At 40.6% G+C, this 71,239-nt stretch overlaps 5 protein-coding genes across 5 annotated transcripts; 2 read left to right on the top strand and 3 right to left on the bottom strand.

Annotated features, from left to right (window-relative positions):
* Positions 1–3,486: 3,486 nt before the first annotated feature.
* Positions 3,487–13,295, bottom strand: LOC146618135 (uncharacterized). The gene is made up of 5 exons (XM_085373128.1): positions 13,192–13,295; positions 12,241–12,365; positions 11,999–12,060; positions 4,078–4,416; positions 3,487–3,980 (listed from the first exon to the last, which is right to left on the bottom strand). Exons 2-5 carry the CDS (start codon positions 12,297–12,299, stop codon positions 3,784–3,786), a joined length of 657 nt encoding a protein of 218 aa, XP_085229254.1. The 5' UTR covers positions 12,300–12,365; positions 13,192–13,295; the 3' UTR covers positions 3,487–3,783.
* Positions 13,296–24,851: 11,556 nt separating this feature from the next.
* On the top strand, positions 24,852–27,233 carry LOC146618134 (uncharacterized). The gene has a single exon (XM_085373562.1). It carries the CDS (start codon positions 24,852–24,854, stop codon positions 27,231–27,233), a length of 2,382 nt encoding a protein of 793 aa, XP_085229688.1.
* A 957-nt stretch (positions 27,234–28,190) lies between these two features.
* Positions 28,191–45,911, bottom strand: LOC146618132 (uncharacterized). The gene is made up of 7 exons (XM_085373561.1): positions 45,879–45,911; positions 34,372–35,908; positions 33,394–33,448; positions 31,078–31,187; positions 29,132–29,355; positions 28,359–28,503; positions 28,191–28,225 (listed from the first exon to the last, which is right to left on the bottom strand). The coding sequence occupies exons 1-7, from the start codon at positions 45,909–45,911 to the stop codon at positions 28,191–28,193; spliced, it is 2,139 nt and encodes a 712-aa protein (XP_085229687.1).
* Positions 37,439–42,415, top strand: LOC146618133 (multifunctional protein CAD-like). The gene is made up of 4 exons (XM_085373340.1): positions 37,439–37,868; positions 37,960–38,181; positions 41,541–41,729; positions 42,260–42,415. Exons 1-4 carry the CDS (start codon positions 37,779–37,781, stop codon positions 42,413–42,415), a joined length of 657 nt encoding a protein of 218 aa, XP_085229466.1. The 5' UTR covers positions 37,439–37,778.
* An 18,614-nt stretch (positions 45,912–64,525) lies between the features above and the next one.
* Positions 64,526–66,111, bottom strand: LOC146618131 (uncharacterized). The gene is made up of 2 exons (XM_085371965.1): positions 66,069–66,111; positions 64,526–65,301 (listed from the first exon to the last, which is right to left on the bottom strand). The coding sequence occupies exons 1-2, from the start codon at positions 66,109–66,111 to the stop codon at positions 64,526–64,528; spliced, it is 819 nt and encodes a 272-aa protein (XP_085228091.1).
* Between the last annotated feature and the right edge of the window lie 5,128 nt (positions 66,112–71,239).

The following is a 71,239-nucleotide window of genomic DNA, read 5'->3' as shown; positions in this document are numbered from 1 at the left end:
AACCAACCGTGTCTTCTAAGCCTACATTTTATTTCTTTTTAGTTTGATGACAAAAAGTAGCCCCTCACTCAGCCGTACATCTCTGGGCTCAACTCTAAAGTCCAACCTCCTCCTTAGGTTTGTCCTTAAGGCTAAACGTCCAAATTCTTGAGACGTAACAAAATTCAGTTAAAATGAAGTCTTTATTTTAAATTAATCTTACAAACCAATACCAACTAAAAATTGGCAACTAATATTACCAAAGTCACTTTGACTATTCTCATAAACTGATCGGACTGCATTCATTTTATATATAAAGCTCCAGTCACCTCAAAGTGTTACTGGGCACTGCGCTGGTATGGAATGAGTGATAAACATCTGTACAGGTGTTTTTGAAGTAATAATCATCATAATCTCAAACTTCCAGGAGTAAACTCCACTGACACCAAGTCCACCTGTTTGTCCACATTCTTTTAAAGATTTCAAAGTGAAACTTTTTGCACGGATACTGTGGAATTTTCTCTTCTTCCTGTTAAACCAGTCCTCTCCCACTCAATCTTACTTGTCCTTTTAAACTTGTAATTGTTTCTACATACTGATTTCACCTATGTTCTCTATTTCCTTCGTGTACATTAGAGACAGTATCTTACTTTGTGTCGGTCACAGACAGACGGCTGGATCCTGGAGACTCCAGATCACTCATCTTCAGTCAGTCTGAGAGAGAAACCAGCAGTACTGACTGTGAAAGGAGAACCAGAATCATGGTGAATCTCTTTTCAGGAGTCACATCCAAGACTGACAGAACAAAAAATGAAACACACTCATGGTCTCGTAAAAAGTGACTGTGAGGAGAAGGAGGCAGGCCTTCATCAACACAAATCAAACAATTATTAATTAATTCGATTTTTGATGGAAACAAGCAAAATACGCACTTACTTTGACAGTTAATGATAATTATACTACTGTTTAACACCGCGTGTTTCCGTTTGAGTTAATCTAATTATGGTTCTGTGAAATAACACTCAGTGATTTTCAGAGTTCAGTCAGACTGATCTCAGAGTTATGTCCGTGATCACCACTGTATGAAAGCTTTAGTCACATTTAAGGGCAATATCACCAAAATACAGTAAAAGATCTCCTCCTTGAATGTTTCAGATAAAATGGAAAACAGACTCATGCAGTAAATATTCTTTTATTGGAGAGAAAACTGTGCAGTATAATTTACTCGAGATGTTGAAGATATGAGAGCATTAAACAGGCTGATGTTTGGAAGAGGCTCTGACAGGAGAGAGATGATACAGAAACATGGCATCCTTATAAAATACTGACACACTTTATGAACGGACAACTTTTCACAGCTCTTTGAACATTTAAATGAGCTGCATACTTTTACAGCGCCCGGTTACATTTTAGACAGCAAGGAGCAGAAGCAGTTTCACTCCACCGAGGGAGCTCGTGACGTACTACGCGGCTTTCTTTAGACCGCGAAGGCGGGTCCTCAGGTGGAAGCAGCCTCTGAATTTGGACACCCCCGCTGTTTCCGGCCAGCCAATAATAACGGTGACATTTAACGTATTTTGTCGAATAAATAAACACTGTAAAATATATTTGCCAAACTGATCCATTTTATCATTAGGCTAGTATATATGTGTATCGTCACACCTATCTTCCATTTGACAGTCCTCATATTCTCAATTAAAAACTAAAACAGACATTGAAAATAACAAAAGCTAAACATTTAAAGAGGAAACAAAAATGTAAACTAATAAAAAAAAATAAAACGCAAATTCTGCTCTACATTATCTTTATGTGAACCATAAAGACTCAACAAGAGCAGCACACTCAAGTAAAAGAATAAATAGATCTTTATTGGTCTCAGGGTCATGATTGTACAGAGCATGTGCAGAACATACAAAAGAAACGATGGCACTTGGAATGTTCCATTGTAAAAATGTTTTTAAAAAAAGCACAGTTCATAGCAATATACAGACTCACAAAGTAAGAACAAATATTCAAAGTTTGTTTCAAGGCTTTAGTGTCATCATGTCATCATCACAGTAAAAAGTATGGATGCTTTGCCCTTTGTAAAATACTAAACCCAAACTTTTTTGGACCAAGGAAATAAAAACAAACACAATGTTAAATAGTGTAACATAGGAAAGCACATTGAAAGACATGAAACTGTCGCTATAAATATAATGATAGGGCCACTTATCATTACCCTTTTGTTAGAGATACCAAGGAAATTTCATTAACCAGGTAAAAATGTGATCATGTACCTGAAAACATCCATTTCAACAGTTAAAGAGCAGTTATTATTGCTACAAAAATGTATACTCTGTATGTGCCTAATGCATTTCTTGGGGAGTCAAAAAACATACAGTATGGTCCCACAAATTCACTGTAATCAGGCCATGAAGCAGAAAACGACAGAAGATAAAAACGTAAGGCATGAATCACCTTTCTTTCCTTTAGTGATAAGCAGCTGGTAGCCAATGTCCCACAGCCCTCTGACTATGATCCTTCACATTCAACTTTCAACATTTGATAAAGTATCTAATAAAGTGCCCTAATGCTTAATGGGCACATTGTCTACCATACAGTATCACATAATACATAACCACATCTGGAATGCTACTCAAAGTTAAAGACTTCTATTATTCAGTATAATGCAGTGCTTTAGTGAAAATACAATAATGCTTAAATACTTGAACAGCTTGGGGTCGACTGGCGATTTACTTTGTGAACTCTGTAAACATCTCCCAGATGAGTTCATGCTGTCAGCCACCTTTTTCTAGTCTTATGAGATAAACATGATGCTCACTTTCTAAACCATGATCCCCATGAGAGTCATAAGGGAGATGAAGCAGGGTAATACCTTAAGCGTGTGGGTACCCTGTAAGTAAACTCAGTTTTTCAGAGAGATCCATCCCTCATTGTCATGTCCAGTTCGAAAACATCAAGACGGTGTCAGTAAAAATCCCTCATAATTTAAATCTTACTAAACAATTTACGGGACTTTTCCCTCTTAGCACCACAACACTGTTGTTTTTGGCAGCTAGAACAACCTAAAGACAAAACGGATCTGCAAACATGAAAACATTTTACTGGCAGAAAGTAACTTCAATAAAAACATGTTTCTCTTTTCAGGAAATTTGTGCTTGGATGTAAAACACACAAAATTCTGTCGGGAAAACGTAGGACCTTTTTTCATTTAGGAGTTTTAAAAGCACCTTTATACTAAAAACCAAATAAATAAATAAGAAAAAGTTTCAGTGCATTATAATAAATACTTTTGCATAAGGTTTACACATTTAGTGTATGACTTGTTAAGGTTCATGTTGTGAAGTAAAGCTTTGAAAGAAACTTAATTTGGACTCGTTCCAAATTTGGTGCATGAACTTGTTGTGCGCCATAATGTTTGCTCTGTTGACTTCGTTATGAAATATAAATTCTTTCGGTAATTTTTTTTTAACCAAAGTTAAAATTTCATTCTCAATGGGCTCCAGAGCGCTCTTAGTGGTAAACAGTGCAAAGAAATCTCTAAAAAATCCCAGCCAATCTATCACGTGACATATATACGGCCAGCATTAGAAAACATATGACAAAGGCACAAATCAAAGTGGTTCCGAGCCGAACCACAATCTGAATTTGCTTAATGTAGGTTAAACGATAAATGGATCCGAGCTTCTATTATTCTACTCTAATTAACTTCTCTGTGCTTTTCACTACAAGCCACACCTCAGCTTTTAACTGTCATTTTAAGTTTTAGATGTTTGGAATAAATTTGAGGGTCTTTCTAATTTAGACATGCTGAGATGTTGATGTCATTTCATAGTGGGGGGAAGCTGAGGATCCAATGTTAGTTTGGCACCTAATATAGATTAAGAGAATACCAGCCACCAGAATGATCCCTGCAATAACTGACAGTGACACAATGAGACCAAGATGGTTTCTTCCTGTAGCTGCGCCACTGCTGACTCCATTCCTGCTTCCTTCATCTGTCGAGAAAAAAAAATGCATTGGTGTGAATTGTCAGGAGTCAGGGAGGTGAAAACTCTTTTAAAGTGTCATCATTTGACATGAGCACAAACTCACCTGACTGACTGACATTCAGGTTTACGATGCTGAGGATTTCAGAGTCCATCCCTGGTCTTCTCTGGAAGGCTATACACTCGTATGTTCCAATGTCAGCAGTCGTCATGTTCATCAGTATCATTGAGAAATCCCCATTCTGCATGTGGGTATTGGTCAGGTTTACCCGGCCCGTATAAGACGGATCCTGGTCGTCTGGATCAAGTTGGTCATCACGATAGTGCAGCACGTATTCTGTCAGGTCACGTCTGGACCACTGCATGGCGAGGACTACCATATTTCCAGGAGCATTACATGGCAGAATGACCTGCTGGCCAAGTGAACATATGATGTTTTTGCAGTCTGAAGGACAAAAGAAACAAGACAGAGGTTTAAGAATAAAAATATACATCAGAAATGCATGTACTAAACAAGAAGCACTCCAAGAGCGCAAACCTCCACCAAGGGAGCTCACTGTCTAGCCAGTATTTACTTTTAAGGGTGTTGGGGGAAAACTCTGTAAAAGACCCAGGAGAAATAAAGACACAATGAGACAAGATCACTTTTTATGCTTTAACGTGCACACGGGTAAGCTGTTCAGAACAACTCACACCGTGTACAGAGGCTGGGCACTTTTATAGGAAAGACAGTGAGAACAGGATAAGAAAATACAAAACAGATAAAATAAACAACTCCATATGTGGCGCTAGTCTCGTCAGCAGAGAGCTGGGAGAAAGCTGTGAGAGATAAAACAATCTAAAACAATATGTCCCAGAAACAAGATGTGTTTGCTGGGAAAGTCTAAAAAGATAATTCTAAACTAATCTAACCATAGGCAGAGGGCAGACAAAAGGCATCTTTGTACATTTAAAAGAAGGTAAAGAAACATAGAATCATTTTTCCTGTAACATTCCCTCCTGTTTTAACTTATTTTAAATGTATACAACAATTGTCTATGAAGGTTATTTATTAAGTATCTTAGGCAATTTTTTAATTTTCAAAATGTCAGCATAGCAGAAATGGAAATCATTTGGTTTAAAGAATAAAACAAAATAAAATAATAAAAAGAAAAACATAGTAAATGAAAATCATAGTAAATGAAATAACAAGTGGAATAAACAAGAAAAAATAATAAAACTAAAACTACAAAAAATAAAGGATAAAACCTTATATTTTAAAATGAAAACTACAAAAAATAAAAGGATGAAAACTAAAATGAAAACTTTGTATTTAAAAATGATGAAAACCTAATATGTAAAATGAAAACTTCAAAAAATACAAGGATGAAAACCTTATATTTAAAATGATGCAAACCTTAAATTGAAAACTTTATATGTAAAATGATGAAAACTTCATATTTAAAATGAAAAACTTTATGTTTAAAACTGAAAACTTCAAAAAATAAAAGGATGAAAACCTGCATAACCTACTAATGTTTTAATCAGTGCATGATCACTTGAAAAAGGCAGAAGTCATTTTTAATCACCACGTCATTCATTAGCAGTTATTACAAGTTCTCCTCTAACAGAATTGCAACGGGATGCTGTTCTTCTTGAGGCACGGCAACATAAGCAGTCATTGTAGTTGTTATCATCTTTGAAATCATTACTCTTAGGCATGGCAACACACACAACACTAATATGAGCAGTGCTATCATGATGAGACCTAGAAGGAAAAATGACTTTGCTACAGCAGCCAGCCATGAACCGCTGAACAGCCAGTCCAGCCAGCCTTGTGCTGTAGCTGCTCCAGGTGTGTGGTCAGTGACATATTTTTGCAGAGCGGTCAAATTCTGCAAAGCTTCATAAATGTCTCCTCCAGCTTTGTATCCATCAGGGATAAAAGTGCAACATGTTTCCCCGATCAGCTTGCAAACTCCTCCTTGTGATGCTGTTAGCAGGTCTAGTGTCAGTGTGTTCTTCAACACCATCGTTCTGATGGCCTTCTGTTCTCCTGCTAAGGCCGTTCCCAGGGCCTTAGTTAAGTTGATGTGTCGTAGCAGAGCATATCGGTTGATTTCCACGTGATCCCGCACCTCGGCAACTCCAATGCCGGGGATCAAGCTCTGTAAGAATTTCACTCCTCCTCAGATGCGAAACTCTGGTTCCTTTACTGCTTGGTGCCGTCCGTGCACATCCTGTCTGGTAATGAGTCTTTGTTTGTAGTATCATCCGGTAGCTGTAGTTGGAGCGACAGTTGAGGCTCATCAGTGTCGCGTTACTGGCACAGGTTTCGTTGAGTGAACAGTCCATACACTTCCTCTCGTTCCTCGGTGGGCAGAAAGTGTATATGTATTTGCATAGCAGTCAGTTTTATTATTCAAGTGAGCTGTAGTGTTCATAAACTGCCACCAGAAATTAGTGGCATAGCCATGGGGAAACTTGGTGTACTTTCCTTTGTCATACAGTGTCTGCCTTTTCTTCATATAGCGTGACTTATTGTCCCTCACGGAAGCAAAGATGAGGAGCCCGGCCATGGTCAGGGCCGCTGCAGTTGTTAAGAGCCACCACCTCATGACGACGGGACACACCCTCCTGTCGCGAGTAGACCCCCCGGCCAGGAAAGCTGACCCCTCCACCGGGCGAGATCACAACAAGTGGGCAAGCCTGCCGTCAGCTGTGTTTAGATGGCTTCACTTACTGGCTCTGATGGATGCAAGATGGTCGTTCCGCTATTTTGCAAGCTCCAGTTTTTCCTTTGGAGCACTTTGATCAGAACCCAGTCACCGGGCTGTGATCTGCAAGACACTTGATAGACATCATTACATTCTTCGTCATTTACAATCATCTCTTTATTTTCCTACAACTTAGACATACATTTTGCTACTGAAATTGTATCTGCCTTTTTCACTGGGTAGATTTCTGGCCACTTTGAGAATACATCTATAACCACTGGGGTGTATTTTTACCCTTGGCATTCATTTAGCTCAATAAAGTCCATATGGATTGTGTGGTCTCAGGTTTCCCTGAGCATTACATTTTTGACACGTCATGCACGTTCTGACAAATTGTTTTGCTGAGGTTTCAAAATTTACAGTGTAGAAATGAGGGTTGACAATACTGGTCAGTCCCCCCGTTGACAAATGCGTACAGCCATGAGTCACTAATGCCGCCATTTTGTGGAGGAATTTTTTGGCAACACTAGCTTGCCATAACACATCATTAAGTCGTCTGTCAGAACTGCACCGTGTTTTAACCATTTTGCCTGCTCTGCTGTGCTTGCTGCTTTTGTTCATTTTTCAACACATCCAGTGGAATCTGATGTGTGTTTACTGCCATCAATGTGATGTTTGTCTTTTGTGCCGCCTATTTTGCTGCTCTGTCAGCAAAATTGTTGCCTGTAGTAATGAAAGAGTCAGTAGGCGTTGTAAGAGGTTGGCATGGTGAACCGGTTTTCCAGTTGGTGTAATCATTCCTCTGTTATGCCAAATTTTTTGCAAAATGATGCACAGCAGAGAAAACATACTGGCTGTCTGTATGTATATTTATTAGTTTGTCTTTGTGTATTTAGCTTTCGCGTATCACAGCTATCAGCTCAGCGCTCTGTGCAGGACATGAAGAAGAAAGTGGTTTTGCTTCTATTATTTTACTATCTGTGGTTACTGCGTAACCTACACAATTTCGGCCTGTGCTGTAAGGTCAAATGCTGTTCTCCTAGCTTCCACACTTGCTGATCATAAGGTGGATCTGGGCCTGGAGTTTGTTTAAATCTCAGAATGTTGTGATACTCGGTCGGTTTCTGGCACTCAGGTGTAATACCAGAAAAGAATGGCATGACTGCTATCTTAAGTTTTGTCAGAGCGTCTCTACCTAGCAAATTTACTGGACACGACGGGTCATATATGCATTTAATAAAGCACCTGCGGCCACTTGCTGTGTGTACTAGTTCTAAAAGGGAAGTTAATTGTTGTACAGTTGTGTGGCCTGAAGCTGACTTTACAACTAATTTGTCCTCTACTCCTACAATCTCGTGTGAAGTGACCTTCCTCTCCACGGTTCTAGCAGGCGTTGTCTCTATGTTATCTGCTGTTTCTGCGTGGCTGTCTGCAGCCTTGGTGTTTGTGACTTTGCTCGCCTCTCTGTTCCTGATAGCCACCTGTGGATTAGTGTTTTAGTCTATTGTCAACAGTCAGCCTTATTTTGAAGTTACAGAAAGCTTCTCCTTTTTTTTTTTTTTTTTGTATGGGAGAATAGATGCAACTCTACATTTTCACTTAAGGCAGTTTTAGATAATTTCTAGTTCTTCAAACAATGCATGGATCTCACACATTTCAAACTTTCAAGTTACGGTTGTTTCCCATTTATACAAATATATATATATTTAACTTTGCATTGCTCACAGCTCATAGCTCACAGCTCTAAACCTAGGCATTTTTCAATCATATGCCTAATCACTATGTGTCATTGTGACTCTCAAGTATTGTCACAAGTTCGTTTAAAATCGTTTCCAAAACCAACAAAATAATCAAACAAAAACAAAAAACATAAACGTGTCAGGACACAAAAGAAAAAGAAAAATGCTGCCACCCGAACAAGGCAGAAGTCTGCATATGTTGGCTTTTAATAGCATGCAGCTTGTAACATGGTAGACTAATGTGCCTGTGTTAATTCAGCTCCATATTATTGTGTGAAGTTGCACTGGGTTGGGAGTGGTTTTGTGGTTGTCACATTTTTGGTGAGCCAATGGCTGGAATGGGGTTGGACTAATTAGAGGCAGGTGTACTTGATTGCACTGATACACTGGTCTACATATAGCCCACACTACAAACACTGCTGTGTTGTTTTGTCTCTCTGTGCAGTCCAGGGCCTATTATATGCCACAGCCTAAAGGCAGCAGAGTTCCAGAGGCTTGAGTGACCACTGACTATATGCTTGCAGGGTGGTGGGTCTCCAAGGACAACTTCTAACCCTGTTAAAGGCAACATGTGGAGTGCAACTTGGCTGTGTGGCATAGCTGGCTCTGGCCTTGGGACTGTGTGTTTTTATACAATTCATAAGTGGGACACTGGACTGTTTTATCTTTTATCTCTTGATATATTTTTTGTCAATAAATTATCTTTTAGAATTTTATTGACTGACATCTTTTTGCCCACGACTGAAACGGTTGGTCAGACCTAGAGTCTTTCTTTGGGTGTGTTACAGCAGCTTCTGCTCTAAAAGAAACAAATAAATAAAAAGAAAAAGAACATGTGGAACATGCTCATCAGCTTAGCAGTGTCTACATATTTAATTCAGCTTCTCAATCCTGTAGTTTTAGCTGTTGTCTACAGGGTTTTGCTTATTGGTTGTTATTATAGGTGTGCTCTATATCTCAGCAATGTGTCATTCTAGGATGATAGGTTTCAAGCTGGTCAAGTGCCTCTATGCACTTCATTAGTTTAGTTATTCTCTGTATTGTCTTCATCTCACATGTCATTACACTGAGTTTCAGCAAACCTTAAGCTTGATGCAGACTACTGCTTAACAATTATCCACCTTACATCATAACCGATTAAGGTGCCTCTTCATATTAATATTATGTCATTGTTAATATTATACCCTTTGTCTTATATAACAGCAATAGCATATTATAATATTTTATCAGTGTGTACCACTATACTACTCCTGAGCCAATTTGTTAGTTAGGATCATCTTATTCAGCAAACAGATAATTTTGAATTCATCCAATCTGCGGTCACATTTGTTCTCTCTGTTGCATGGCGGACCAGGCAGTTCTATTATAATATATTATTTATATTTTATTTTGTATCCATCAAGGGCTTCAGATGACCTGCAGAATCATCCTTTTCCCAGGGTGGAGACAATTACCTTTTCACACACTGTCCTTGGCTGAACAATGACACAGTCTTAATATACTTTATTTATGTTATTAAAATATTTTCGTGTGAATTATTTGCTTTATATTCATTTTATACATTGTGGGCATGGTCATCATGCCAACTGTGTTTCATTGTTAATATCACTTTACAGGTTGTTATCCTTGCTATTATTAATTTCAAATACTCTAAAGATAATTTCTACTGTAACTTTCCCTTTGTTCATCTTTATTTCGTACTTTTTATATTTATATCTACTCAGTGGGGTCTGTTTTCAACCCTTTTAAACTACTACAAAACTACTGTGATCTCTAGTTTTCACTTAATAAGGGATTATTATGTTCTTCCTGATATGGGTGGTGCTGCAGATGCGGCTGCAGGAGTGAGTGATGGTTTACTAAAAGGATTGTGGGAACTGCACAGTGTCTCGTCTTCTGGTTTTACTAAACTGGCAGTTGGATTCTGTTCTTCTGACTGTTTATATTTTGTTTTCTTAAATCTCTCAGTTTACATACACTGTTTTTGTCCGGCGTCTGGACTTTTCTTTTCTCACCACTGCTCGTCAGCAGGAGTGAGTTTTAATTTCACTTGCTTGATTACCCATCTTATGTATTTACTTATTTTTGTTTAAGTAATATATACACGATACAGCTGCTATCACCTTCGCTGGTATTAGAGACGAGAGTGGTTGCTCACACGCCCTTCTACTTTCGGACTATTTCCAAAAGCGGTGTGAACTTTACGAGACGGAACTCGACCGTTCTCTCAACTCACCAGCACGTCAGTGAATAGCAGTAAAAGAAAAACACAGTAGGAGCAGCTCAGTCTCTTATTGGACCGTGAAAATTCAGCTTGCTCCGTTAATTAAAACAATACACACACACACATTCACATTCACACCTATTCGCGCGATCGGAACCCTTATCATAAGGGGAGCTGCCAGTCTTTCTGTAGACGAGCTACTTATTCCCTAGACCCTGTCTAGACCCAGCTGGGGGAGCTACCCAGAGCTCCAAACCTAACCCACAGAAGTGGGGAGCTTCCAGTCGACGAGCTCCAAGCTACCAGCCGACGAGCTACTTTAAACCCACAGAGGTGGGGAGCTTCCAGTCGCGACGAGCTACTTTCGCTATTTTAAATTCCCTGAATTCAAAACTCCCTGAATTTAAAATTTCCTGAATTTAAAATACGCTTTTACGCAAAATTGTGTCAGTGTGTCTGTATCTACCTGGTCAGTGTCGCCGGGTCTGGTCCACCTCGATCGGGCCCCACCACCGTGGGTCGCTTTCTAGAACGTTGGCCAAGACTCGAATTTAACGCCCTTGGTCTTTGACCACACACCTAGTGTGTGGGCTGTCGACAGACGAACAACGTGGACTGGTCACGGAGATGGGACACGATGGAGGCGCTCCGGCTCCGAAGGACCAAGAAATGTTGGGGGAAAACTCTGTAAAAGACCCAGGAGAAATAAAGACACAATGAGACAAGATCACTTTTTATGCTTTAACGTGCACACGGGTAAGCTGTTCAGAACAACTCACACCGTGTACAGAGGCTGGGCACTTTTATAGGAAAGACAGTGAGAACAGGATAAGAAAATACAAAACAGATAAAATAAACAACTCCATATGTGGCGCTAGTCTCGTCAGCAGAGAGCTGGGAGAAAGCTGTGAGAGATAAAACAATCTAAAACAATATGTCCCAGAAACAAGATGTGTTTGCTGGGAAAGTCTAAAAAGATAATTCTAAACTAATCTAACCATAGGCAGAGGGCAGACAAAAGGCATCTTTGTACATTTAAAAGAAGGTAAAGAAACATAGAATCATTTTTCCTGTAACAAAGGGAATACTATCATATTTCTTTCATATATTTAAGTTGTTTTCTGAGTGCAGTTGTTTGCAGTGCAGTAAAAGTTGATTTTCTAAATCGATACATATAATATCCCACAGCCATAGCAGGGAATGAGCAAGAGAAGAAGAGAGGTGTGAGGAATACGAGGGTGAAGGAAGAAATGACTTTATAACCTATTAATACAGTCAGTTATAACTAGTCTTGTTCTCAGTTATAGCAATCTAATGTAACCGAGGATTTAACAGTAGTTTACAAACTTTTTAGCAAAACCTACTTACCCACAGCGTCAACTATTGAAGTAAGCGCCAAAGAAAGCCATATGCAGATTTGAAGACACATCCTGAAGAAACAATAAAGACAGAGGGATACATCCTTTAAATCACAAAGTGTTTCCTGGGTAAAGTTATTTGCTAGAAAAGCTGGTTTATTCTGCCTCAAAAGAACTTTCAAACTAACAGTTTTGAAAACTTTCAGACATATGACAACTCTAATACTAAGTCTATCACAATAAATAACTTACTTCGAGAGGTTTTTGCACGATCTTTGTGGTGACAGGATTGAACGGGCTGTGAAAATCATCTTCTTCCTCTTGAGTGGTTATTGGCAGCTGAGGTGTGGAAATGGAGCATGGGCACAAGTGTCAGACTGCAGGAAATAAGAGAAAAAACGGTTTCATGTAAAATAATACAAATATCTGCGGTTTTCAGGAGACAAAACAATGAAAAATCAGAGTGTCTTCCAAATGACTAAAACAGCTGATTTGTCCGTTTCCTATTTTTTTTTTTGGCAGTAGTACAATGTTAAACTCTTTCTTCTTGGCTACCTGCCTGGTTTTTAATTTGAGACTCAGATGTTATATCCGTTAACACTATAGGGAGGGAAGCAGGAAGTTTAAATGATGGACCTTACATTACTCTGTGCTTTATGCCAGCTCATCCCAAACTCATTAAATTTGATAGATCTGGCAAGTACAGTCTGCTGTGATGCCGAGTGAATATCCATAATGCCAAAATCAGCGAGCAACACATCACAAAAGGACCATCAAGAAAACGCTCAGCATCTGTGCAACAGTTCCTAATATAATGACACCGATGAGTCACATCAAGTGATTTAGCAGTGATTACTCCCAGTACAGTCTTGTATACGATACGAGCTCTGTGCAGCAAACTCTCCGGTGCTCTTCAACACAAACACTGCGTCACACAGCGAGCCACCACTGCCACCACAGATATGCGGCGTGTACTTAGCATTTACACAGCACATAATGAGCGCACGTTTTCTTTGTACAATTACGGAAATCGACACCGTTGAATATAAGTTGGCATCTTGGCTGGCTTCAGACGGTCAGGTCAGACGAGCTAACGTGTCACTGTACTACTGTACGGTCATTTGCTGTTACCGGTTACACAAATACTACCCAAATGTAGGAAGCTAAAGCTAGCAGACTCAGCAACTGGTTCATAGAACTTACTCAGAAGTGCATATCCGAGAAGAAAGTCCTTCAATAAATACAGGAAGAAACCCGCCACACAGACCACTTCCAATCCGAATGATGACACCCTGGACTCAGGTTGCTTCACCCCCTTCGGACAGAAAACCATAGGGGCGTGCTGATTGGTCGGTTGAGTACGAGCCCTGTTTTTGCTCGTACCCTCATTGGCTCGTACTCAACTCACGCGGTGTTTCACGAAGTTTCTGTGTTTTTATCCTTAAATTCCAATATCTTTCCTTATGTTGGCAGAAATCACCGGTTTTCCGAGTATATTTATGACTCAGCATTATTGTACGGACCTTGTATTCTACTTATAATCAGTCAAGTCATTTTTAGAAACTGTCATGTTATATTTGTTGCAATTTAAGTCATTTTTAGAAACTGTCATGTTATATTTGTTGCAATTTCTGACTCTTTCTCTGTTAGTGACAGTTTTTACTGGATAAATGCCAAAACCTGTTGCAGCTTGTACCTTTTTAAGGTAATGTACTTTCTGTCTGTTATGAACCAAATAGGGCCAGGCAATGACATGAGTGAGGCACTCGCCGTCACTTACATGAACAAACTCAGGTGCAGTACACACACTGTCTAGTTGGGTGCTTACCTATCAGCTGCAGCACCTGTGTGTCCTACCCCGAGACAAATGATTTCTTCTACTCCACTCCTACCCACTCCTCCCACAACCAACATGTTTTTCAATGTTGTATAGATGCTTTCCTGTATCACTGATGTCTCAGTACTCCTGCCATGATCTGTAGGTTTAAGTTCAGCTTTGCCTAATGGTATCTGTAAATTAAATGACTGTAATTTCACCTAATGTTTTGGTAATATGTACAAATCCTCATTTCCTTCTACACTTACATATGCAGGAACCCCAAAATCCAACATTTACACCCCCATTTCACAATCTTTGTGAACTTTGATATATTTCCTATATAATATCTAATCTATGTGATTTACCAAATCTAAGACCCATCAGTGCTTATAAACTACCAGATGACTTCTGCTGCTTCTTCTATGTGTCCAGAGAATGCATGGCAAACACCCAAGGAGGGACTGTCGGACAACACTGTAAGCCTAGATGTTCACTCTTTATATATGAAACCAGCAATGAATGGAATTTGCATGCATTCACATTCATTTACTCTGTTGGAGCTCCAGCCACTAGAAAGCAGATCAGCGTGTAGGCTAATTATTAGCAATAATATCACTCAATAAAAAGAGAAGTTCACTTTGATCTGTTGACAAACTGCAGCGATTTCCTTTGTTTACTTTATGAAGCTACAGGACAGAATCAGTGGAGGGGTGGCGATTCGGGCACCTTGCAGTCACTGAGATGACCATGAACATCTCTGCACACCAAAGTATTCTACAGTCAAATCTGAGGCCATGTGCATGACAGCTAGAGTTTGACCAAAATGGGTCAGGAAACAGGACAATGATCCGAAGCACAGCAGCAAATCTCCATAAGAAGAGCTTAAAGAGAATCAAAGTGCTGCAGCGATCCAGTCAAAGTCCAGAACTCAACCCGACTGAAAAGTGGGTCCACCATGTGCCATGCTACAGGTTTCTTCAATGTGTTACGTTCTTAGTCGTGTATTGAACGCAACAACAAATTGGCCCCACTCACGCACCACCCAAGAAAGAACACAAACAGTAGTATCTTTTAAAGCGCTAAGAAGCCATTTATTTGCTTCAGCAGTGAGCAGTGCCAAAAATAACAAACAAAACTCCCTAATGGTCCCTACACTTTCCTACACAAAATGAAAACCAACCAAAAGACAATTCACTTACCTAACTTTCTAAACGAAAAACAGGAGAAAACTTAATCAACAAAAATGGTTTGTCACGCCTACTAGGCTGCTGCAGTGAACAATATATACAAGGTGAACAAAATACACAATTGCTATTTTACAAATCTCCTGATTGGTTTTGCCTGCTCTGCCGCCGTTGCCGTGTGCACGGTCGGCCTCCGGAACTGTCTTGGTCCTTGTGTTGTCGACCCCCGTGTCGACCCCCTGAACTTTTCTCGGACTCTTGTTGAGCTCTGGTTTTGTTTTTGATCTGTTGTCCTGTGTTCTTGGACTGTTTTCTTGTGTTTTTGGTTTACTCTGGACTCTTGTGCTCCTTGTTTTTTGTTTCGGACGCTCCTTCCTGGATCCCCTCCGCCCACCCTGGTCTGGTGCTCGGTTTTGTTCTGGGTTTTTGTTTAGAGCTGTCGGGAGCCAGCCCTTGGAGGGGGGGTACTGTCACGGTTCTGGGTCAGTTTCGAACCAGTATTTTGAGTTTTGATTGTTAGTTTATTTTTGAATGATTGTTGTGGTTTTGGGTGCTATGATGATTATTATTAGAGTTCCATGTTTCTATTTATTTGTGTTCTCATGTTTTGTGTGGGTTTAGTTCCATGTGTCATTTTCTGTCTGTCTCTCAGTGTCGAGTCTGCGTCTTTGTGTAGTGTTCTTGTTTCCTGTTTTATTGTGAAGGTCTGCGTCTCGTGTGTGTGTTCAGTTTTACCTCTGTCTCGTCTTGTTGATTACTCCCAGCTGTGTTCCCTACCTGTGTGTAATCTCCCTGTGTTCTCTGTGTGTATTTAAGTCGCGTCTTCTGTCATTGTAGTTGGTCCGTCTATGTATCCACCATGTTTCATCTGTGTGTTTTTTCTACAATTTTGCTTTGAGCGCTTCAAATCTACACAGTTAAATTCACCTCTGCCGCTATTAAACTGTAACCGTAATCAAGACCAAATCTGTCTGTGTGGATAAATACATGCACAGAAAAGTAGACCTAAGCTTTCTAAGTAAAGTAAAAATGAGTTAACTTCTTCTCTGCAGTGACAGCCTGTGACTGGCTCTGTTTCTGCTGGAACTGCCTCTTATTGTAACGTCATAAATAATTCATTCCTGTAAAAACATAAGCTCTAACAGTCCTGCTGTTGTTTAGCATCAAACCTCAAATGAAACGTGACGTATTATTTAACATCTGTTTGTCCTCCAGGCGACATTTAGAAATAATTTCCTTAATTTACTCAGTGATAAAGCAGCTTTAGAAACCACAGAACAGCATAAGGCTGGTACGGCTGTTTGATTTTATTCACTCGCTGCTTCGCTCGTGAGTCAGCACCGCCCCTCTCCTCGGCGTTAGTTGTCGGTGTTTGTCGTCAATACAATACTGTTAATTGTACTCTCTGCAGTGTTTAAATGCTTACATATACACACAGTTACTGTCCCTCCACACATACGACTCGGTTCTGCTTCTATGCCCCAGCTTTGTTTACTTTTTCCCACCGAGGCTTCTAGACTTCTGATTGGCCAACATTTCCGCACGGTTAGGAATCTAGCGCCACCTGCTGATTTGGCATGTTCATAGCAGCGTTTTCCTTCATTTCTGCCTTTATGTGTGGACGGGATTATTTGAAAACGGAAAATCTCCGTTTTCAAAAATACCCGTGTACGTGTGGACGTAGCCTCAGTCTCTGACTGGAAGCGCTAATTCGTCATTCGGCTTTTGTCAGACTAAAGTAACTGTTAAAACTGTTTGAAAAGCTCAGCTATACAACAAGGAGAGATTGAGAATTTCCTTTTAGTTCTCAGTTTATTTGATATTGACAAAAGTTAGTCAGTTTTGTCTGTTCTTCTGTAAAACAAACTAAGATTTATTTTTAGAATAAGTGGAATTGACAATTTAGTCTGTTTCGTTTGTTCTATTTTGAAACTTAAACGCTTTAGCGGCTGCCTTTTGTGTAGTTTGCAATATTTGCCTTTATTTATCTGAAAAAGTCTCATGTTCCTTAAGTACATCTACCCTGTTGAACTTATTATGGGAAATAAATATTTAAATAAAAACAAGCTGCTGATTATTTCACATTTTACTTGTGAGCAACGGCACATTTAAATCTTACAAATATAGTTATTTGGCTTATATCGTGATAGATATCGTTATCGCCTGAAATGAAAAAAAAACATATCGTGATATGAAAAAATCTCATATCGCCCAGCTCTAGGTCATGGTACTGCCTATTGGACCTTAACTTCCTCTTGAGGTGTTGCAAACGAGCTTCAGCCAGTCGCTTGTTGTTTGGCAGCATGGGTGGAGAGCTGCCCTTGAAAGGAAGTGGCATCTCATAGTGTCCATCCTTCCTTTTTGTGATTGTGCTGCCGAGGAGTTTTACAAAATGAACATCATCTTGAGAAACATATTTATCTTGATAGTTTCTTTCGCTGAAATCCATTTCTAGGACCTTTAACACATCATTGACCGGAGGCAATGGCATTTCCTTTACTGCCACTCTGTGTACAAAGCTTTGATGTTCCTTTCTATCAAGATATGGATTTGCTGATCCTATGATGCTCCAGCCAAGCACGGTTCTTTGAGCAAATGGATGGTTTTCTGACCCTACAATGACTTCTAGAGGGGCCAGTGCTGATGGGCAATCATAGCCAATCAGCAATCCCACTTCACAGTCTTGAAGTGGCTGCAGCTTGTTTGCCAGTTGCCTCAGATGTGGCCACTGAAGTGCGGTGTCCTTTGTAGGAATGTGAGACTTATCGACTGGGATGAAATCCCTTGTGTATGCCTGGCGTAGCTGAACATGCGACTCACTATGGAGCCCACGAACTTGCAATCCACAAGCCACTTTGCTAGCTATGACTGTGTCTACTGCTGTCATTGTACTGAGCCTTAATTGCACTGGCTGAGTCTTCACATTTAGTGCAGAGACCAGATCTCCCAAGATGAAAGTTGAATCGCTCTGTGTGTCGAGCAGAGCATATGTGAGAATCTCACTGTGGGGGTCTTCTGCCAATGACACAAAAACTGGAACAATGCTAGACGTAGCTGAGGAGTATCTTGTCAATGTGTGTGACATGACATTACGGACTTCCTTTGTCTCATTTCCTGCAGATGGTGAATCACTGTTTAACATTTCACTGGCTCCCTCAATTCTCTCTATGTGCAAGCAAGTTGGATGATTTCGACCACATATAGTGCATGTGTGCCTTCTTTTGCATTCTTTACTAGTGTGGCCCTTTCTTAAACAGCCGAAGCAAAGACGGTTTTCACGAATGAAAGCTCTCTTTTCATCAGGAAGCCTTGTGGCAAAGGTTGGGCACTTGGCGACACCGTGTGTTTCATCGTTGCAGACGAAGCATGGTGGTCTTGGCTTTGAAATTAAGGTCCCTGGTTTACCTGCAGAGTGCTTAGCTTGAGCATTGGTGCTGAGTGCCTTGGTTCTCTTAGGAAGCCTTTCATCTGTTACTTTAGTGGTTAATAAGAAGGGAGAAGCAATGGGGTTGCAGGCTATTCTAGCTTCCCTTTGTAGAAATCTGGTGAAATGAGCAAATGGTGGATACTCTTGACATCTGTCTAGTTCATCCACAACAACGCGACCCCATCTGCGTACCAGCCATTCGGGTAGTTTTTTGAGAAGTTTATGATTTTCTTCACAATCATTTAGAATTGCCAGCCCTTTAACATGAGGGATGGCCTCGGCACAACTTTGAAGGAAATCTGAAAACTCTCTGAGGGCTACTGGGTCATTGGGAGCTATTTTTGGCCATTTCATCAGTTTATCCCTGAAAGCCTTTTGGACGACAAATTAACTTCCATACCTCTCCTGAAGAATCTCCCAGGCACCCTGATATGCATCTTCTGAGTTTCGATAGAAGAATCCTTCGACCGCCTTCCGTGCCTCACCTGCAAGATAACTTTTCAAGTACAACATTTTTTCTCCTGCGGGGAGGGCTTTGTGGCCAATCAATGCCATAAAGGATATCTTCCAGTGTATAAACTTTAAAGGGTTACCAGTGAACACTGTGGGTTCAGGTGCAGGCAGACGGTTGGAGACGAACAAGCTTGCAAGCTCCTGTGTTAAGCTGACCTCCTGTTGCTTTTGCAAAATCTCAGGTGGTGCACACTGAGGTCGAAATGATTCAGCCTGTGGATTCAATGGATTCTGAGATTCAATGATTTGGCTATCAAGTTGTGATTTGTCATCTGCTTCATACTTAAGGCTTTCCAATCCATCGTAGTTGTTGTAAGCTCTCACTCTGGCTGCTGCTACTTTTACCTCATTTTCTGCCTGTAGCTGTTGCAGTTTAGTTCTCTCTTCCTCTAGCTTTGCTGTCATTTCTGCAATCATTTGTGCTTCCTTGATTTTCCACTCATGCTCTAAGCTACTCAACTTGGCTTGCTGTTCATGTATTCGTTGCATTGCCTTCGCCTGTTCTAGTTTAGCTGCAAGGTCAGCTTCGGCATCCACACGTTTGCTAGAAGTCGTAGAGGTGGCTCCAGAGTATGAATCTGAGCCCTTTGAATGCTCTGAAATAACTGTTTCTGTTTTCCCAAAAACAGATCCATACTCCTCCTTACTTAATATCATCCTTACACGCTTCTTCTCGAGCCTGTCATTAAAAGTCTTATCTATATCTTCTAGTCGTTTACTAATGAGATCACAAATTTCTGTTGTTAGGGCAACACACGCATTTTCTTGACAACATCTGGAGTAGAAGTATGATTACGTCGGATAGGCTCATACAGTTCATGCATTAATACTTCTTTAGCCTTAATGTCCGTTTGTGTTCTAACAAGGTCTTCGTTTGAGCAGAAACCTTTCAGCTTTGTTCTAACTCCTCTTGCTAACTCCTTCCAGGACTCATATGCCTTGCTAAATGACCTTTCATTTTTCTTGGCTTCCTGTTCATGCATCTCCTGCCCCTTTTCTGTTAGTCTTCGCTCTATGGAGCTGGACCTGGCCTCTTGTGCCTCTGTAGATTTGTCTATTTCTTCAACAGGGGACAACATTATTATTAATTTTATTTTTGGCTTGTTGCACCTGCCCTTTTAAGTGTATATATCTGAACTCAAATGGGTTGAGTGGTGGTTTCAAACTTATTAATGTCACACAGTGGAAAATTGTGTTTTTATATTTTGTTTTGGATCAGACTGTGTTGGTACAGGGTGTCGATTTTATTTGCATGATTTTATTGTAATAGTGATATTGCATGTTTGTTTATTGATATTCCTATTGCATGATTTTATCTCCATATTTATAGTGTGTGTTTAGTGTTGATTGAACAATATGTTTTTTATTATTCCACTGTGGATTAAGCGGACAATTGTAGGCACCTGTGAGGTGGGGGCGTTCCCCGTGGTGGCCTATCAGCCACCAAACTGACTTAAGGGAGATAGTGAGCGCAAAGACTAAAAAGAGAGAGACACACGAAAAGTGGAGAGCTGGAAAACAAAACGTGTGCAAGCCAGCATATGAGAAGAAGGACCTCTGGCCTGACTGTGGGGCGCCACGAGACATTCGGCGATCGGCCAGCACAACCCGGCGATCCAGTCCCGACGGACAGAATAGCGACCGTGGGAGGCGACGCGTGAAATCCACAGTAGGGCAGGGGTACGCCTCTGCCTGCATCTGGCGGAGCTACGAGGGAGGCCGTGCGCGGAGGTGGAGAGTAGCTGGACTGCACGATTGCGCACAGTCAGGTGGAGATAGGAGCCTCCTCCCTGGTCTTCTGCTGGCGAGAGTCCACATCCCGGAAGAGGAGTTCCTCTCCTGTCTCTCTCAGCTCAGGAGAATTTGCCCGTGTGTTGCGGGACTGGGAGAATTAGGACCCTGGGGGGGAGTTTTTAGTATAGGGAAAAACATTCATTTAGCTTTGTGTTTTTAGCGTTTAATCATTCCTGCCGGCAGGGTTTTTAGCGGGTTGTAAACACTATTTTTATTGTATACGGGGATTTTAGCTTGTATTTGGGGTTCTGACTGTGTTTTATCCTGAAAATAAATGGTGTGTTTGAAGCCAGCTAAATTTCTGTCCTCTGAGCTCTGACCCACTCACTCCCCTTTCTGCTTGTATAGGCGTGGTGGTGAAGATTTAGTTCCACCAGTTTAGCGGCTACATAATTTTGGCGTTTGTCGACAGGATACAAGTTTGGGGAGCAGTGTTCCGCACCTGGAGTGCAGATATAGAGATGATGATGCCGGTGTATCCGGGTGCCCCTTGGGTACCAAAATATAAGGGTCCTGAAGCAGATGTTTCATATGGAGATTGGAAAGAACAAATACAAGGTTTATTGAATGCTCAAGAAATAGCTGAGGCCCGGAAAGTAGAAATTTTAATTGGGGCTTTAAGCGGTGAGGCAAAGCGTCAAGTAAGCGTGTTAGAAGAAAAAGATAGAGACCAGATTAGGAAAATATTCGCATATCTAGATTCTCTATATGGTGACAATAACTCCCTAGCGGTTTTGAGGTCGCAGTTTTTTAGCTGTATCCACAGGTTTCTGTAAGAGCGTACGTAGGCTGCCATGACAGACCACTACTTCCGTTGTCCGGTTTTATACTTCCGGTTACTCAAAGCGAGACCCAGCGTTCAGTCGTTGCTAACAACAAAATCAGTTACTTTGTGCGGTAATAAGTGGCTTTACCTGTTCGAAGATGAGCTCGGGTTCAACGTGTGTCAGTCAGTCTGAGAGAGAAACCAGCAGTACTGACTGTGAAAGGAGAACCAGAATCATGGTGAATCTCTTTTCAGGAGTCACATCCAAGACTGACAGAACAAAAAATGAAACACACTCATGGTCTCGTAAAAAGTGACTGTGAGGAGAAGGAGGCAGGCCTTCATCAACACAAATCAAACAATTATTAATTAATTCGATTTTTGATGGAAACGGAAACAAGCAAAATACGCACTTACTTTGACAGTTAATGATAATTATACTACTGTTTAACACCGCGTGTTTACGTTTGAGTTAATCTAATTATGGTTCTGTGAAATAACACTCAGTGATTTTCAGAGTTCAGTCAGACTGATCTCAGAGTTATGTCCGTGATCACCACTGTATGAAAGCTTTAGTCACATTTAAGGGCAATATCACCAAAATACAGTAAAAGATCTCCTTGAATGTTTCAGATAAAATGGAAAACAGACTCATGCAGTAAATATTCTTTTATTGGAGAGAAAACTGTGCAGTATAATTTACTCGAGATGTTGAAGATATGAGAGCATTAAACAGGCTGATGTTTGGAAGAGGCTCTGACAGGAGAGAGATGATACAGAAACATGGCATCCTTATAAAATACTGACACACTTTATGAACGGACAACTTTTCACAGCTCTTTGAACATTTAAATGAGCTGCATACTTTCCCCACTGAAACCAGCACAATCCCTCTGTGATGGAAACAATATTTGAACTAAATGTACTGTGGATAAATCAAAGCATTATCAAAGTTGTCCGTGGTTCCCTTATTTTTCCTTCTTTCCCTGTCAGATCCTGTCCTGCAGGATAAACATGACTGAGTGGTTCCCTGCATGCAGCTGTTACAGTTTGTGTTGGAGATACTTCTGCAAATACAGGAAGCAAATATCTAAAAACTGTTTTCAATGTTTTTACCAGTCTGTCAACTACAGAGAGCTGTCTGTTGTCCCCCTGTTCTCCTCTATATCTCTCAGCTGATGCTGGCTCCTTTAAATGTAACTTTATTAATCCCTCGGGAGGGGTCCTCTGGGGTTTTCACAAAGCTGAATAAACGTCAAACAGAAAACTGATTAAACAAAGTGTGAGACGGTGGAGAATTGACGCCAGCGCCCGGTTACATTTTAGACAGCAAGGAGCAGACGCAGTTTCACTCCACCGAGGGAGCTCGTGACGTACTACGCGGCTTTCTTTAGACCGCGAAGGCGGGTCCTCAGGTGGAAGCAGCCTCTGAATTTGGACACCCCCGCTGTTTCCGGCCAGCCAATAATAACGGTGACATTTAACGTATTTTGTCGAATAAATAAACACTGTAAAATATATTTGCCCCCCCCCACAGCCCTTTGAATGTTGGCAAGTATGAACCGTCTGCTCGGTGTTTCCTAAAACGTTAAAGCACGTTTGGCTTCACACTGACAAACAGACCCAGCTTCGGCACAAACCTAAACTAATATGACACCGGAGCGGAAAGGCTGATTATGTTTCCAAGATGGTTTGTGTTTTTTAAAAGGAAGGAAACCTTCCTCAAAGCGGGCAGAGCAGTGGAGCCGCCGAGGGAAAAGCACACGATACAAAAACTGTAGAATTAAAAATATAATTTATTATGTTTAAATAGTTAAAAATATAAAATGAATTAAAACAACCTTGGCCAAGGGAAGACACAATAAAAATCAATAACACACAACATTAGAAGTCCAGTGGAATCCACCACGGCCTAAAAGTCTCAGAAAACTAAGAGGTCCAGCGTAGTATTAAAAGAGGGAAACCCAGCGGAGTCCTCGCCTTCCTCCCCGCATTCCACGTCCTGGTGCACTGAAGAAAGGGAGGGAGCGGCAGTCACTATTCCTTTGGCAGTTTACTTTATAAAAAGGATAAGTCAAAGACTTACCCGGGTGGGCAGAGCTCTCAACTCCGCCCGCCGCTTCCTCAAACTGCAATCGGCACCGCGGTCTCACTGCTTCTGTTCTCCCGCAGTGCACGAGCTGGCTCTTGTCGTTATTGCCACCAGACTGCCGCTACGCGTCCCTAGTCGCTGGTCATCTGCCTTTTTTTCCTCTGATCGTTTCCCCTTTCCAGTCGCTGGTAATCTCTCTTTCCAGTCGCTGGTCGTCTGCTCCATCTGATCATCTCTACTCTCTGATCGTCTCTCGCTCTCCCCTCTGATCGTCTGTGTCTTTCCTCTGTCTGTCTCGCATTCTCCGTGTTACATTTTTGTTGAACACCGGCTCCAAACCTCTTATGTGTCCTTGAGCACTCTGTAAATTACCTTTTCTTTTCTCTCAGGTGTGTCCAATTAGTAAAAACGGGGGAAAAGGCGGAGTCTCTCCAGGACAATTTGCCGGCAACTAAAAACATGCAAACTAAATAAAACACTGCACAAAATACATGCAATATAAAAAATAAATATATACACTTCACATAAAAATACAGCACAGCAAAACAACGTCCGTCTTCCCTGGATGACACCAACTAACCGACCAAAGAGCCGCGTTAAGTGGCGATATCACTAACGTCACGTAACTTAGCCGAAGGTTAGCTAAATTTGACTTTGTAAGACTTTTTCATTACGCTAACATTTGTGATATGACTGCACTATGCTGCTGTTGTTGACTCCACTTAATTCTACAATTCTTTCATTATGCTAACATGTGTCCTGGTGTATATATGAAGTGGGATAAAAACCCAGAACTAACTTTTAAGAGTTTATTTCTTCTCCGCTTCGACCGTCGGCCATTTCCCCAAAACGTCCTCCAACCTATGATTCCAATGAATCCTGGTGGGTCAGGAACTGCTTTTAAGCATCTTGTAATCGTCGTTCCAACACAGCGTGTTTGTTTTGATTCGTAGACCCCGAAAATGGTGCCGGGCTCCCACAATGCATTGCGGCGTGCCGTCAACTCCAAAGCGTCATTCAAATCTGTGAGCGCGCAAGGAACGCCGCCTCTCCGCGTGCGTTTCTTGTGACGTCACTGGCAGATCAAAGGCGTTCGCGCTGGTCTGTCAGTAACGTCACAGACAACCGAGCCTATAAATAACGGCTCTCAGACAGAAAAATCAGAACTCGATGCTCATGTGTTTGCAAAACGTTCAGCAGTCGGCGCTCTGTAATACAAGAAAATTCTCACACGCTCAAACGGAGAAAATCTAATTTGTGACACAACAATGGAAACCATCAACGAAAATTCAATCGTGGTCACACCAGACCAGATTATCCCGCCAATCAACAGGTGCTTTGAAAGGCTCTCTGAAGTTCAGTGGAGCATTATAGAAAATGGAAAATGCGACTCCAGCGTCCATGCCGTGCTCGCTGATATGATTTCTGAAATCATTCAGATCGCCTCTGCCAGCATCCTGAGGATTGCCCTTTCTGTTATTCAGGAACCCATGATAAGGGAAGAGTTTATGGATGAGGGGAAAATAAGGGTGTCCCTCGGAGACTCGATCTCAGCTGCCATCGCCGGCGCTCTTAATGTCTCAAAACAGCAAGATAAGAGCGCTGACAAGCTGACGCTGATGGTTGAGGAAGAGATCTCAGAAAAGGTCAGCTCAACCATTGCACTGATTGAAAAAAGCCCCGATTTCCCAGTAGACCCTGCCGTTTATGTTAGCGGCAAATTTAGTAGTATTAAGAAACTACACCGCATGGTTTGTTGCGCTGCCTCATGCCTGAAAAGGTATGCAGCATGTAAGCTGCGCTGCCAGTGTGGGACAAATGGGTCTCATTCCAGTACAGAACGTACTGGTTCAAAAATATCAGTGAAATCAGCAATCGCAGAGATTTCTGTTATTCTGTCAACAAGGAGCTCAGATGGAGAGATGACAGGAAAAGATAAAGATGAGCTCCCAGAAGAATCACAAAGCCATATAAAACCCACTGCAGAAACACAAAGTATCCAGGCTCCAACCCCAGTAGAAATGGTTGCAGTTGACATCGTAGGTGAGATACTTGCTAACATGGATTCAAGCAGTGAAGAGCTCTGTGAGAAATGTAACTTACCCAAACCTGCCTTTAATGCAGGCTTAATTATCCACAAGGTGAGACACTTCTTCTCCAAATGTGTGCCATCCACCTCACACGCCAGGCTCAAAGCACGCAAACACAACTTTTCCATGTTTGCAAAAAAACAATTTGAAAAAATGAAAACAGAGCTGAAAAAAAGAATAAAGGCAAACAGGAAACATTTTGTTTGTCTACAAAACATTTGCAATCACCCCAAGAAGGAAACTGCGCCCTCCAATGAAAGTATAGTTTTCATTCTCCCAGGGTCAGTACCTGAAACGGCTGCTCCCCAGAGTACAGAGGCTCATCGCTCCCCTTCTCCACATACGGCAAGCCTGGGAACCGCAATTAAACGTTCTTCTTCAGTCGACTTTAACGTCATTAGATCAGACGTTAATCAGTTATTTGACAAATTAACAAAGAAAGAAGAACTCTTCCTCATCGATAAGACCTTGGGGGACTTTAAAAATAGTGGGCATATCAGGAATTTTACGGAGGACTTAGTGGCAAACCTGTTTGATCTACTTACGGTGGATCGAGGCTATCAAATCCCCATACCTCTAATGGGTAGGTCCCTCTCAGACACGGTCATCTCCAGGACTCCGAAATCAGTACAGGGCTCAAAGCGTCGCATTTCTGCTGAAGTCCTCTATGTCCTCATAGATGACACAGTAGAAAGGTTTTTGCAGAAGCTTTTACTCTTCTGCAATGAAGAGAAAGATCAAATGATTCAAATGGACAAGATTTCTGGGGCCCTGGAAGACATCCACAACTTTATTAAAAGAGCACAGACCACAACACAGGAAAAAAGCCCTGATTCAGATGGCAGAGGAAAAGAATCTGGTGCATCACTTCCAACACCAAAACCTGGGAGCATTTCTCCAGATAAATGCTCTGTGGCATCTGACAAGTCACCTCGAACGCCACAACCTGGGAGCATTTCTCCAGATAAATGCTCTGTGGCATCTGACAAGTCACCTCGAACGCCACAACCTCGGAGCATTTCTCCAGATAAATCATCTGGAGCCTTGAGCCTGAAACACTCTCTCAAAGATTCCTCCAAAATATCAGAGATGGATTCTGTGTCAGGTTCATCTTCTGATGTTGAGAAAATTTCCAATGACCTTGCGTTGCTCCTTATCATGAGAGTCATCTATAAATCTAAACCTGAGACCCAAAAGTTTGCTGCTCGGATCGCAACTACTACAAAAGAAATAGACACGGTCATCAACCGTCTGAGCAATCTAATGCAGCCTGAACTCAGCAGCACAGCGTCTGCCACAAGTCTGACAAATGACAAGACAAAGTTCATCAAGAAAATAGCCAAACGCCTCATCAAGGAGTTTGGCTCCCCAGACAATGTCTTAAAGGCTTTGATGGCAAATGATTCATCTTTTGATGAGGCTCTGATTAGACATCTAAAAATCACTCTCGGAGTCATCCCGGGTCCCCCAAAGACGTCCAAAATATCCAGGTTTTTTTCTGCGGTGGGAAAAACATTGCTAAAACCCTTCAGGTGGTTCACTAAAGCCAGAGATCATTAAAATGACCATTTTGGCTTTTCCCACTGCCCTGCTTCTTTTAAAATCTTGAAGCAGACTTTTAGCACCAAATCCTTTTTTTAAAAACATCACCATAAAATTTTGGGATCAGCCCTCAAATCCAAATTTTAGAACTGTAGTTCACGCCATCTCGTCTCCTTTTGATTTCCATCCCCCCAACCGGTCGCAGCGGATGGCCGTCCCTTCTGAGCCCGGTTCCGTTGGAAGTTTCTTCCTGTTAAAGGGAGTTTTTCTTCCCCACAGTCGCCTCGTGCTTGCTCAGAGGGGGATCATTTGATTGTTGGGGTTCTCTGTAGTACAGTAGGGCTTTGACCTTACAGTACAAACAGGGAGGAGACTTTGGCTTGATTTTTAAAATATCTAATTCGGCATGAAATAAAAAAAATCCAAATTAAAAATGCATTCCAAGTTTGTTTGTGTTTTTCTTCTGTTGTCAAATATGTAGAAAGTGTTACACGTGTGATTTTAGTCATTTTGCATCAGTTTGTAGCCGACGTGTCTGTTTGTGATCATCCTGCATCTGTTTTTGTCTGATTCGTGTCTTAGTTTGGTCAATTTACATCACTTTTGTGGCCCAATTTAGTTGTTTTGCATGTATTTGTGGCAAAATGTGTGGACGCTGTTTGACGTTGCTATGTTTTGTCTTAATGCTTCACTTTGGTTGTTTATGTATGTGCTCATTTTGATTCTAGATGTAGACCTGACATCTGAAAATTAGCACCTAGTCCACTTCGAACATTTTTTTTAGTCCAAATAAAAAAATTTGGACTAATAAAAGTCCAAATTAAAAAATGTTAATACATTTTTTTTTTATTTCGCCAACCTTGTAGAGCAGTGGTTCCCAAACCTTTTTTGCTAGGCCCCCCTTTGTTTTACAAGAAAAATGTTCGCTAAAAAATATTATTAGCCAAAGCTTTCACTGGAAGTCAGTTACTGGTGTCAGGCCAGCTCCCACTTCTTCTTTTGTGTTACTTCTGCATATAAGTATACACAAAGAGACATTGAGACCTGAATCACAAATAAAAGCCACCTTCAAGATTAACAAACACTGTTTAAAGAGCTCCGTATAAACTTCTGTGTGCAACAAGGCCTCTGTAGCATCCAGACCACACTGATCTAGGTCTTCTTGGTAGAAGAAGGTGTTTCCTTTTTCCAGATGTTTAAATGCCAGCCTCCCCAGATTCAGAAGAAATTTCCTTTCAGCCATCTCACTTGTTTCATGTCCCCCCACATGTTTGTTCCCCTTCTTCATCTGAACCAACAAGAAGTGTGAGTACATGTCAGTCAGGGTCTTGGGCAGCTCTCCTCTCTGCTCTGTAGTCAACATGTGCTCCAGAACTGTAGCAGTGATCCAGCAGAAGACTGGGATTCTACACATGATGTGGAGGCTCCTGGATGTCTTCATGTGGGAGATGATTCTGGACAGCTCTTCATCACTGAATCTCCTCCTGAAGTACTCCTCCTTCTGGGCATCAGTGAAGCCTCGTACTTCTGTTACCCTGTCAACACGTCTAGGAGGGATCTGATTGGCTGCTGCAGGTCGGGGAGTTATCCAGACGAGAGCCGAGGGAAGCAGATTCCCCTGGATGAGGTTTGTCAGCAGCTGGCTGACTGATGACTTCTCTGTGACATCAGACAGCAGCTTCCCGTTGGTGAAATCCAATGATCCAAGTCTGCTTTCATCCAGGCCGTCAAAGATGAACAAAAGTTTACAGACAGCGAGCTTCTCTGCTGTGACCTTCTGTAATGTTGGATGGAAAACATGGAGCAGCTCCAGAAGACTGTACTGCTCGTCTCTGATCAGCGACGCTGTTGGTCAGAACCACTCTGATGGGTCTCTGTTGGTCAGGTAAGGCTTTAAAGGTGTCGTGACACCTGACTGTAATGTCATCAAGAGCCTCCATCTTGGAAGCTGTCTCCAGCTGCATCACCTCATGTTGGTTATGAACGTCTTCATTCTGTCCCTCTGTGATGTAGAGCTCAGTGTAGATCCTGTTCGGGAGGGTTCCACTTCCTGTATTATCAGTTTCTTCAGTCACACTTTCAAACCTCCTCCTCAGACTGATCTTATATTCTTCTAAAACCTCTTCCAGACTCGCATCTGCTGATTGACAACAAGAAACCAAAAAGAATGAAATGTCTTTAGTGTGTGAAACTGCATGAAAAACAGACTTTTATCTTTTGACGGGAGGGATGGGAATGGTGTTAAGCATTGTAAATTGTAAATAAGCTTCAGAAAATAGTAAATCGTGTAACGTGACATTTTCGGCATTAAGTTATAACCAGTGTGTGACTTATTTAAAACATTTTGATTCATAATCAGAACCTTTTTTTGTCACAGCAGAGACAAGAAGCAACTGTTAAAAATGTTCCTAATGAGACATTTTAAGAGGAGGGAAAATCCCCCTCATACTGGCTTCACATCATTGGCTCCCTGTTAAATCCAGAGCTGAATTCAAAATGCTTCTCACATAAAAAGGGCCATAATAAAACAGCCCCATCTTATCTGAGAGGCCTCACAGTATCATATCAGATAGATGGAGCACTTTGCTCTCAGCCTGCAGGTTTTATCCTGCCCTCCTCCCCTCATTCCAACCAGTCGTGGTGGATGGCGGCCCGTCACTGAACCTGGTTCCGTCTCAGTGTTCGACTGTACAAAGAGAGAGTTTTTCTTTCTTAATGTCTCCAAGTCGTTGCTCGTAGGGAGTTGTCTGAGGCTTTATTACTGAGGCTTTACCTAACACTATAAAGTGCCTTAAGGTGGCTGTTGTGACTTGGTGCTATATGAATAAAATTTAAGCGATAGCAGAAAAGCAACAAAAACTGTTAACCCAAGAAAATAATGGAAGGAAATAGTTCTGAATATGCTTAATACGCGAATCCTCATCTTATATAGTTCATGTAATCTGCTACATGTAATTTCATTCAGTGTGATGTTATATGTAATCTGTGTGGGAAAAACGAGTTATTGTCGTCTTAGTGAGCTCTGTGGGTCAGACGTTTCTGGCTCTGTACGAAGAGAGGGCTCGTGAGCGCGCTCCATTTGTTCTCCATGTGATCCTTTACTCTCTCTGTGCTACTGCGTCTCTTTGCCTGCTGTGCTACACCCTGGGATTACTGTTGCTGTTGTTTGGCCATTTACATGATTCTGTTCTTGTTGTACAGTAGCTGCTTAATAAAGTGTGTACATGAACTCTGCTCTTCTTTAGATGATCTTTTGTTGAGTGTTTTTTTTGTTTTTTATTTCATCTAAAAATCTACAAATGACCAGCTAAACTTTTGGCCCAGCAGCACACGCAGCCATACAAACTATTTCATTTTGAGCTGCTGCTATGAAATCAGAGCCAAATGGAAAAGCCTGCTGCAGTGTTTTTTACTCTGATTTTCTGTTTGTATTTGGATTCAGCCAGTATCCAGTATTTTGATCATTTATTTCCAACAAACAATTGAATCCTTTCGTTTCTAACACATCACCCAGTTTGCATCAGTATTGATCTCCAGCATGTTTTTCTCCGCGCGAGAGCCATTATGTTTTCAGTGTGTTCCTCTGATTGTTTTGAGTAGTATATATTGAGGATTGCCTGATATTGTGAGCAGGTGGGGAACATGACAGCTGAACTTTAGCAAACCAGGTGAAAAATAATTAAGACAATCACAAAGCAGGAAGTAAAACTAACGTGAGACATGAAAGGAAACAACATTCAAAGTAAAACAGGAAAAAAACCTATACCATAAAAAATCGAATGAAATCTTTTTCATGCACCTACAAAACAAGAAGTCAAGTTTTCAAAAATGTGTTCATCAGCACACGGATACCGACTCTTACTTTGGACAGAGATGCCACAACTGGTAGCGACTGAATCCTCTGAGACATCTTGACCCAAAGCACAGCAGGACAACTGCTCCTCCTCCTCCACACCAACATCACTGTTCTCTCTGAGGACACAAAGGGAAAATTATTATTACCAGTGCAACTGTCAAAGTGACCAAAGTGACTCACACGCAGGTGTTTACAGTGCATTCATCTGTAGTGAATAGTGAAGCACAGTTCAAAAAGACAACAGGACGAGTTGATGCAGGAACTTGCCTTAGTTAAAGGTACAGCTGCACAAACTAAGTTCAAACCTGATCCTTTTCTATGCAGAGCTCTTCTCTAAGGTCAAAAGTGTTCTCCTCAAGGTTTCCCACCCAATGACTGCTTTCAGTTTGTCACGTTAGGTGCAGTGTGGAAGATTATTCCACGATCAATGGTCTTTGATCAATGATTGTTGATCAATGGTCATGACAATTTGCATATTCATGATCAAGGAACTGACGTCACAGCCAGTGGGCTGGTTTCAGTCATTGTACAAATGTACTGTTTATAAGACTGGAAAGCTGCAGTCAGCTGTGTGTGACCACCCAACAATTTATCGTTGATGGAGTTCATCTTGTTCCAGAACAAGGAAGGGAAAATGCAGCTTTTTCCCTTCTGCTGTCTTTCTCGAACTGAGCAAAACTATGACGTGGGAGAAGTGGAACTGCTAGCTGGCGGGAGGGAGCAGAACACCTGCTCATTGTTCATCGTTTGACTGACCACAAGCATCTTGCATATCTCACAGCAGCCACTCAAGACAAACCAGGTGGGCCCTCTCCTTTGCTTGGTTCAACTGTGTTATGATCTATAGACCCGGCAACCCAAAACGAGAAACCCAACACTTTGTCCCGTCAATTCTCAACTTCTGATGCCACGGCAGAGGAGACCATTATTTTCCCGCCCTCCTGCATTGTTTGTTTGCTGTACTAAGAGATTGAGTCATTTTCTGCAATGCATAGCGGGACACATGTCCCAGATGTTGAACTTCACATCATATCATGCTTTGTAGATACTTGCAAATCTCTATAATATTAAAGCTTGGCATTCTACACAAAAAAGCTATGAAACCCTGAAAAAGAACCAGCTGTTTTTCTGTGTTCTTTAAATTAATATATTGACCATTATTAGCTGCAAAGGCCTTCGAAACGGATTTGCACAGGGCAGATGTATTCAGGTGAAAATGTATGACTATATTATGCCAAGCTTTTGAGGATCTTAATGTCTTTTTCCTTTTTGGCAGTTTTGTTCGCTGACTGTGGCAGATCAATACTGAACTACAGGTTAAAAGTCTTCATATAACAGGAAAATTTTTCAGCTGCATTATTCACTTGGAAACTCAATCTCTGATTTTCAGAATCCATTTGTTCCATTCCAATCATATTACCAAATCATACACTTTTGTTGTTGTTATAAATGTTATTTTGGTTTTAGCGACAGCAATTCTTCGCTTCTTTTTGACTTTTTAAAGATGCATCTTGTGGGCTTCAAGTATTTGGAGTTTCCATCCAAACTTCTACATTCTGAAGCCTCTACAGCTCTGAAGATATTCAGAGATGCTGAACCAAACAACCAACCGTGTCTTCTAAGCCTACATTTTATTTCTTTTTAGTTTGATGACAAAAAGTAGCCCCTCACTCAGCCGTACATCTCTGGGCTCAACTCTAAAGTCCAACCTCCTCCTTAGGTTTGTCCTTAAGGCTAAACGTCCAAATTCTTGAGATGTAACAAAATTCAGTTAAAATGAAGTCTTTATTTTAAACTAATCTTACAAACCAATACCAACTAAAAATTGGCAACTAATATTACCAAAGTCACTTTGACTATTCTCATAAACTGATCGGACTGCATTCATTTTATATATAAAGCTCCAGTCACCTCAAAGTGTTACTGGGCACTGCGCTGGTATGGAATGAGTGATAAACGTCTGTACAGGTGTTTTTGAAGTAATAATCATCATAATCTCAAACTTCCAGGAGTAAACTCCACTGACACCAAGTCCACCTGTTTGTCCACATTCTTTTAAAGATTTCAAAGTGAAACTTTTTGCACGGATACTGTGGAATTTTCTCTTCTTCCTGTTAAACCAGTCCTCTCCCACTCAATCTTACTTGTCCTTTTAAACTTGTAATTGTTTCTACATACTGATTTCACCTATGTTCTCTATTTCCTTCGTGTACATTAGAGACAGTATCTTACTTTGTGTCGGTCACAGACAGACGGCTGGATCCTGGAGACTCCAGATCACTCATCTTCAGTCAGTCTGAGAGAGAAACCAGCAGTACTGACTGTGAAAGGAGAACCAGAATCATGGTGAATCTCTTTTCAGGAGTCACATCCAAGACTGACAGAACAAAAAATGAAACACACTCATGGTCTCGTAAAAAGTGACTGTGAGGAGAAGGAGGCAGGCCTTCATCAACACAAATCAAACAATTATTAATTAATTCGATTTTTGATGGAAACGGAAACAAGCAAAATACGCACTTACTTTGACAGTTAATGATAATTATACTACTGTTTAACACCGCGTGTTTACGTTTGAGTTAATCTAATTATGGTTCTGTGAAATAACACTCAGTGATTTTCAGAGTTCAGTCAGACTGATCTCAGAGTTATGTCCGTGATCACCACTGTATGAAAGCTTTAGTCACATTTAAGGGCAATATCACCAAAATACAGTAAAAGATCTCCTCCTTGAATGTTTCAGATAAAATGGAAAACAGACTCATGCAGTAAATATTCTTTTATTGGAGAGAAAACTGTGCAGTATAATTTACTCGAGATGTTGAAGATATGAGAGCATTAAACAGGCTGATGTTTGGAAGAGGCTCTGACAGGAGAGAGATGATACAGAAACATGGCATCCTTATAAAATACTGACACACTTTATGAACGGACAACTTTTCACAGCTCTTTGAACATTTAAATGAGCTGCATACTTTCCCCACTGAAACCAGCACAATCCCTCTGTGATGGAAACAATATTTGAACTAAATGTACTGTGGATAAATCAAAGCATTATCAAAGTTGTCCGTGGTTCCCTTATTTTTCCTTCTTTCCCTGTCAGATCCTGTCCTGCAGGATAAACATGACTGAGTGGTTCCCTGCATGCAGCTGTTACAGTTTGTGTTGGAGATACTTCTGCAAATACAGGAAGCAAATATCTAAAAACTGTTTTCAATGTTTTTACCAGTCTGTCAACTACAGAGAGCTGTCTGTTGTCCCCCTGTTCTCCTCTATATCTCTCAGCTGATGCTGGCTCACAGATCAGACGACAGATCATGAGCAGCAGCACGGCAGTGATGATTAGGCCAAGTGTCAGAGGAACTGGAAATGGTTTGGAGATGGGGGCGTCACTCACTGCTTGGCTCTGGTTGGCTTTAGGGGAAGCTATCTCAGTCTGCTTGGTGACTGGAGGAGCCACACTGGCAGGTCTGAAAGCTGGACTTTTTTGTATGCATTCACTGACACAGTCCAACTCCTGGAGGAAGTTGTTGTGGTTTCCCTGGCAGCCTCCATACAGGAAGTGTTTGCACTCTCCCACATTTTGGTCGTAGTACCACCGTGGGAAGGTGCCTTTACAGGGTCCCACAACTGGAGCAGCAGCACATGGGTCTTGACTGACTGAAGCTTCCTGCTCACTGGCACTTTGAGAAGGAGCCGCCTTGCTTGTGTCTTGCGGTGTGATGGTCTTTCTGGCTCCAGTCGGGAGCATGGAGTCGTCTTCAGCTTTCTTTGTCTGAGCGACAGGCCGCTGAGGGCTGGGCAGGTCCACAGCGTGGGTCACTGACTTTCGGCTGCCATCGAAGTTTGGGCAGAAGTCTTCGTCTGAGCGGTCTGGACAGTGCTGCTTCCCATCGCAGGCATAGGTGATGTCAATACAGCAACCGTCATCACACTTAAATTGGTAGTTTGAGCAGTGACCGGTACATACTTCTGCTTGGTGTTTTGGAGCCAGTACGGTGACAGAGATGTTATTGGAGCTCTTCTGTCCCGCCGTGTCAGTGACTGTCATCTGAAACGTGTAGACTCCTTCCTGGAGGCCACTGATCTTCAGCAAACCTGGATGTGTTGACTTCATATTGATGGCTGTGTCTCCTTTAATCAGACTCCACTCATAGCGGCGGATCCCGTGGTCGTCCACGCTGTCACGGCCATCCAGCACAGCCCAATCTGTGGGCAGCTGGATAACCACATCCTGTCCAGCGTCACTGCGAGGAGGCTCATCCACGTCTGCATCATCCTCATCAGGAGCTTCTTCTCCGGGCCTCCGGGCTGAGTCGCTAGATGAAACAGGGAGGTGTCCCTGCGTTGTGTTGGGAGTCCGGCTGTATGTCGTGAAGCCTTTCTGAGCCAAGAAGGCGCACACATTCTTACTCCTGTAGGTGCAGTTAAACAGGTAGCAGCGGAGACTGTCCCCGGGCTGCCTTTGGTCCTCGTGAAGCACCGCAACTGTGCAGTGAGGCTGGGAGCAGCAGGCGTGCACACAGTCCTTCCTGGTGTACACCCTGTCCGGGGCCAGCAGGAAGGTGGCTCCTTGCTCGATGGAGTCCTTGGCCCGGATGATGCGATCCCCCGCGGCACTGAAGTCGCCCACGCAGGAGTCCATCACTTCACCTGTCCTGTAGGTCTGGTCCTGCTGCAGCTGTTTGCGGAATTCCTCCAAGAGCTCCTCCACCCCGGATATTTTGGATTTCAAGTCCGATATAGGCGAAGATCGAGCGTCGATGCTGCCAAAGGTGAGCAGCAGCAGCAGCCCTACACAGGCGAGCAGCAGCCGGGGATGCTGAAGCAGAGCCATGTTGTTGATCACACAGTCAGACGGCGTCTCCCTCTGCCTCCGGCTGGCCTCCCGCTCATGAAACTCCTTCCCGGCACAGACGGCCTTCCTACATTAAATATATCCCTGTTAATATCGTTTAACGCCACTGCTAGGCTGAACAACCAGCTGTAACCGTAGAGCCGCGGAGCTTACAGTTCGTCCTTCGACTGTGCTTGAAATCTGCTGTTGTCATGGTGAGGGGGAGTTTGTTAATTGGGTTTTTTCCGGCCAGTACAGAGGCACTTAAGGCACCAGAACCAGTCACTTCTAGAGTGAATCACCACTGGACTCCATCTTTCACAGACTGTTACCTGAACAGAGGCTTTGTGTTGTGTACGATGCCCTCGTTGGTGTGGTCGTTAGCATTTGTGAAGAGCACGTCCCAGTCTTTGGGCAAAGTGTCAGGGTCGACAGCGAAGCCGTGATTCTGACTGGTGATGAAGCAGCGCTCTGTCCCATTATGGATGCACGGTTGGTTGTGTCCACGGTTACCGTACCTGAGAAACAAGAGGAAATAACACACTAATTAAAAGATGGATAAAAGACATTTCCCACGGTTAACAAAATCTATAATTATACATTTAGCTTAACCAAGGTGCCCTCTAATGAGGCATTATTATAGCAGAAGCTTTAATTGTCACGGCTGCCGAGGCGAGCCGCGTGGAGTTGGAAGAAGGACCCAAGATGCAGGCAGTGGATGAGATACCGGTGGTTTTATTTACAGAGGTGTAGTGGCAAACAAACAGTGGGGCATAACAAATAACTAAATAAACAAGTTAAATCTCCTTGATTACTGACGAGAGTCAGCTGCACAAAAGGGAAAGGTGGCACCTCAGGCAGAAGAGGTAGTGTGACACGCCCACACAGGCACCTTCAGGAGGAGGCCCTGCTAGGGCCGTAACACCCACCAAAGAACACAGAGCAGTTCTGTACAGGTGTGTTTGTAGCTTTGGTGACTGTTGAAGGTAGTTCAGTCTTCTTTTGTGTCTGTATTGTAGGAATTGGGACAGTGGGTTCTAGGACAACCTTTATTTTTATTTCTTTACTGTGGATAAGATACTTTTACGTGGTCCATCACTTTGTTTGGTTGAACACTTGAATGCAGCACAAGTGTTTAAAAGCAAAGGCAAAACATGAGCTTTGTGTTGCAGCCCTTAAATCCGCGGCTCCATGGAAGTCATCATGTAAGATAAAGGGTGGTGCTGGTGGACTAAAGAGAGCTCGTTGCTCCACTCTGGTTTTTATATAGATGCAATATAGAGACAACAGCCAGTAATTAGTAAGAGAGGAAAAATAAGAGTGCGGATTAATAATGATAATGAAAAGAAACAAGTTTGAGGACAAATATTCCCTCAGATTTTTACCTTCTTTGCCCAGGTTTATTTAATGTAGTTTATGTTATTATTTTTATTTTTAAATTTCAGTGTTCATAATACGTTTCTGTAAAAATGTGCTGGCTCAAAGATATAAAAATCCCTGCTCAGCTTTCTACCTGCATCCATCATATGGCAGTATAGAGTGGAAACGAAGAGGCTAAAAGGCTTTTACAGTAAAAAATCAAAGATCACTTAAGCTGCTTTTAGTTCAGTTGCAGACTTCCAAATGTCTTGGACGGGATGAAATTCCCAGTGTGAAATCCACAGAGCTGTTTGTCTCATTTTCATGTGTTGTGAGTGCTTCGTGTCATTACATCTTGTTGTTACAGGTGATAAAAAATGAGCGCCCGGACGGCGTCCTGCTGACTTTTGGAGGTCAGACTGCTCTGAACTGCGGTGTAGAGCTGACCAAGCTGGGCGTTCTGGAGAAATATAAAGTGCAGGTTCTGGGAACTCCTGTTTCCTCCATTGAGATGACCGAAGACAGAAAAATCTTTGTGGAGAAAATGGAAGAGATCAATGAGCATGTAGCTCCCAGTGAAGCAGCTCTGTCGGTGGAACAGGTGAGGAGACGTGTTCGCTTATAAATTAATAGCTTCTGGATTGTTTTTTGCCCCAGTGAAGTCTAAATTTATCTGATTAACTCTGCTGTAGGCGGTGGCAGCTGCTGAGCGTCTTGGCTACCCCGTCTTGGTTCGTTCAGCGTTCGCTCTCGGAGGCCTCGGCTCCGGTTTTGCCAACAACAGAGAGGAGCTGACCTCTCTGGTAACGGCAGCATTCGCTCACACCTCTCAGGTGCTGGTGGATAAATCCCTGAAAGGCTGGAAGGAGATCGAGTACGAGGTGGTCCGGGACGCCTATGACAACTGTGTGACTGTGAGTAAAAGGAGACCAGAGAACAAACGGTTTATACTCACTAAAAAAAAACTGAGGGTGATTTATATGGAACGCCAGGACTGCCATAATGAATTAATTAAATACACCATTAAATAATTAATTAAATGTGTCAATAATTAATTAAAATTGGAATTAATTAATTAAATAAATAGTTATGACACATGTAATTAATTAATTATTGACACATTTAATTAATTATTTATGTATTTCACATTTTAATTAATTATTGACACATTTAATTAATTAATTATTGACACATTTAATTAATTATTTATGTATTTCACATTTTAATTAATTATTGACACATTTAATTAATTATTGACACATTTAATTAATTATTTAATGATATATTTATTTATTTCATTTTGGCAGTCCTGACGCCTGGCTCTCGTCATGAAATAATTTTATCTGTCAGCCTCACCCATCAAACTCAGGGGGCGGGGTTAACGCTGCCCATGCAGCTTCTCTAACATTTGATTGGTTGCCGTGCAAAGTAAGTCAAAACAGGTCGATCCTAGATAATCGATTGCTTGTGTAGACTTGGGGCAGCCAGTTATCCCAGAATGCAGATCAAATCACAGGCAGCAATGGTGGTGGTGTAGTTTTAAAATACCCCGTTTTTCTGTCACCAGCTACACTTTTAACAGTGTTTTAGCCGCGAATGTCGCGCCGTATGTCTGGTCAGGTTGTCAACATAGAACATGCTTGCAAAAGTGCTCAGATGTTTTCAGAGATTTCACTAGCTCTGCTAACAGTTAGCATGCAGAGTGCACCGAGGGGGTTACGTTAACCGGTTTGTTTACATATTCCACTCTCCGTGTTCCACATGTTGCATTCGCAGATTCTCATTTTCACCGAACGATCGTCTCTTTCCGCCTGGTCTTGTGTCTCTGTGCTTCTGTAACATAAAGAACGAGCTGACATTTTTCTCACGAAACCAGCGATCAGCTCAGCAGACCCTCAGTTTACCTGCATGCATCCTCCTCCTCATCTGTCAGCTGTTTAACACCTGCTGCTAATTCAAGAAACACGCCTAGTTACCTGGTGATAGTCACAGTTTAACTGGGCAGCCGGTGCTCGATATAACGCAATGTCAGCGCATTTTTCTGCACAAGATAAGTAAATATAGTGTTTTCCCCGAGCGCAGAGCTGCTGGAGCTTGTTTCCTTACAGAGCACTTTATAGGCGAACAGCTTTATCAGCGGCTGATGTCCAATCACCGGCACACAGCTTTCAAACCTCAGCTGAGTTTTAGCTCTCAGTGGTTAAACGCTGGACTTCATTCACTCAGGTTCTGTCTGTCGGGTCACGTTTACTTCGCTGTTTTATTTACAACTGAGCAAATTGGTTTGGCTGAGGTTAAAGTTACGTTTCATAACTGCATAGTTTCACAGACGTTTAATGGTTCACTGGCACATGTGTTAGACTGAACTATCATCTAAATATCATCTGTTTTTTAATAGTTATTCAACTGTATTCTAAGCACCAGCTGTCTGTTAGAATGTGATTTTTTTTCTCTCTCTGTTGGCAGAGGTATAAAAATGCGCAGGAAAATCTGACGTGCATGGCGAACTTCACCGACGATATTTAGGGAGGAATAAACACACATCAAACATAAATGAACCATTTGCCTGTCTCCATAATTGAGAGCATTTTCTCTTCTTATGTCAACACTCTCTCTTCTTATGTCAACACTCTCTCTCTCTCTCTCTCTCTTTTTTTTTTTTTTTTTTTTTTGCTTTTTCGGTCATGTTATGTTTACCTGTCAAAGGCTTGTTACAAACTATGAAACACATTGTGCAGACTTCTGGATGTTAGAAGAAAACGAATACTGCTCATGAATGAGACTAAAGGCAGGAAGGTGTCCTTTAAAACTAAACATGTTAATAGGACCTCCCTATTTATATCATAGTTTATGATATAGCACGTGTATTTCAGTAATAGCCTGCTGAGGCCACTATACGTGCTGGCCTCATATCAAATGTGAAGGCAGACTGAGTCTATGTTTGACGTTTGTTTATATCTAATCTTCCTTTTCAAACATTTAAACAGCAGCGAGTCTGCAGCTGAGGGAATACAAATTCAAATTGTCGGAACAGGTTTGCTCGTTTCTTGGATTCATTTGGTGATTTATTAAATGTATAACTGTTATTCTAATCTGCTGCTGAGTCTCTTACACTTTTCTTTATGCTGTATATTTTCACGTCTCTGGAATAGTTGGCAGTTAGATAGTCAGCTGGGAAACTTTGTGTTAACTCATGGAGCTGAGGATATCGTGGATATGCTGACCTCGCTGCGTGGTGTACAGAGCGAGGTCAGCATGATTAATATTCACAATAAAAATATTAGCCGAACATCATGAAGTCTGTATGTGTTTCATAGTGTCGAACAACCTTTGTACAGTTAAAGCCAGCAGTTACTACATGACGGAAACACCAACGTTATCTCTTTTATGTGTTTATACACAGGTCACGCTGATTACTGAACAAAAACCCAAAGATCAGATGTTAAACAGATTTATTTGCTCTCTCTCCTCCTTAAACATGTTTTTAATGTTAGTTATAATTCAGAATTGGCGACTGAAACACGTAGGACACATAAGAACATCAGGAAATAAAACATCGATAAATATAACCTCAGTAAAAGAAGTCAGTGGGGGTTACTACAGCTGTGTACCGGGGCCTGCGCTTTGTCGGTGGGATTGCTTGCGAGGCGAGCGGGTCTATCCCACGCTTTGCCGTGAGACTGGGACGACATCTCCGAAATCATCGAAACACTTTTGCAAAGAGGCTGTATCTTGACAAACCGACCAGACACATGAAGATTAAACCACTACATTCTCGGCTAAAAAAATATTAAAACGGTATTTGGTAACACACAAACAGGGTTTTTCAAAGCTCAGTTCTGTTAGCTTTCTGTTGTGTGCTAGAAACAATGGCCACCAGGCCAAAGCAATGGTTTTGACTCGATCAGCGTTAACCCCGCCCCCTGAGTTTGATGGGTGAGGCTGACAGATAAAATTATTTCATGATGAGAGCCAGGCGTCAGGACTGCCAAAATGAAATAAATAAATATATCATTAAATAATTAATTAAATGTGTCAATAATTAATTAAATGTGTCAATAATTAATTAAAATGTGAAATACATAAATAATTAATTAAATGTGTCAATAATTAATTAATTACATATATCATAACTATTTATTTAATTAATTAATTCCAATTTTAATTAATTATTGCCACATTTAATTAATTATTTAATGGTGTATTTAATTAATTCATTATGGCAGTCCTGGCGTTCCATAGATTTAAATGGCTGTTGTTTCCTCTTGTTTAGGTGTGTAATATGGAGAACATCGACCCACTGGGTATCCACACTGGGGAATCCATTGTAGTGGCTCCCAGTCAGACGCTTAATGACCGCGAGTACAACATGCTGAGAAACACGGCCATTAAAGTCATCAGACATCTCGGCATCGTGGGAGAGTGTAACATCCAGTACGCTCTTAACCCCGAATCTGAACAGGTAAGCATATATGTGAAGACCTGGGTGATGAAAAGCACAAATAGGACTGTGTTCACCTATAAAGTGGATCTGTTTTTCATTTCCTTATTTTAAAGCCAGTGACATGCTGTAATGAATAGTACAGAAAGTGTAGGTATATTGAAATAAGCATGGGTGGTAACATGACTTGAAGTATATACAGTTTATATGGCTATAGGATGTACAGAGTGTGCGGCTGGATCTGCAGATAATGTAACAGCCAGGTATGTCAACGGCTTACATTTACTGTTTTGGCTCCATAACAAGGTTGTAAAAAGCCTTTGCTATGTAAATCCTAGTTCAATAAGTTTTAAAAGAAAATTGTTTTAGGTATCAATGTGACCAAGTTCATTTCATACAAACCAGGAATAGATTTGTATGAATAGGCTTTATGTATCAGAACAGGCCTTTAAACAGGTCTTGTGTGCATGGGGAGCTGGTATTCCTTCTCCTGGTCTAATTCCCGTAATGTCTGTGATTGAATTGTATCTTCTATGTATAATGTGTTGCAGTACTACATCATTGAGGTGAATGCCCGCCTGTCAGGGAGCTCTGCTCTGGCCAGTAAAGCGACTGGTTATCCTTTGGCCTACGTAGCAGCTAAACTTGGTCTGGGGATCCCGCTGCCACAGCTCAAGTACGTCTCTCAGCTTAAGAACGGCGGATAATGATCTAGCTAGCCGGCTAGCGCCGCTTCACTCAAAAGCACCCAGGCTTGGCTTTCAGTGAGGCGTCTCTAACTCCTTTCACCCCCGATCGCTCCGCAAACAGTCTTTGTATTAGCTGGACTTATTTTTCGTTTATATGGGCCGATGATGCTGGTCGATGTGGAAAAAATAACTGAGTTGTTCATATACCGGTGGCTAGCTAGCTCTGCGTTAGCCACCGGTGTATGTCTCTTCCCCTCGTATGCGGGGAAAGAAACATGCGAGGCGGCCACCGATCGACCGGTGGTGGCTAACGCGGAGCTCAATCGTGGATAAGGGAAACCCAATGCAGGAGAAGCAGGCGGCTGGTGAACTGAATTTCAGGTAAGACGTTATTAACTGCACTCTATTTGGGTCAGATATAAACCGAGTTTAGGTGTAGTTTATTTTCGTTGTGCTGACAGTTACAATAACTGTACTGCGTGCTAGCTAGCACGACGGAGTTTCCATACAGCTGTGCGCGCTAAGTTACTGATGTTGAACTTTATGACAGCCTCCCCTATTTTCAGGCGAGAATGTAGGGGTGTAAACTTCAAATATCTGCTCGTTTTATCAAGAAGTCCCATATTTTATCAAGAAGTCCCATATCTCTCACGATGTTACTGCTAGCGCCGCATGGCAGCTAGCCGGCTAGCTGGCTAGGGCGGCTTGGCTGACACCCAGGTCGGGTTGGCTGACACCCAGGCCCGCTCACGCTCTCGTGTCACCCCTAGTCTTTCGTGATGACTCTTGGTGGGCTGCTGGACTTATTTTTCATTTATATGGGCTGGTGATTCGGTATGAGTGTCCGGTGAACTGAATGTCAGGTAAGACGTTATGTATATTTAAGGTAGTGACTGGAATAAGTCACAAGGTGTCGCTGTTGAGCTGCATATATGTTGTATATTTTAGCAATTTTGACCATTTGTCCTCTGCAGGACACCGTAGTTCAGATTTCTCGTTCGCGTGGGCGCCATCTTGGTTCAGTGTTTACTGTGATGTGCAAAGGTAAGCACTGTCAGTGGCGAACTGCATTGGTTTTGTTTAAAAATAAGTGTTCCACTGTGTAAAATAGCGGTTTGTCATTTAAGCCGAGCATATATTTTGTTTATTGAGAGGTTCGTGTATTGTCTGATGAGAGTATGAGACAAAGATATACTTTTCTTTCTTACTCTCATATAAAATATTTAGCTTTTATTAAATAGTTATCTGAATCTTACAACCAAAGTTTGTATAATAATACACAAGATTGGCTGTAGACCATTGTTAATCATTCAGAACACTGTGTAAAAATAACAAAAAAAAACCAAGTGAATGAAAAGTGCATAAATATTTATTTTACGTGTTTGATGTGTGTGGCAGGGCGTGGTCTGCAGTGCCGCTGCAGGGGAGGTGGACCCACCTCAGCGGCATCTGCAATCACGCCTCTCAGGTCTGTGCTCTCTCTGCTTTTTTTTTTTTTTTTTTTTGTATGTGTCGGGCTGTGAGATGAAAAGCTACAGCCGGCTGTATGGGTACAGCAACTATGTGTGAAAAGTGGTCCATAACGTAATGCTTCAAAGTGTGTTCATGCAAACATTGTCGGGTCTGCTTATGAACCTCTGCGCACAGTGTCTACAAATTGGGGCTGTACGAAGTCACCTCATCTTTACACAAAACTGTAAGCTGTCATCTGTGAGGCTCGAGCGGTGTTTGGTTTTACCATAGTTCATGGTGGAGAATGGCTGCTCCACTGAGTTTTGCTCTCTGTAGCCGTTTGAATGGCAACCTATACTGATTAGCGGCGGCTTTCTAGTTAATTTTATGACTTTAGACTTGACTTGAAAAAAATGTTCTAAGACTTGTGACTTGAGGATAAAGACTTGAGACTTGCAAAACAATGACTTGGTCCCACCTCTGTTTACTTGTTGGTGCCTTGCTAGAGGAGCCTGGGCCCGGTGGCGCGGCGGCTGCAGGAAGAGCCTGGGCCCGGTGGCGCGGCGGCTGCAGGAAGAGCCTGGGCCCGGTGGCGCGGCGGCTATCAGCTGGCAGAAACTGTTAACCGCTCGCAGGGCAGGTGAAATGGACTATCCTTGCATGAAACAAGTGAGTCTGATGCCTTTTTCCCCAGCCATCTGACTGTTATTGTTTTGTGTAATATTTAGCTGTCATAGTAAATCTAATCAGGGACTTTTCTTTTAATGATTGTAAGTATTTATTTTATTACAGATTGAGGTATGAAGAATCCATATGTTTGTACCAACATGTAATAGCAATGTCATTTACCAAAATGTTTAGAATTATAGGTGGTCCAAAAGATTGACTCTGTTCATCTGGATTTAACATGCATATTATATAGAGATTGAAAATGTGACGTCATTCACGGGTAGAACCGCAAAGGATTCTGGGAACTCGTGGCAAGCGGTACTAGCGCACGCAGGCTTTCAATTAAAATCAGTTATACAGCGATAAAAAGAAACACAAAAATGTCAAGAAGCTGTTGTATTATTAACTGCAATAGCCGGTCGCATGACAGCCACGGGAAGCCGACGGGTAAAGAGATCGGTTGTTATTGGATTACGTCGTTGAAGAGAAATTAACTAGCATCTAACTAGCAAATGTTGTCCAGGCTACATTGGTGATACAGTTGTTTTTTTTTTTTAATGTGTATGATATTTTTGTCATGCGATTTTAAAGCTGGTCCTACAACCGCATCCAAGAATAACATGCAGCTTATCTCAGAACTGTCGGTGAAAATTATTCTTGGAGCTAGGTTTAATTGAGCTGCATTTTAAAGAGGTGCAATTTCACAATTTGTGTATATTTTCTACGTTCACTATTTTGTCATGTGTTGAGAAAAACACAGATTTAAAAATTACATGGTCTAATATTTACATTTAGCATATAACTGCAACATGCTTTTTTTTTTCGTTTTTTTTTTTTTTTTTTTAAAGACTGGAAAGGACTTGAAGTTCAAAATTTCAGACTTGTGACGTTACTTGGACTTTTACACCAGTGACTTGAGACTCGACTCTGACTTGCCTGACATGACTTGAGACTTGAGACTTACTTGAGACTTGACTTGAGACTTGCAAAACAATGACTTGGTCCCACCTCTGTTTACTTGTTGGTGCCTTGCTAGAGGATCCTGGGCCCGGTGGCGCGGCGGCTGCAGGAGCCTGGGCCTGGTGAAATGGACTATCCTTGCATGAAACAAGTGAGTCTGATGCCTTTTTCCCCAGCCATCTGACTGTTATTGTTTTGTGTAATATTTAGCTGTCATATAGTAAATCTAATCAGGGACTTTTCTTTTTATGATTGTAAGTATTTATTTTATTACAGTTACTATTTTGCATCATTTTGTTTTGTTTTTTTTTTGTTTTTAAAGCTTTTACAAAGCTTCATCATGCGCTTTCATGAGGTGACGTATCTGATAATGAGTTTTTTGGTGTTCTGATAATCTAATTTTATTGTTATTGTTAAGCACTTTGTGCAGCATCGGCTGTTGGAAATGTGCTATATAAATAAAGCTGACCTTGACCTTGACCTTAGTTTCTAAATGTGCCAAATGTAGTGTTTGTAATTCAATAAACTTTCATGGGAGAAAAAAAAAAGAAGTGTTTCAGGAAACCATAATAAAAAGTATAAAATACTGAAATGCCTATTATGGATATATTTGATATCAAGAAGAAGACAGATGTGTCGGTCGCGACACATGTTTGTTTCATATCAAAATGTGAAGAGACAACATAAAAGCAACAGGTGTTACTGTATTCTATCAGAACTGGATCCAGCAGAAATGTATGAACCTGTTAATGTGTTTCTTTTGCTTTTTTTTTTTTTTTTTTTTTTTTTTCAGAATGGCCTTAATGAAATTGACCAATAACCGGCCTGAGACGCCGTACTTCAGGCCCCCACCCATTCACATCCGGGTGTTAAAATCTTGCAACCAGCTAAAGGTGATTCAATTCAATTTTATTTATATAGCATCAAATCACAGACACACAGGAGGATCAGCTGGGATATCCAAGATGGAGGGGTCAAACCACTGTTAACCAAAAAAAATACGGTGGCAACAATCACTGACGGAGAGACAGTGGCAAAAATTACTTTGTTTGAAGAATTCTCATCCAAAGTCAAAGAGGGCATGTCTTATATGATGAGGGGACATGAGCTGAGGGGCCAAGCTCCCCCTTATCTAATCAACATTACGGCGAGGACACAGTTTTTTAAAGCTCCTGCCCTTGCAGTCACAGAGGCCCTCATCACAAAGGCAGAGGAGCTTCTTAATCCACCTTCCCCAGCCAACACCACTGAAGATGAGCCCAACGTTTGGAGGGCTTATTATAGTGGAAGGGGAGGTTCTGGAGGTAAATATTTGTGGTTCCATCAGAACTGATATTGCTTTAGGTTTTCAAAGAAACCATTACTTTTTTGTCTTTAAAAGTAAAAATAATAATTTTTGTTGTTGTCGTCAAACAAACACAAAATTGTGAGAACAAGATCAACCGCTATTATTTTGTAAATGGTTGTAGATTTATCATTAACAACAATAATAAAATAATAGATGTAGTAAGTCAAGAAAGAAGCACCTAGATGTACACACACAGATTTATGCAATCACAATAACTGACATTATATTTTAATTGAATTTTCAGTGTTCTGCAGTGAGGAAGGTTTTCGCAGGCAAACAACAGGTGCCTATACGAACGCTCCAGCTAAAGCAGGTAATGGTGCAACTAAAGTGTAGTATTGAAAATGGTGAAAATAGGCATATTTGAGATTTGTATTAGTTAATGAATAAATCTTTCATTCTGTCATGTTTGTGATTTCAGGATGGGCATACCATGACTGTCTCCTTGTGGAGGGAGGCATCAATTTACAATGTTCATGTGGGAGATCAGATAAAGGTCTCCCATGTCAAAGTAAACCACTCTGCCTATGGTGTACAGCTCCAGACGACCTCCTATACTAAGATTGAGGTATGAAGAATCCATATGTTTGTACCAACATGTAATAGCAATGTCATTTACCAAAATGTTTAGAATTATAGGTGGTCCAAAAGATTGACTCTGTTCATCTGGACGTAGCGTTTTCAGGTGGGAGAAACGTTTCGTCACTCATCCACGTGACTTCTTCAGTCTCAGACTGCAGGTTTCTGAGGTCTTTGATCAGGGCCCATGACAATTTGTATATTATTGATCAATGAACTGACCTTCCAGCCTATTGTTCATTCAGTGGCAAGACAAGGCAAGTTTATTTATATAGCACAATTCAACAACAAGGTGATTCAAAGTGCTTTACAGAGACATTAAAAAACAAAAACAATAAAAAGAGCATGATTTAAAATCGATTAAAAAAAACAAAACAAAAAACAGTAGATAAAATCAGTAGTTAAAATGTAAGTTTTGAAATTTAAGCTTAAAAGTGTGGATTTGGTGCTTTATTCAAAAGCAGCTGAGAACAGGTGAGTCTTCAACCTGGATTTAAATAAACTGAGTGTTTCAGCTGATCTGAGGCTTTCTGGGAGTTTGTTCCAGATATAAGGAGCATAAAAGCTGAATGCAGCTTCTCAGTGTCTGGTTCTGACTCTAGGAACTGATAAAAGACTGGATCCAGATGACCCGAGGGATCTGGAAGGTCTAAATTGAGATATAATCATAAATTTTTCACACTGATGAAAGATAAAAGGTTGCTTTTAGTATTTAGATTTTTCCAGGCAGTATTTAAAATTCAAATGTGAAATGCACATCCCTAGTATTTCCCTTTGCTTAAACAAAAGGTCCATCTATCCCTCAGCCGGCACCCGCCACAGTACAAGTGTCCTTGCTGTTTTGATAACTGGATCCTGAAGGGTTAACATGTCAACGGCAATTCTTTACTGCGTGTCACCAAGAGATTAATGTCAGTTGTTCCTGAACAGGCGCCCGGCCCCTCGTCGAAACCAGCAGTGACCTTGGACGCTCTGCAGTGAATGTGAAATGACTCCAATCAATGACAACAATGGGAACAGAAGAGCACGTTTTAATTTCACTTCATCAAAACAAAGAGGCACTCCCAATAACGCTGTTACAGTCCTGCAGCCTAACTGAAGAATTCAAACTGAGTGGCATGGTTCAGGGTTTTGTTTCTTTCTTTCTTTGGGATAATGACACTAAAAAGCTGAAATGGTTTGAAATCTCATTGTGTACTTTCCGTTCTCTGTTCCCAATCCCCCAGAAGACCTTAGAGCATTTGTTTTGTATCATTTCAGTTCTAAATTATCAGACATGGTGCCAACTCACAAAGTGCAGCAGGAGAATTGTATTATAATTTTGCATGTATCTGCTCAGTGATGCAAAAGAGAGAATGCCTTTCAAGTGGTTGAGCATTACCACAATAAAATGATTCATGGCAGAGTCTGTAACTGCTCACAGTTATAGAAATAGACACCTGGTTTTACTGACTTCTCTACCTTAGTACCACAAAGTGCAATTGTTCAGTTCAGTTCATTTTTATTTCAAACATGTGCCTTCACAATCATTACAAAATATCATTCCCTTATTTGTTTGAAAAGGAGTAGGCTGAAGTATTTACTTATTTGTCCCTACCCCCTCAAGTTTTACCTCTCATTCATTTAATTTTCTTTTGTCTTAAATTAAACAAACAACATATGAAACATATGAAGTAAAACAAAACATAACATACATAAATCAAAAACAAGAAATTAGCAAGCCCCACCACAGTATAGTTTCTTTCATATGAAAAATACAGAATGTGTATATTTGCAGATACACAAGTTATGGAAAAACAACAAACCAAAAAAAAAAAAAAACCCCAAAAAAGAACCGCAACACCATTGCCAGCAACATTACCGTCCTGGGTTAACCCCGTTTTCTTCATTCTTATACTTATTTAAAATTAGGTTTTTATATTTTACTTTAAACTGTTTTATGTTTTGACTGTCTTTTATTTCTTCTGTTAGACTGTTCCATAATTTAACTCCTGCAATTGAGATTGACATAGTTCTTAAAGTTGTTCTAGCACTTTGTATTTTTAAATTCCATTTCCCTCTTAAGTTATACCCACCTTCTCTTTCTATGAACAATTTACAGATTTCTTTGGGAAGCAATTTATTTCTTACTTTATACATTATTTGCGCTGTTTTAAGCTTCACTAAGTCTTGGAATTTAATAGCTTGCATTTTGACAAAGAGTGCATTTGTATGGTCCCTGTACCCTACATTATTTATTAATCTAATGGCCCTTTTCTGTATTATAGTTATTGTTTGTGTGTTACTTTTGTATGTGTTTCCCCAGACCTCTACACAGTAGCTCATATATGGCAGTAGTAAAGCACAGTATAAAATGTGCAGTGCTTTCTGATCCAACATATGCTTTGCTTTCCCCAGGACGGCAATGCCCCGTGCCAATTTCCCCCGAACATAAGTAATGTGTGGCTTCCAACAGAGCTTGTGGTCAATGATCACCCCAAGAAATTTTATTTCATTTACTCTTTACATTGTCAACACATATTTCTACTTCGATGTTTTTCTTTTTGGTTTCCAAACAACATAAATTTGGTTTTATCTAGATTCAATGATAATTTATTTATATCAAACCACTTCTTTAATATTGTTAATTCCTGTGTGATCATTTCCAAAACCTGTGGCAATTCCCCTCCTGAACACAGTATATTTGTGTCATCTGCAAATATTACAAACTTTAAAATCTCCGATACTCTGCAGATATCATTTAAGTACATAATAAACATTTTTGGACCCAGTACTGAACCTTGAGGTACTCCACAAGCTATATCCATCAAATTAGATTTATATTCATTTATTTGTACATATTGTTGCCTATTCCCTACATAGCTTTTTAACCATTCCAAAACCACTCCCCTAAACCCGTACTTTTCCAGTTTTTTTAATAGAATTTCATGATTAACAGTATCAAACGCCTTCTTTAGATCTAAGAAAACTCCGAGCGCATACCTCTTATTATCCATACATTCCGTTATCTTTTCCATTAGATCTATCAGTGCCAAAGCTGTTGATCTGTTGCTTCTGAACCCATACTGACCTATCTGTCATTAATTCATATTTTTCCACAAAACTCAAATCTTTTTATGAAGAGTTTTTCCAGTATCTTAGAGAACTGGGAGAGTATTGACACTGGTCTATAGTTTGTAAAATGATGTCTTTGTGGGAGTGTGTGGGTGGGGTGTTTGCCCACTCTCCCCGCCTCCACCCCTCTTGCCACTCCTACCCCTCTCTGTCTCTCTCACTCTCCTCTCTCCCCAGGACACAGCTGCTGCTGATTAGCCTCGTTTGCCACCTGACTCCAGTCAGCAATCATCCTCTGAGGCTATTTAAACTGGGGATGAGCTGTGAGCAGGGTGGCTTTTTCCTCGGTGGCTCTATGCGGTTCTGTGCTAGATTTTGGACAGACAGCCTCTTTCTGACCAGTGAGCAGACGGGCTTGTGGGCCCTGAGAGTGTCTCCCCGTGGTGGGGAGTAGGGTAGGAAGTGTGGGAAGTGCCTCCTTTTTTATAGTGTTTGTTTGGTAGTCCTGCCTTTCGTGGCTGCGAGCGTTTTCTTTGTTTCTTTGGCGTTATTGGTAAGACGGCGTTGCTGGCCCTTTAAGTTAATGTTAACCTGTACCATTTTGTAATAAAGTTTTATTGATGCAGAACAACTCTGTTTGTTTTCCTTTTTCATTCTGATTCCGGACTCATTTGTTACTGATCCCCTCTCTCACATGCCTAGACCCCTTCGGGGGGAACGTAACACACTGGTTTTGTAAATGGGAATAACTTTAGCAACTTTCATTTTTTGTGGAAAAACTCCTTTTTGAAACGACAAGTTGAATATATATTTTAATGGTTTTACGATACCATCAATAACTGTCTTTAGCGTTACCATATCAATATCATTCCAGTCTGTACTGGTTTTGTTCTTAAGTCCTCTAACTATGTCATAAATCTCTTTCTCTTCCACTGCTCTTAAAAACATTGAGCTACTATTCCTTTCAATATTTTCACCAGTGTCCCTTTCTATTCCATCAACCTTTATTTCTTCTGCCAGTTTTGGCCCTATGTTTATGAAGAATTCATTAAAGCCATTTACTATCTCTTCCATGTTATTAATACTTCTTGTCCCTTCTATAAAGTACCCAGGGTAATCATTATTCCTTGATTCATTTTTGATTATTCTGTTTAATACATTCCATATATCTCTTGTGTTATCTTTATTGTGTTCTAACCTTTTAATGTAATACTCTCTTTTACAGGATCTCATTATATTAGTTAATTTATTTTTGTAAGTTTTATACTTCATTTCAGTTTCTATTGTTCTCTTTTTTATGAATTCTCGATATAGGGTATTCTTTTTTTTGCTGGCATTTTGTAGTCCTTTTGTCATCCATGGTCTTCCTGCATAGTTGTGTTTCCTATTGATTTCAATTACTGGGCAGTTTTTATCAAGTAATGTGTTAAATGTTCTTAAAAATCCTTCGTAAGCTTTATTAACTTCTGTTTGTTCATATACAATATTCCAATCTTGCTTTAAAAGTTCATTTCTAAGACAATTTAAGGTCTTCTCTGTTCTTATTCTTTTGTAAATAATCTTATGTCCATCGTTATTCACTTTATAATGGCAATTATAAGATGCAAAGACTGGTAAATGGTCACTTATATCATTGATTAACAGCCCACTTTTTATCTTTCCTTCTATTATATTTGTAAATATATTATCTAATAGAGTTGCACAATGAGATGTTATTCTGGTCGGTCTTGTTATCAGTGGAAATAAACCGATGCTGTACATGGAATCAATAAATTCTTCTGTACTCTTATTATGATTTGGATTCAATAAGTCAATATTAAAGTCCCCACAAATAAACATTATTTTCTGATTTATATTTGTAAATAAGTCCTCCATATTATCCTTAAATATCTCAATCTTAGATCCTGGTGTTCTATATATACAACTGACAATTAGGTTTTTCCTTTTTTCTATACTTATTTCCACTGATAAACATTCCATCACTCCATCAATAACAGTTGTCATTCTTCCCATTCTTTTGTACTTTAGGTTTTTATCAATGTAAAGTGCCACCCCACCTCCTTTCTTGTTGATCCTGTCTACATGAAGGAATTCATATCCATTTATTTTAAAGTCTTCTTCTTTTCCAGGAGTTATCCAGGTCTCCGATATGGCTATCACATTGAATGGCTGTTCAAACTGTGTTATGTAGTCTTTGATGGATTGAAAGTTTGCATATAAGCTTCGACTATTAAAGTGAACCATTGTTATACCCTGTTCTACCTTGAATTCCTTTTTAAGTTGCTCATTTGTATAATAATTGCATTCATTTGTCTTATTGTTAAAGAAATTACAATCAGGATCTATGTTGCTGTCATACATCAATGTCTTATTTTCAATATCTATATGAGTTGTTAGTTGAAAATTGTCAGACATCTGCGTTGGTCGTGCACTTGGACGGTCCCATCATATTTAGCACTGCTTTGCATTTATCAGTTATATTTTTCTAGTTCAGTCATCTCTTTGATGACTAGACACATACAAACTTCAAATCACGTACAAACCCTGAAGCACGTACAAACTCCAAAACACGTAAAAACTCAGAAGGACATAAAAACTCAAAACACGTACAAACCCTGAAGCACGTACATTTCCAAAACACGCACAAACTCCAAAACACGTACAAACCCCGAAGCACGTACAAACTCCAAAACACGTAAAAACTCAGAAACACATAAAAACTCAAAACACGTACAAAAGACAACAGAAGTGCTCCAGGATGCTGGGAGCAGTGTTGAACTTTTGTTACCTAGTGGCTACACAAGCCAGCAAGTACCAACGACCGTATTTGGTGTGTGGTAATAACAGGTAAATGAAAATTTTTTTAATTTTTTATTTATTTGACTATATACGAATTCTTGTGTATAAATACACAAACAATACACATATGCTTTCATGCTTTCAATTGTGTAATTTAAGTGATCTAGGTAGCTCTGTTTTGGAAGAGTTTGTACGTGTTTTGTCTCTAGGGGCCACCGCATATATTTATATATAAACATTTATAAATAAAACCTTTTTTTTTTTTTACATTAGTAATTCCTTTTGTGCATAATTTTATATTATTGTTAATAACAAATTAATTAAAGCAACAAAACAACCTGAAGAGCCGGTTCGGAGCCAAAAGAGCCGGCTCTTTTTAGTGAGTTGAACCGAGAGAGCCGGTTCTCAAAAAAGAGCCGGAAATCCCATCACTACTGGACACCACCTGCATGAGGTGTTTTAGGCATGTCCTGGAGGTAGGAGGCCCCAGGGCAAACTGAGGGCTCGGTGGAGAGATTACATTTCACAGTTGGCTTGGAAATAATTCAGTTTTCCCCCAGATGAGCTGGAAGCAGTGGCTGGCAAAAGGCAAAAGTTTCTCCTTAGATTGACCAAACCCATGACCTTGAACCTGGATATATAGGACAGGGAGGATAAATAAAAGGATGTTACATTAAACCAGTGGTTCCCAAACCTTTTTTTTTTTTTTTGTTAGACCCCTGTTTGTTTTACAAGAAAATCTTCGCAGCCCCCCGGCACAAACACATCCTCAAACCACACACAGCCATTTATTGTTTTCAAACTCCACTGCAGTTTCTTTTACACCTCAAACCTTTAAAAAACCAAAAGCAAACAAATAAAAGTAAACTACAATAAATTACAGGTTGGAACAAAATAAACTAATACCATCTTTATTTTAAGTGTAGTTGTTTCATTCCCCCTTTGTAAGAATAATTTTTCAAAACATGCCTCTATGTGCAAAGTGGGTTTAAAAACATAAAACGTGATTTGGACAGGGGAAATGGGTTTTGGTTTAGACACAAATACATATGATTTTTAAAAAATCGTCTTGTGATCGCACATACTTCTTTTTGTGCCTCTAAAACATCCTTGTTTGTCTTTCCAGAACAGACATATGATGTCATAACTGTCGGAGCACCGGCCTCTCACTGCCAGGGTTTCTAAAAATGGCGTTCTGAGGAAGCTCATCCAGAAGTTTGAGGAAGCAAAGAAACAGTAAGTTGAGAGTAAAGTCGGGCGTCACATTAGGGCTGGGCGATATGGCCTAAAATCCATATCGCGGTATAATTTGAAGCACGTGCGGTAAAGATATATATCGCGAAATATTCTTTTCTTCTGTATAACATATTTTCCACACTATATGACACACTTAATTAATTTTCTCAAAAATCGAAAGTGTGCCTATGAATTCTGGTTGTGCTTATCTGACCTCGAACCGATTTTGGCGTGCAGAAATCTGTTAAAAAATGTTTTAGTACAACTTTGGTAAGCTGCACTGCTTGATGGATTGTCAGAGCATTACGGCTGCCGTAGTGAGGAGCTTCACGGAGTAATCTGGGTCCAAAACTCCGTGGGCTTCAGCTCCCAAAGTCAAACGAACACTGAGAGTTAAAAACGGTCTAAATTCTTTCATCTTTAATGAAATCATCAACCTTGCTGCTTTACCAGGTGTAACAATTAAGTTTAACATCCATGCATCAATGAAAACAGAATTTATTGAATTTAACGGAGTTACAAGTTAACAGGAAGTTAGCTTGCTAGTTTCCACCTAAACATTTCATACCATGTTCTGACTGAGAGATTTTTTAAACTAATTAAAACGTACAGCTCTGCTACCACTTCCAACATAAATGAAGACAGAAAACTAAACAGCAGTGGCGTTTGCAGGGTTACTGAAGTTGGACTACCTGGTATATAATGTTGTGCTACGTGATTGCTAGCGACACAGCTTTGTTAGCATAACATTAGCACAGTGAAGCTGGAGGATGAACGCCAGCTTCACTTTTTTCCACTTGATAAAAGTTAACGTGAGGGATTCTGGTGTTTAGGGACAAATGCAATCGCATAGCGATGACCTCTGCTCCTGTTTTGCGTTTTTATATTTTGCTTTATTCGTCTTGTGATTTGAATTTAAACAGTCGTTTTTGGTCATCTTGTTTCTTCAATTTCTGCATTAATACTTCAGTTCCCATTTTATGGCTTCCTCTTAATTTTGCTTTTGTTACTTTTCCAATCAGCGTAAATGAGGAGGAATGGTGAGTCCTTGCACTGCTTTGCTTGTTTTCATTTGACTGAACTAACTTCATTAGAGTTATTTGATATTGTATTTTGCACTATCCTACTGTATATTACTGTAATAGTAGTATTCTTATTGTATATATGGTATATCTTATTCCTCTGTTCCTCTGTCTCTCTTGCTGCATTGAGCATGTGTATGACTAAAGAATTTCCCTCGGGATAAATAAAGTTCTTCTTATCTTATCCTTAAGATTTGTACAACAAAGTATTTTCAGTTTTAAGCTGGAAGAATGGGGTTTTGCACAGCTTATCATGTTAATGCAAGAAAAAAAGGGCACGTAGCGCATCGGTGATGTGTTCACTAATATAGAACTAAAATGTGTGTTAGCTTAAAATGAGCAAATCCTTTGTCACAAAGTTGTATATGAATACTGCTCATTGTATAAATTCAGTCATTTTAAAGTCTATCAAAAACATGTTTCTGTGCTTGGAAAGTCAAATCCTGACAATATTAATGAGACGTTTCTAAAATTCTTCTACACAGATGGTCTGAATTTGTGAAGCGAGTGGTATCGCTCTCCGTCCCCGGCATTTATCGAAGTCGGCTCCTCGTTGTTTTTTCTAAGCCACGATTAGGCTCATTGAGAGCAGGCATGTGCATGCAGACAGTGTTTGTTTTTACATCTGGTGGGTAACGTCCCTCCCTATATTTTTGGAACAGTACCTCTGAAGCTTGATTTAGATTTCTGCAGGAAATTTACGTTCTAACTTCAGATGTAACACCTCTTAACACTAAACCGGTCCATTCCACGCTAGTGATGTGCGATACCACTGATTTCCTTTCCGATCCGATACCAAGTAATATTCAGGGTGGTATCGACAATACTGATCCGATACCGATACTTTATACAAAAACGTATTTTATTTATTGTATCTCAAATTATAGTGTCATAATAATTTACAGGACATCAGATTACTTGTTCTTATCACTTAATAATGCAGAGTTCATCATATAGAAATAAAAAAAACTGAAGTTGTGCGCTATTTGAACACCTTGCCTGCCTGCAGCACTAAAGGACTCCATGAGAGACGTCTGTCTCGCCCTAGCAGCACCTGTCCCTCTCATCCTCTTCAGTTCGTCTTAACATACACTCCTCATATTCTGTGATATGATTTACTCTGAGGTGTTTGACAAGGTTAGTGATGTTGCCACAACCATACATGCCAACCCTCCCGATTTTTCCGGGAGAATCCCGGAGCCACCATTCTCCCGAATTTCCACCTGGACAACAAAATTGAAAAACCATATTGCAGCCAATTCCAGTTTCCAACAATGGCGGCAGCTACTTAGTTTTAATATTACTCTTATTTCTCTTTCTGGGTCGCAAAAAAACAAACAACTTTTAACATGTTTTCAGGTGAGAATGTAGCTGTGTAAACTTCAAATATCTGAGCCGATCGACACATCGTTTTCAAACCCCCGCTGCCTTTCGCTACTCGGGTTAAACATGATATATAAGTCACTTTGATAACTTAAAAATGTTATTGTTTGGCTTTTTCAGTGTTTTATTTGTTCGTGAGTAAATCGGTTTGGCTGAGATTAAAGTTATTAGATTCGATTAAATTAAATTTAACTTTATTAATACCTCGGGAGGGTTCCAACGGGGTTTTCACACAGCTGAATAAACGTCAAACAGAAAACTAATTAAAGAAAGTGTGAGACGGTCGAGAGTTTACGCCAGCGCCCGGTTATATTTTAGATAGCAAGGAGCAGACGGCAGTTCCACTCCACCGAGGGAACTCATGACGTACTACCCGGCTTTCTTTAGACCGTGAAGGGCGGGTCCTCAGGTGGAAGCAGACTCTGAATTTCGACACCCCCGCTGTTTCCGGGCCGGCTAATAATAACGGTGACATTTAAGGTATTTTATCCAATAAATAAACATTGTAAAATGTATTTATCACCCCCGCCCCCCCCCAACAGCCCTTTTGAATGTCTCCCTAATTCTGAGGTCTCACGGTTGGGAAAGTATAGCCACAACACCTCAATGTTGGAGCACTTTTTTGCCACATGTATCGCAAACCACGTCTCAGCTGTTTGTGGAGGAAAAATACGTTCGCACAATTACGCTCAGCCATTGTTGTGACATTTATACAGCCGTATTTTGCACATGACTATGAAAGGCGGAAGAGGAAGTAGTTCCTTTGAATGTAGACAATCCGAATGTTATAGTTTCTCTCCACTGTGTTGCTGTTAATGATAAACTACAAATTTACCCTAAATTACTAAAAAATATCGATATTTTAATGTGAGAATCGATTCTAGAACATAAATGACTGGTATCGGAGGAATCGATATTTCAGGATCGATCCGCACATCACTATTCCACGCTGTTGTTTCCAGTTACAGCGTATATTTCCCGTTGAAGCATATTTCAGGCATAAGACAGAAACATTACAAAAATATACACCTGCAGGCCACTCTAATGTCTTTATTTGACTAAATGCACTAAATTACTGCCACAAGCTTTTGAACACATGTACCTAATAAAGTGGCTGGTGAGTGTCCTCAGTCCCAGCTCGGATACAGATGTGTCGGTGTGTCTTTGTTCCCTGCAGTAGTGCCCTCTCCAGCTCAGTCATATGAGACTGAGCTGGAGAGGGCACATGCCTGCTCTCAATAAAGCCAAATATTTCAAAATTTCATTTTGAGGCATTTTAAAAATGAATGTGTTTGAGTTTCATTGCTCCAAAGCAATGTTTTCATATAAGCAAGATAACAACCAGTTTGCAACCATGTAAGTACAGTCCTCTATTGTGAACAGACGTGTTGGCAATCTGTCTGCACCAAAGGAAACAATGGTGTTTTCAAGGTGCTTCACACTGTAAGGTAACAACTTACAGTATTAAAAAGAAAACCCCAAAAGAACAAACCCCTCTGAGCAAGCACGAGGCGACAGTGGGAAGGAAAAACTCCCTTTTAAGAGGAAGAAACCTTCGACAGAACCAGGCTCAGGGCGGGGTGGCCATCTGCCGCGACCATTCCTGGGGATTTCAAAAATGACTTGATCTGATCTAAATGTAAAACTAGCTCATTTAAAGTGTCCAGTGAGTTTTAGAAAATATTTTGCTGTTGATATCACGATGTCACTATAAAGTGGAAACTTTGTTTCTTCCCTTACACCTCCCAAAAAATGCCCGCACCGATGAGAAGCACTTAGATATGCAACTTGGTTCTGTGAATATCTTTCTTTTGAAAGTTTTAACAATATCTTCATCAAGATCTTGGAAGTTTAATTGCCAGAATGTCACCATAACCGCTGCATGCTTCCATCTTTTACAGAGGGATTTGAAAACCCTCTCGCTGAGTTTCTTGAACTTCTCTGGTGGGATTTTGTCGTATCCGGCCCTGATTTCAGTCCAGATTTTCATGGTAAGCTGGTTGGAGATAGCTTCAGCACTTTCAATGCTGAAGACTGTGCCTGATTTTTTTGCAACCTGGGAAATCAGTCCTTCCACAAAGATTTCCACTGAAAGTCTGCATCTTTCTTTCTTTTCATATGATTCCAGTCTATCAGTAACTGTTACTGCCAACAGGTGTTCTTGGAATACTGAAGTAGTTATGATATTAAATATTGGTTGTTCCATTAAATTCATTGAATCCTCCTCCCCACTCCTCCTCATTTCCAATGATATTAGTGACAATTTATGTAATTTGTCACAAATATCAGTGAAAATCGCATTAGCAATGCAGTCAAAATAATTCTGCACTTTTCGGTCTAAATGCAAATCCATCCCCTTGAATTTGTCCAAGAGTAGATCCAACAAACGTTTTTGGTGAGAATGAGGGCACTTTAAAAGTTTACCAAGCTTTGAAAGCACAGCCTGAATTAATGTCTCTAACCATCTTTCAAAGTCTAAGGTTTTTTCAGGTGGCTCACAGTCTACAGAAGATCTGTGATGCTGTATCTTTTTATATGACTCCGTTTGACTTACGTTTGTTAACGGTGGGATGCTGGCTTCATGTTCAACACAGGATTTCTGCTGCTGGGGATCTGGAATTGGATTGTTTTCTGGTTTTGCAGCACTGTGTTGGTCAGCATTTTGACAGCTTTCTTCTGTGTTAGCTGTTTCTTGGCTGTTAGCATCTATATTCTGTGCTGTATCAAACTCCTGCTCAGCAGAATCGTCCAAAAATTTCACACGTGACAAAACCGTTTTGCCAGTAGTGGTGTGGACAGAACAGTTTTCATGTACAGGGGAGTTCTGGGAAGACCTCAGTGGTGATACTGCTACTGACTGTGCACACAGGTCCATTACGTCCTCTACAAAACCTACAAGCCGCTTAGCGGTGAAGCAATCCGGATAGCCTGAGATAAGCTCTCCCCACTGCTTGATCGAAAAACTACTGAACAAGTTATTCAAGAGGGATACCAAAGCATGTACTGTAGAATTATCCCCATTGGTCTGAACTGTTTCATCATTTGTCATTGTGTTACAGTTCGAGCTTGCCATTTCACTTTTTTGTTTTTTATGTCTAAAATGTTGTTTTGTGTTAAACTCCGTGTTTGAACGTTTAAAGCGCTGCTGTCCCGCTGTGTGAATGCGTTTCAACTGAACAGCCAGGTCTATATATAAGGTCGGTTTAAGGTTTCTTTGTAACGTCACCTGACGTTTCTTTGTAACGTCACCAGTCAAAGGACTGGCCCGCCCCGTCATAACGAAAGGGGCGGGACAAATCTGTTGCTTAGCAACTGAAAAAAAGGCACACCGCGCTGAATGCTACATCCGGCCTGCGACGGTACACCGCCTCCGCACCACCGTTTAAACATGAAGTGTGGATGTTAGAAGATCCCAAATATGGTGAGCTACTGGGAAATTACTCACGTAATGAGGAGGAGGTCGATGTCGAAGTCGAAGAGGCCATGCACGGACCCATATTTCTGATGATATAAGAGCAACTTTGGTGGACCATGTCATCAACCATGGCCTGACTATGAGGGAAGCTGGGCAGAGAGTCCACCCACATCTAAGCTGCTTCACAGTGGCATCTGTAATAAGAACATTCCGACTAGAAAACAGGTCTGTCTTCACCTCTCTACCTTCTACTCCACTCAGATGGTTTTTATAGCACTGTTCTACAGTATATACCATTACCATATCAAGTGTACAGGGTATTGCAGGGTGCTAAGGCTCCTTTTGCAGCCAAAGTGGTAGTTTCTGTGAAACATAGCATGATTACTTATATTGAAGTACAGTGGATGACACAGTACATACAGTAAAGTACTGTAAGAAAAATAAGCAAAGCGATGACAATATGTGGTTGTATTTCTCTAGACTGACTCGAAGACCTTCTGGGGGAGGACGCCAACGCCTGTTCACACAACAGCAGGAACTTGCCGTTGTGGACCTAGTGAGGGCAGACAATGCCATCCGTCTCCACCAGCTACGAAAGCAAATACTTGCAGACAGGCAAGTGTTCAACAGCATAAACCATGTGAGCATCACCACCATCAGACGCATCTTGGGTAAACACAGCATCACCATGAAGCAGCTCTACAGAGTCCCATTTGAGAGGAACAGTGACAGGGTCAAAGGACTTTGAGCTGAATATGTACGGGTAAGTGTAACTGTCCTTTACATGTACAATACAGTATTGGTGAAATCCAGTAGCAGCTGAATATGTACCATATCAGTACCACATGGATCCATTCTGAGAGCTACACAGGTACCTGTGTGATGGGGTTCTGTATGTGTAGCACTGTAGTACAGTAATATGTTCTCTTGGCCATGGATGGAGTTGCACAGCCTCATGAATTCATTTTCATTGATGAAGCTGGATTCGACCTGTGCAAAACAAGACGACGGGGTCGTAATGTCATTGGTCAAAAGCAATTGTGCACGTCCCAGGGCAGCGCAGGGGAAATGTCACATTGTGTGCCGCCATAAGCCTTCGAGGGCTTCTGCATCATCATGCAAAACTAGGTCCATACAACAGCCAACATATACTCACATTTCTAGATGCTCTCCATAACATAGTTGTACAGAACAGACCAGATCAGCCCAGGTTTGTTTCCATCAGGCTGCTCTGGTCCAGGCCTGGTTCTCCAACCACAACCAACTTGAAGTGGTATACTTGCCCCTTACTCACCATTTTTAAACCCTATACAGGAATTTTTTTCGGCTTGGAGATGGCGTGTATATGACCGCCAACCACATGCCCGCATGCCTCTTCTGCAGGCAATGGAACAGGCCTGCGGCGACATTCAGGTGACAGCAATCCATGGATGGTTTCGACATGCAAGAGGATATTTTCCCCGGTGCCTAGCGAGAGAAGACATTGCTTGCGATGTCGATGAGGTCCTGTGGCCAGACGCCAACAGACGGCGGGATCCATGAGCCCACGTATGCACAATTGTCATGATTTTTTGTGTTTACAGTATGGTGTTTTTTCTATTACTGTATTATGGTGTTTTTTGGGGTTTTTTTGCTTTCTCTGAATTCATGGTAAATGGCCTGCATTTGTATAGCGCTTTACTCAGTCCCTAAAGACCCCAAAGTGCTTTACACTACATTCAGTCATTCACCCATTCTCATGGTACTGCAATGTACAATACTGAGTAGGCCTATTTGTTGTTTTGGTTGTTTGAAAATGTGTCTCCTGAAAATATGCCTTCTGAATAAACAATGAAAGACTGCAGTGTTTTATATAAAGTAGAATAGTGTGCTCCAACTGATCTGTAAGTGTTTGCATATGATGCAAGTATGTGTCATTTTGTCAACAGTTACATTTTGACAAAGGAATGTTAGGTTTTGACAGCAGAGTTTAGGTTTTGAGAGTTTCAATTTGGCACAGATGTGAATGGTATATTTCCCAGTGTTGTGTCGTGTGTACCCAGAGGTTGCCCTTTGTTACAAATTAAAGTCTACAAATCAATGACATCACACTGGCCTATGTTTATTCAGTCTATGATTACATGTCAGTGAGATCTTGGAGCTGCCAGCATGCAAAGCTGCAGCTTTAGAATTTAGGCTCTAATCCTTTTTTCCACCATTTTTTTTTATTTTTCTTCTTCCTTTGTTTCTCAGACATGTATATTTTGTTTTTTTTTCTCCCATCATTTCCTCTTATTGTCCCTTTACATACTCTTTGCCTCGCTCCAGTCTACTGCCAGAGTTTCAGTATTTTATTCACTTAATAGCAGGACAGAATACCACGTGACTGTGGCCTTGTGTTATACCCTCTCTGCTGCAGTGATGCTGCAGACAAACACAAACATCGTGATCAGACATTTAAGAAAAGCCTCTTACAGATGAAGGTCTGTGTCTCTTGACCTAAACACATAATCAAGTTAAATCTAATTTATGTTCATCAGTGCCCCTCACACTGTAACTTAAAGTAATACATTTGTTACTGGTTAATTACAGAAGCACGTTTGTGAGCATAAAGATGTAAGCCTTGGACCATCGGGATGAAATGTGGTTGGGAAACTTAACAAGCATTGATAAAGCTTCATCAGTAGTTCGAACAATGCCTCAAAACCTTCGCTCACCACAGGTGGTTAGCAGACTGTGGTTGTACCATGCAGCCTAATAACATGCAGTAAATTGCAGGTTAAAGCAGTCTGCTTACACATTGTTAAACGAGGGAAGGGAACTAATGTGGCTGTCACATGACCCTTTTGTCCCATTTCATCCCAGCATTTGATTAAATTGCTGCTCACTACTTAAAACTGATCACATAAAACTATTTTTCTTCATCTTTTAATGATTACCAAAGTCTGTGAATCCCCAAATTGTTCAGTTGTTCTTTTTGCTCCCTATGAGGTCACTTTTACCATGTGACAAAAACAACACCCCACTGTACACACTTGAGCCACCAGCAACTTTATAAATCCCCAATAAAAAGCTGACAGGTTGCAATGATGTTCCAAATAACTTATTAAGAAAACAACTAAATACACAGAAAATATTATGAAAACTGGTTTATTTTATATCTCCTAGTTTGAAGTGAAGCAATAAAAACATGTATAAAACATCACAAACTGTAATATTATACAAATGCTTACGTCCTGCTGATGCAATGGAGACATCTTCCAGTGACAGTCTTCATCCGTGTGAGTGTGAGGAGGCTCCTAAACCCACCGACACAGAAGTGCATGTTCACAACTCCCTCTGTGCAGGTGGGGTCAGGGCCCTCCTCACCCTGGGTGAAGAGGGGTGGTGCTGTGGCCAGTCAGGTATGAAGTGCTGAGAGTGGATCTTTGGTCCTCTGTGCAGCTCTGTCCACTCTCAGCTGCCCTGCAAAGCAATAACACGAGAAAGACGTCATTTTAACACAAAACAGCATTTCCATTGTTGGTAGCTGCAGCATGTTGTTAAAATGCAATTTTAAACTCAACATATACACACAATAACTATAACTAAACTTAAACCTACAGTACTGTAGGACGATGATTTACACCAGCTATTGGAAGGATTTAGTCTTCAAGACAGTTTGTAGCCAATGTGAGGTGATAACTTACATAGCTGGAACACAGCACCACTCTCCAGTTTGTCATTTGGTCATCCATCCTTCTCATCGGGTTGGGGTAAGGCTGTCTTCTGGGTGGAGTATCTCTCTGTGTTAGCTCCGTCCTGGGCGTTGAGTGTCTGAAGTGCTGAATGCTGGGAGAGGACAAGTGTAAAGCACCTGAAGACAAAAAGACAAAGAGAAAAGCATGAATTCACAGATCACAGAGTTGTTCACTTTACTTTTCTTCTGTTATGTGTTTTTACCTTACCTCTGATCCCTGAGCCACAGGCTATACCTTATGTAAAAACAAGAGACTACAGTCAGTTCACGACATCATTTTAAACCTTTTCTACTTATTTGTGTTGACATTAAGTACGGACTTACCTTTGTCCTGCATGGTGAGCTAGAGCTTGAGAAAAAAATGTTAGTCATTTACAAACACTGCAAAGGCCAACTTAAACATTTAAAGCTTAAAAACAAGTTCTAACATAATCTAGTCAGAGTCGCTGTCATCAAGTGAAAGGTTAAAAGGCCTTTCCCAGAAGCGTCTGACACCAACAGAACCCGAGGATGTTGAAGGGCCATAAAACGTGTCATCACTTACCTTGCACCTCTTTGCACTTACCTCATCAGTGCAGGTGTCGTCTCCGCTTCTCTTTGCTGAGGAGGTGAGAGCTGAGGTTGAAGGAGAAGCTGAGAGAGTAGCGGAAGAAGGAGCAGGAGAGGAAGGAGCTGAGGGAGCAGGGGAGGAAGCAGCTAAGGGAGCAGGAGAGGAAGCAGCTGAGGGAGGAGCAGAGGAAGCAGGAGAAGCTAAAGGATCACCAACCGGGAAGAGTGGGGCGTTGGCCTGGCCGAAAGGCGGCATGGCGAACGGGGCAGCACCTGGAGCAATAGGATGTTGCCAATCGTGCCAAAACGGCTCTGGAGGGAGCTCCTGGATGAGAGGGGAATCAGCTCTCTCATCCATGGTGTCATACCCCGAGTCGTCACTAGGCCAATCGGCCCACTCTTCTGAGTTGTTCCAGTCAGAGGAATTGTCAGTGTCTTCACTCACCTCTTCGACGTCCTCAGGTATGTAGGGAGGGTACTCACCTTCCTCTTCACTGTCATCAGGATCCTGTGCTTCAGGAGAAGAGGGTGAGGATGGGAGAGGGATATACTCACCATACTCACCTTCACTGACACGCTCGGTATCAGAGTCATCCAGGATCCTGATGACCTCTGGAAGGCCTTCTTCTGCAGGACGCTCAACCACGTAGTCGAGACGACCTGTGAGGAAACAAGTTTAAAATAACATTAAGAATGTAATAAACATCAAGTGCTAAAGGAACAGAGCTACATCTGTTAGTTTGAGCAGACGATGAGAGAAAAGCATTTTAGGCTACATTTATGTCAGACTGAATGACACTTCTACTTGTTCATGCAAGCAAAAAACAGCTAAGTCAACTAAGTTCACATCATTAACTGCTATATAATAAGATATAGTAGTGGCATAACATAAGGATACCATTATTACTACTGTACTATGATTACTGTTTTCATATTCTTTTTTATATTCATTTATTTTTGTTATTTTTTATTATCATGTTTTGTAGCAGGGGAAAAGTTATAGTTTATTTCAATAAAGCCTTTGATCCAAGAAGAACAGGATGTTAGGAAGGGACCGGGATCTGGTGTGTTTACACCTGTGTGTTCTGACGTCATGACATGCTGAAGATGCTGTTACCACAGAGACTGATTTTGGGGCATTTTACAAATTTTAGTCCGTTAAGCTATTTTTAACCAAATCATTAAAAAAGTGTCAAATTTGAAGCCTTCAAATCAAAGTAACACCTTTTTTTTCAAATTCATACACCAGTCGTTAATAATTTCTACACCTCTCCCGGAAAATTTAAAGCATACAAACAATTTACGGGGAAAAATCTTGGAATAAGCATATTTTGATAACATTAAAACTTGATATTCACACTGGAACTTATTAAATTATTACAGTCATTTAGTAGCTCTTAAAATAACTGAAGAAATGTTAAAAGTACCTGCAGCGAAGTCCAGGGGGCTGTCGAGTCCACGACGAGCCATCTTCAGGCTTTGCTGTATGAAAAACAAGTACAAACAATCCAAAGATGAAGTACTTGTTGTGGCGAGCAAGTCAAATCCGCTTTCAGTAAATATTTTCCGAAAACTTAACTTTCCACAGGCTGAGGTTGGAGCAGGTCAAAACAAGTCCAATAGCAAGTGTAAAGGGACGAATGGAACCTTGTGCAGCATTTATATACCCTCCGCAGGCCATGGTTACGGTTGCCAACATTTTTCTTTTAAAAGCTAACAATAACTTAGCGTTCTCGCTACTCACTATGCTGTTAAACAGCTATATGTTAGCAATGACAACATTTAACAATGCTAGCCGTGCTGATTAGCCTTAGGATTGCTTGAGGTTGTTTCCAGCTCTAGTGGTCATAAGCGAACTTAGTTCTGTGCCAGCTTTTAGCACGAAAATCAATCTTGTAAAGCTCACTATTAAACTGACAAAGCCTTAGAGCCTAGAAACTATGATACTTACAACTGTGCTATGTTTGTCTCATAGCATATAGCAAGACCCCATAACTGACCTTTGACCTCTTCTCAAGATTAGATAATGCTATATAGAGCTATTTTAACACTATGTTTCTTACTGCCATTGTTTGACAACATATAAGCATAAAGGAAATGATATATGGAGATTCTAAATATCAGGTTATTATGACTTTATTATAAACTTTACAGTAACAGTTCAGAACTATTAAGCAAGCTTAGTTTTGGAAAAATCCCATTTGTGATCAAAACTTTTTACTTCATATTTATTACTAAATAATTCAATAAATTATACTCAAGTACTGAATAGTCACAAAAAATAGTAATTATGCTGAAAATTATGTTAAAGTGGTTTTCGACTGAGCATATAAACAAAAGCCTGGGAAAAAGTTCTGTTGAACAACACACATATGTTACCAATATTGTAGCCGGTGTTATTTAATAATTTGTTTTATTTTTGATACAATTTCAAACTTTATTAACCTTTTCAATAAAACAAAGTCTCAGATTTAATTATTCTGAAACTAAGTTTAAGCTTCCCAGAACGTTTTGTTGCAAGTTACATTACTGATATAAGAAATATAAAATGTTTGTATTGTTCACCCACAAGTGCAGTCTCTGGCTCAAACACAGAAGCTTGATATGTTTGGTTGTCAGTCCAGACATTCCTAAAGAAAGTTGTCCTTCTTCAGCTCCAGACCTTTCTAGATAAAAATGGCATTAGTGAAGTATTTCAGTCTGGTTTTACCACAACACTGAAACTGCTCTTGTAAAAGTTTTTAATGACCTTTTAACTTTTCTGACTTGGGAGATTTTGCCATTTTAATACTGTTAGACCTCAGTGCTGCATTTGATGGGATTCTTATCGCTCGGCTTGAGCACTGTGTCAGAATCAAAGGGACTGCTTTGGAGTGGTTTAAATCTTACCTGTCCAACCAAAGTTTTTCTGTTAGATTGGGGGAAACATCGTCCTCAGAAGCCTCACTTTCTTGTGGGGTCCTCAAGGAGTCCAATCTTGGTCCAGTTCTCTTTTCTATTTATATGCTCCCCATGGGTTCAATTTTTTGAAAAACATGGGATCTCATTCCATTGCTATGCAGACAACTCACAGATTTACCTGCCACTGAAACGTGAATCTGTGAGTCGTCTGAAGGGTTTGCTAGATTGTTTGGAGGATGTTGAGGATGGCATGGATGGCTTTTAACTTCCTTAACCTAAATGAACAGAAAACAGAGGTGATTGTGTTTGGTCCCTGTGACCGCTGTGACTTTGGCCCTTTAGGAATTCATAATAATAATAATAAAAACCTTTGCAAGGAACCTAGGAGTGTTTTTTTTTTTACTCTAATCTAATGTTTGATAAACAGATTAATGCTGCCTTTGCTGTAACTGCTCCTAAGCTCCCTTCACGTCAGGACTTCCCCAACATTGGACACTTTTAACTGACCATTCATCCTCCTCTTTCTCTCATTTTTTACATTCATCAGGTCCTCAGAGTACTCGTTCCATCTTCCCAACACACTCTTTTCACTGTTTAGCACATTTCCATCTTTATCCATCTTACTCCACAAATAGTCTTTTCCTTCGGGGCCGACAAACTGACAACTTTCAACATAATCCATTTGATTTCCAGCTTCAAACTCGTGATAATGACGGACACTCTCTTCACCCTGAAACAGCATTCATGAAATCTTCCTTCAAGATTACAACTACTTGATTTACAGTGGAGTGAAAAAGTCTTTGGCTTCTTCCTTATTTCCTTTTTTTGTATGTTTTTCACATGTGAAAGTTTCAGATCAATAAACAAATTTAAATATGAGGCTATTTAAAAAAAACAAACATCAATCATCCAAACAATTTATTCAAAAAATGGAATTTTGAAACAAGTGAGCTGTAAATACAAAATTGCAGTTGCACTAAAACACATTTTTGCATTGTCCAACTTTCTTATCTCTCGTCTGCTCTCACAGTGAGTCACACACATTTGTATTTACAGAGCACACTTTGACAAGTAGTCTAAACTCTGGGTGAAGTGTGTGATCACACCGAGTCCCAGCTGGTTTGAGGAGCAGACTGAGTCTCTGCAGGGTTTAAACTCAGTCCCTGGAAAACAGACACAGTCCAGTTATATCTGGATGAAAACTGTCTCTGTGAAGGCAGTTTTGTTTTTGTTAACACTCCCTCAGAGAGGGACAGCTGGTTCATGTTTATTTAATCCCATTATCCAAAGACACTTCTACATCATCATCCACAGTTATGGGTCAATGACAATATCAAATAACAAGATCAGAATAACAACCTTAGGATTATTGAGATTTGTACTTACTGTGGTTTCATCCATCTGAGTTTTGTTCCCTAAAATGAGAGAAGAAAGTCAATTTCAGTTTTGTTTTAAAATTCAAAATCATTCAATCTTAAATGTACCTTTATGTCTTGTCCTTATATTGACTGTTGCAGCAGTTATTAAAAGCGCTGCTAATCCCACAGAGACAACAATGAACCTCAAAGAAACAAAAAATCTGTCAAACACAAAAAATGTGATTATTAAAATTATTTGGTTGCAGTTTTCTGTTCTGTGTAAATTCCTTTCTTTTAAAAATGTAACAGCATTTTATTAATAAATGTGCAAATTTCTGTGATATGATTTGTATTTAAAAGTATTTATATACAAAGTTAAAGTGAGTTTTCATTTGCATATCATTTCAAAAGCTCAAATAAATTTAAAATAAACAGATATTTATGCAACCAGCTTAATCTTCAGTCCTGCTTTTGAAGGACTCTTCATTGTTGGGGTTGTTTCTGATTTTGTGCTTATTTCAGTTTTTCTGGCTGGATTCTTTGTTGTTTTTGTGTCACCTGAATAAATGAAAAAGTAAAAGCACAAAAGTTTTTCATGTTTCTCATCTGATGTAAACATGAGAAACAATATTCTACTTTCACACTTGAAATATTTAAGTAAATGTTTGATGTGATTTTACTTATATTACAGTTTTTGCCCACTGCTTGAACACATTTTGCAAAACCCCGCTCGCTGTGCCAAAACTGTACACACAAGTACACATGACACAACACTGGGAAATATACCATTCACATCTGTGCCAAATTGGAACTCTACTCCCAAAACCTAAACTCTGCTGTCAAAACCTAACATTCCTTTGTCAAAATGTAACTCTGTTGACAAAATGACACATACCTGCAACATATGCAAACACTCACAGATCAGGGGGAACACACTAGTCTGCTGTACATAAAACACTGCAGTCCTTGATTCCCATTGTTTATTCAGAAGGCACATTTACAGGAGACACATTTCCAAACAACCATAAACGCAAATAGACCTACTCAATACTGTACATTGCAGTACCATGAATACAGGTACAGCAAATAAAACAACAACACAATAGTACTGCAATAGAAAAAACACTATACTGTAAACACAAAAAACCATGACAATTGTGCATAAGTGGGCTCATGGATCCCGCCGTCTGTTGGGGTCTGGCCACAGGACCTCATCAACATCGCAAGCAATGTCCTCTCCCGCTAGGCACCGGGGTAAATATCCTCTTGCTCTCCCTCCATCCATGCTTGCAAAGTTCTTGGAATGGCTACGCTGAGGGCTTTTTGTAGTTGGCTAATTGGTGTTCGGTTTTGCAAGTAGGTGCCTTCAGGTGTGTATTTGAGTGGTTGCAATTACCCGATGTGTTTTGTATTTTGGATACATGTGTTTTCCGAATGGCACCCTGAGATTTCATTTTGTGAGCGAAGTGTCTTATGTATGAAATAGAGTGTAGCATGCAGGACCATGTGTGTTGCATGAGGGAGTAGGTGTGTTGCATAATTGGTACTGGGGTGCAAAGCAGCGCTTTTGTTTAAGGTAGGGGTACATGTGTTTGAGGTATGGTTAACTTTTATCAAGTGGAAAAAAGTGAAGCTGGCGTTCATCCTCCAGCTTCACTGTGCTAATGTTATGCTAACAAAGCTGTGTCGCTAGCAATCACGTAGCACAACATTATATACCAGGTAGTCCAACTTCAGTAACCCTGCAAACGCCACTGCTGTTTAGTTTTCTGTCTTCATTTATGTTGGAAGTGGTAGCAGAGCTGTACGTTTTAATTAGTTTAAAAAATCTCTCAGTCAGAACATGGTATGAAATGTTTAGGTGGAAACTAGCAAGCTAACTTCCTGTTAACTTGTAACTCCGTTAAATTTAATAAATTCTGTTTTCATTGATGCATGGATGTTAAACTTAATTGTTACACCTGGTAAAGCAGAAAGGTTGATATTTTTATTAAAGATGAAAGAATTTAGACCGTTTTTAACTCTCAGTGTTCGTTTGACTTTGGGAGCTGAAGCCCACGGAGTTTTGGACCCAGATTACTCCGTGAAGCTCCTCACTACGGCAGCCGTAATGCTCTGACAATCCATCAAGCAGTGCAGCTTACCAAAGTTGTACTAAAACATTTTTTAACAGATTTCTGCACGCCAAAATCGGTTCGAGGTCAGATAAGCACAACCAGAATTCATAGGCACACTTTCGATTTTTGAGAAAATTAATTAAGTGTGTCATATAGTGTGGAAAATATGTTATACAGAAGAAAAGAATATTTCGCGATATATATCTTTACCGCACGTGCTTC

Source organism: Diplotaxodon limnothrissa, linkage group LG15, assembly GCF_057381915.1.
Source record: "Diplotaxodon limnothrissa isolate DT_005_m linkage group LG15, D_limnothrissa_male_GT1.1, whole genome shotgun sequence".
Lineage (NCBI taxonomy): Eukaryota > Metazoa > Chordata > Actinopteri > Cichliformes > Cichlidae > Diplotaxodon > Diplotaxodon limnothrissa.
This window is presented reverse-complemented; position numbering and strand designations above follow the sequence as displayed.

What these genes read in the sequence shown, in the direction of transcription:
- LOC146618135 (XM_085373128.1), bottom strand. Translation starts at nt 12,299, where the DNA reads ATGATTTTCACAGCCCGTTCAATCCTGTCACCACAAAGATCGTGCAAA. An exon ending in TCGTGCAAAAACCTCTCGAA is followed by an intron (nt 12,061 to 12,240) that starts GTAAGTTATTTA and finishes TTGTTTCTTCAG; the next exon opens with GATGTGTCTTCAAATCTGCA. An exon ending in TTCAATAGTTGACGCTGTGG is followed by an intron (nt 4,417 to 11,998) that starts GTAAGTAGGTTT and finishes TTTGTCCTTCAG; the next exon opens with ACTGCAAAAACATCATATGT.
- LOC146618134 (XM_085373562.1), top strand. Translation starts at nt 24,852, where the DNA reads ATGGAAACCATCAACGAAAATTCAATCGTGGTCACACCAGACCAGATT.
- LOC146618133 (XM_085373340.1), top strand. Translation starts at nt 37,779, where the DNA reads ATGACCGAAGACAGAAAAATCTTTGTGGAGAAAATGGAAGAGATCAAT. An exon ending in CCTATGACAACTGTGTGACT is followed by an intron (nt 38,182 to 41,540) that starts GTGAGTAAAAGG and finishes CCTCTTGTTTAG; the next exon opens with GTGTGTAATATGGAGAACAT. An exon ending in TTAACCCCGAATCTGAACAG is followed by an intron (nt 41,730 to 42,259) that starts GTAAGCATATAT and finishes AATGTGTTGCAG; the next exon opens with TACTACATCATTGAGGTGAA.
- LOC146618132 (XM_085373561.1), bottom strand. Translation starts at nt 45,911, where the DNA reads ATGCTGCACAAAGTGCTTAACAATAACAATAAA. An exon ending in CATGATCTGTCGTCTGATCT is followed by an intron (nt 33,449 to 34,371) that starts GTGAGCCAGCAT and finishes TTGTTCTGTCAG; the next exon opens with TCTTGGATGTGACTCCTGAA. An exon ending in ATTCTGGTTCTCCTTTCACA is followed by an intron (nt 31,188 to 33,393) that starts GTCAGTACTGCT and finishes TTGTGTCCTCAG; the next exon opens with AGAGAACAGTGATGTTGGTG.
- LOC146618131 (XM_085371965.1), bottom strand. Translation starts at nt 66,111, where the DNA reads ATGGCTCGTCGTGGACTCGACAGCCCCCTGGACTTCGCTGCAG. An exon ending in CCCCCTGGACTTCGCTGCAG is followed by an intron (nt 65,302 to 66,068) that starts GTACTTTTAACA and finishes GTTTCCTCACAG; the next exon opens with GTCGTCTCGACTACGTGGTT.